Consider the following 72,089-nt stretch of genomic DNA (forward strand, 5'->3'; position numbering starts at 1 on the left):
CCAATAGCATCAAGTATCTTGGCCTTCTTGTGATGGAATTCAACTCTATATCCTAATTTTTTTAGCTAAGACATACTAAAAAAGTTATATTTAAGTTCTTCTACCCAACAAAAATTATCACACTTGATCTTATTAGTCAATTGCTTTGATAATTTACCTTTCACAAGAGATGGTGTATCATTACCAAATTTAACACAACTATCCTTGTATGGTTCCATGGTTTCAAATTTACCTTCATCACCAATCATGTGATGTGAAAAACCACTATAAATAATCCATGTATCACCTTTAATCACATATGAGATCAATTTAGTATTCTCATCTTCATCAAAATCTTCTTCCATAGCAACATTGAGAACTTCTTCATTATTAATTTCATATTCAATCTTCTTCAGCAATATAACAATATTTATTACCTTTGTCTTTGTAGTCCGTGTTTGTCCTATTGTATTAGTCATCTCTTTTTCATTTGTATTTGTTTTCCCTTCTTTCATCTTTGTCTTCTTTGCCAAGACACCTTGGAGCAATATGACCAACTTTGTTACATTCAAAATAAACTATAGGAACTCTACCTTTGTATTTTCCTCTACCTCTTGCAAGTCTTCTATCCATTAGTGCTTTAAGCTCATAAAGTTCATCTCATCAAAGACATCACTATCACTTTTCACACATTTTTCATTTTCCTTTCTTAGTAATAACTAGTTATGATTTAAAAGAAGATTCAATAGTGGTAGGGGTGAAATTTTTTTTTTTTAAATATCTCAAAAGTAGTGAGCCTACCACACACCTTCTAGAGTTAGGTTATTACTAGGATTACATTTGGATTCTTGTATTGTAGAAACCCTACTAGCATAAATAGGAAGTAGAGTTCTCAATACTTGGCTGATCATAGTCTCATTATCAATCTTTCCATTTGATCCTCTTACGAAATTTACAACTTCTTTGATTCTTCTACAATACTGGAGAATATTCTCACATTCCATCATTCTCATTTCATTCAAATCATCTCTCAAGCTTTCTAATTTTACCCTCCAATCATTTTTCTCTCCTCCATAGATGGTATGCAACATGTCCCAGATTTCCTTTCCATTTGTATATTCTTGTATATGATCAAACTTGACATAGCTTAGGGTTCATTCAATCTCCAACATAACTTGGTTGTGTTCTTTCTTCCCCTTTGATTGTTGAGATATCAGAGGAAGAACTACTATCTATGCATATTTATTATCCATGAAGTGTATTGCACCATCACTAATTTCTACAAAATGCAATCTCATGAAACTCTTCCTTGGAGGGAAGTTCTCTTTGTTTAGCCTTGGCACCTCCTTTTTGTACATATTAATCTTTAGTTGCAAGTACCTTCCAACTTTTATCAACAAGAACCAATATTCTAATAGAAATTGTTAGAATGTTTAGAATAACTAAGAGGGAGTGAATAAATTATCCAAGGTTTAGATGTACCAATTGAACAAATAAACACTTTAACTACTTCAGATCTATGCATCCACTAGTGCAACCTCTTTAAAAAATTATCAATAAAATCAACTAGCAGTCCACTATCCTATTAATTATAGATTTGAAGAATGTAAAACATGAATAGTAAACCATCATAAATAACATCAATAGAAGTTTGACACTAGGATATAACATGGATACCCAATTTGGGAAAAAACATGAGTAATATATAATGAATATTTTCACTCTTCTAAAATGAGCTTTGTTAGGAGCCAACCCTATAATACCCCTAGTTTGGTCTCCAATTCCAATTAGTTCACCATTAGCATCAAATATATTATCCTTCTTATGATGGAATTCAACTTTGTATCCTAATTTTTTCCACTTAGAGTGAGGTTCACACAAACTAAGTTGAAGGTACTTGCTACTTTATAGTGGAAAGAATTGCAAAGAGATAGAGAATAAGAAGGTAAAATAAAGATCATTGGATGGAGATTGATAGTTGGAAAATTGAAGGCTGAGTTCATTCATACTAATTATGAACTTGAATTTTTTAAGAGATTGAAAAATCTTAAACATAAGGATATGACTATGAAGGATTATATTAAGGATTTCTATAAGTTGACTATTTGGTATAGACAAAGAGAGTGGTCTAAAAAAAAGGTGGCTAGATTCTTTTAATGGCTTGAGATTCAATATTTAGGATAAGATTCATATGATGAATTTTATTTAGTTGAAGATGCTTATGAATATTCTCTAAGGGTAGAACAAAAATTGAAGATAAGACATCAAGTTAATTCCAAAGGGAAAGAAAACAAGGAACATTCTATGAAGGAAAAATAGACTGTTGAGGATGAACCAAAACCTATTCAACAAAGGAACCAAATAGATAGAGGTGCATTTAAGGGTACTTTCTACAAATGTGGTGAAGAAGGTCATACATATTTTGAATATTCATAGAATCCTAGCAAAAAAATAACTATAAAGTGAATGAGGCTGACAAATCAATGAATGAACTTGAGCTAGATCAAAGAGTGTTGTTTGGTAGGAAGATGTTGGAGCATTGTTAAAGGAGGAACTTGTTCAAGACTCATTGTAAGTATGGAGGAAAATGTTGGAATGTGATTGTAGATGGTGGAAGTATCAATAACCTAGTTGCTAAGGAGATGGTTTAGAAACTTGGTTTGAAGAGAGTAATAAATCCTTGTCCTTATAGGTTTGGTTGGTTACAAGACAAGCATGCTTCCACAATGAGAGATTTTTTTATTAGAAACGATGAAGATGAAATGAAAGAAAAATACATTAATCTATGAGATTTTTTATATGAAAATAGTTACCATACTTTAGAGAGCATTCCAATATCAACACAATGAGAGGAGAGAAATATTTTGAAAGGGGAAAGCAAAGAAAACCCCTTGTGAATTATATGAATGAGGAAAATGCCTAAATAATGAAGAGGGAGAAGAAGAGAGAAAATGGAGTCATAGGCTTATTACAAGAACTACATAGTGATTGTGTGTTGTGTGTAGAATGAGAGAGAAGTGTCTTTTATGAGAAGAGGAGTTATTTAGTAACTCATATGTGAATGATTGCTACATTCATAAGTGTGTGCATAACAAGTGTCATAATTCTCTTAAGGAGGAATAAACTATTTTCCTTGCTAAGGAATTACAAAAAATGACTTGTCCTCACACATGGACAAGAGAAAGAAATACATAGGGGATACCTTGGTTTATCCCATTTAATAAATATAACCAAGGTGTTGGTCATGTTTTTACTTTGTGTTTCCCTGATTGAGTTTTGCTAAGAATGTTCTTGGCTTTTATGTGCAAATTAGGGTTTTATTTTTCTAAATTAATTAACCCTAAGAAAAACTATAATTAAATAGAATTTGTTCCCTAAGAAATCCCTTTAGGTCTTATGTTTCACCTTTTAAATCAAGTGGGATGAATAATTTTTGAAATAAGTATATTTTTCAGGACTTTTTAAAGAATTTTCATTTTTTCTTCATTATTCTCCAACAGGTTCCTCACTGTCGGATCTTTTTAAGATCTATGGTAGTCATCTTGTCACTATAAAAACTTGCATTCATTTTATATTATGTGACATAGCAACCAAGTATTACAACCAAGACCTAGTCAAATAAGAATGATTTTAATATATATTACCTATGCTATTAGATCTTTCAAGATCAACGGTGGTCACTATGTCACCACCAGGGATTTCAAGATTTTTACTAGTCATAACATGGTGGCCTCCTAAAAAAGAGGAATATGGTGGGGACAAAATTAAATATAGTGTTTTAAATTATGTCTATCATTAATATGCCTTGTAATCATTATGGAACATCAGATATGTCTGGCGTAGTAAAGAGTGAAGCATGAAATGAACATGTGTTACTTTACCATGCCAAATTTATTCAATAAATACGTTGGTTGCTATATGGCCACCATAAATTATAAGTACTTCACCGATTTTGCCATGGTGACCTCCCATGAAAGATTAAAAATGGTGGGACCTATTTTCAAAAAGTAGCACCAAAAGGGTTAACTATTATAAATGACCATGCCAACATGTGAAGTTAGTCTAATGTCACATGCTACTATGATTCACACTCATAAGAGGATTCATGTTGATTGACACTGTTATATCTCTTCTAGATTGACACTGAGTGCCATGTCACTATACGAACTTGCTATACCTTTAGTGCACATGACATGGTGACTAAAGGAAAAATAGGACACACCATAGTTGCAATAAAACACTCATGAAATGTACATCATTAGATCAAAGATGGATCAACGATGGTTGCTATTTCACATGAAGAAGTTGCTCAATTTTTATGCATAGCAACATAGTGAGAGTGTGACATGTGCCCATGAGCACTGGTGGGTCCAGAATAAGTTGCCAATAGTGGAAGGAAAGGCTATATGGAGAAATTTGATTGGGTTGACTTCAAACCTAGTAGATTGAAATTGAGTCAACAAAAATCTTTTCCCTAGATCATCAATTTTTTTAAATCAATAGCTTGTTTCCAAATTTAGAAGGTGATGCCACGTTGTGTTTCTTACAATCCATTTATGAGAATTAAAGCTCCTCGTGCGAAGCAGAACCAGAAATATATTGCAAGATTTTACCATTTTTTCTCTATGCAAACGAATTTTAGAATTTCAGAGTGCTAAGAGCTATAGAAGAATTGTTCCCTGTGTGATTAAAGTGTGACAAAATTTCTAATATCCACATTGTGTTGCAGAATTGTAGTAAAAGAGTAACAAACAACCAAGTAAGTATTTGGATCCGTTGGATGGTAAAGAATTATGGTATTCTGCATTACTAGTAAACATGCCTCCAAAGAAAGTTTTCTTAGGAAGGGTAGATTATGTGAGTAGAAATTTACATGATGACTTTATTGAAATATTGCCCGAGTCTATGAATGAGTCCACCTAGATGAGAAAATTAATTTTTGTGAACCGTAGGCTCAAGATTGCGGATGTCATATCTGATAGAGGGAATTGGATTAGTAATGCTACTACTACTAAAATAGGGCTCCATCCCTTTAAGAAGTGGTTTTTAGAAAGAAAATTGTTTGCTCCCCATGGAAACATTTGGAATTTTGATTTTGGAAAATCAATGATCCCTGGTGTTTTTATGGATTCTGACCAACTCATGGCTATTGCCCAAAATTATGACCCAATAGCCAAGATAGTGAGAAGAATAGATGGGGAATGCTAAGAATAATTGTTGAAGAAATTCAAGAAGTTTTTGGTTTAGAACCATTTTTAGATTATCATGTAACCATTGATAAGCCAGGATTGGATAAATAATAATTGTCTAAGAGGGATAAAATCAAGTAGGGTGCACTAAGGAAACATTTGGGTTCAATTGGAAATTTGTCATTGGTCAAAACATCTACTAAAAAACCCTTTAAAGAGTAATTTTTCACTTCTAGGGCTATAGAAATATATATGACTTTGTGTAGGGTTTTTGGTGAGGATGAGAAAAATTTTGTGCTAATAAAATTTATGTATATGTTGACTCAGATCTCTTCTTTTGGTGTCAATATTATTTTTGATTTTACATCTTATATAGAAGAAGATATCCACATAGGATTAGTTGTAATTGCATAGAGCAAGGTGGAAAATACTTTTGGCTATTATTCACTATTAATGCACATGTTCCTTTTTAAAGGGGTTACATATTTTGAAAAGGAAATGGTCTTGAACTGAAAATATGAAGAAGAGGCTCTTTCAGTCTAGTTGTGGAGTGAAAACATGATTTACGATGTAGAGGAGGCTAGTTTTGTTAGGTTTGATAGGTATTTTGCCTGTAGATTGAGAAGCCTCTTGTTAAGGGACAATCCCAGAGTCCCAAAGGCATTAATGGATTTTATCATACCTATGGATAATCCTTCTAATTTGAAAGTGTCCCACAATTGGGAAGATATAATACCATACCCTATTTTAGTAGATTTTAGGGTTTATGGTTTCCAAAGGACTCCCCATGTACTACCCTACCAGTGTCTTTGAAGGTAGGGATAGCTAAGATGTTGTGGCAGATAGGGGGATTACAGGATGCACAATTGGCTAGAAGAAACAAAGGCTCAATTTTCCCCTCTTGTACTATACCCCACCATTTCATAATCACAAAGGATGATTGGTTATTCTTTTATAAATTCTTGAACCGATACAAGATGGCTTTGTCTCATCCCCATTTTTTTGACACTAAGGGATTTTTTGATGTGTTCAAACAAAGGGTTAAAGTTGGTTCAAAAATTCATGAACCCTACTTTTGTGAAGATATAAGAAGAAATGAGTTCTCTTTGCAAGAGCAAGAGATTAAGAAAGAAAAATGGAGAGTTTATTCTAGAGTATCAGAATTCATTCATTGCTTTGATAATAATTATAAGCCTCTAGAAAATGACAAAAAAAAGGCAAATAGGTTAAATAAACTAATGACCACTTTTCTTGAAATTATGGAGGTCATGAATGAAAAGAAACTATTCTTTATCAATTCTTTTCCAAAAAAAGCCAAAGAGGTCATGAGGAGATTATCTTTTACTCCTATAGTAGGATCGGGGTAGTTGATTGATCAAAAGAGACCTAGCTATAGTGTGATCCTAAATAAAAGGGTCATGGTAGATAAAGGAAAATAGATAATGGGATCAACTAGTGTTGTTCTTGAGGAAAGACTTGATGAACCCTCACTAAAGAGGTAGAAAATAGCAAAGGAACAAACACCTAAAATTGAGCAATATTCACCCACTCAGTCCTCATTACAAATAGAAAATGAACAACTCAATAGAGAGAAGGTGGAGCAGTTGGGATCCCAAGGGGGAGTGTTCATTACTCAAGTAGAATTAGAAGGGGGAAATCCTCAGGAACGTCTAGTTTCAAGCCTTGAGTTAACTATGGTAGATTAAAGAGGAAGGGAGTTGGACCCTATGATAGAACATGATTTCCATGAATTCATCTCTAATGATTATTTTATCAAATCTAGATCCTTTTACCAATTTTCTTGGAGAAAAAACATTGGAATGTTTGAGGAAAGATGCAACAAATTGAAAACATAACATCTAGAGATGGAAGAGGCAGATTTGCAAAACCAAGTTAAAGAAGAGATGATGTAGGAATTCAAGAGCTTGACTCTTGAAGAAGGAAGATAAATAATAAAGGCATCCAGGGTATTATTGCTACCCAATTGGGATATTGCAAATGCTATGGTTTTTAATTATGTTACAGATAAAATGAGTGTAGAGGATAAGAGGAAGAATGAAATGAAAGGTGCTAAATTTAGTGAGGACCATGCTGCATTGGTCATTTGGTCAATGAGAAAAGGATCCAAGACTAGCTCTTTCCAGCCTAACGATACTTGCTTGATAGGTAGCCTAATTGTGAAAATAGTTGAAGAAACTAGTAGTGTAGAAACTGCACATCTAGATGTTGGATCAGCTAGCTTTACCTTAGCCAAAACTTAGAGAGATGAAAGGGAAAGGTTGGAATTACAAGAAAAATATGAAAAATTTGTAGCTACATACAATAAAGAAGTTCAAAATAGGATTGAACTAGAGAATAAATTGATGGGACGATCCACCAGCCCAAGAATTACTATCCTTGCCCACCAGTGGAGCCTTTTAAATCCACTCCTCTCATTGAGATTCTAGATACACCACAAAGACCATAGTATTATACTATAGAAGATTTTGAAGAAGAAAAGAATAAACTATGAGCATTGCATGTGGAACTGGATGTACAATATGAAGATAAGCTTAGGAAAGCTCTCATGTATTTAGTTAATAAAATTGATTGGCCCTCATTTTATGAGCAACTAATAAAGACATTAAATATATGAGATAAGATAAAGGAAAATGATGAAGCCTTGAAGCCAGTTGTCAACAAGTGGATTAAAAGGAGTAAAGAGATTACTCTTTTATTGTTTTATGTCAATAGTTTATCATATGAACATATCAAAAAGACTTACAATATTGCCAATGATCTCTTAGCATTTGATAATAAAAAAGTTGAGCTAAAAAGGAGAACTTTTAGTTATCTGGAAAAAGATAATAGTGTTAAATTTGAATTGTTCCCACATGCTTTAGATAAAAACAATAAATTGAAAAATAACTGAGAATGGAAATGCATGGTTTTCTATTATAATTGAATAAATTGTAAAAGTTCAATAATTCTTTGATTCTTTAAGACAAGATTTTGTCAAAATTGACAAAGTTACAAAATATGTTATGAAGTAGTAGGACATTCTACAATTTAATTGACTAGAAGAAACACTTTTTGACAAGTGGATGGTAGAATTCATTAATGCAAAATAGTTACAACATGCTGAAACTAATGATGAAGATATGGAACAAGATGAACTTAAATTGTTGACACATCAGTAAGAGAAGAAGAGGAAAAAGGTGAGCAAAAAACTATAGTTGTAAGCACAAAAACATAGACTGGTGAATTGGTAGAAGAGAAATTAGATAGAACTATTGTCTTATCAGTTCATGATGATACACATGGAGAGCTAGAGTGGAAGTAAGCTTGCAACAAGAAAAGCTAGATAGCTCACAATCAATCCCATTGGCTACATCCTCTAAGGAGTCACAACAGTAATAAAGCCAATCATCAAATTCTTCAGCAACAAAGAAATGCAACAAAAGGTGTAATAGAAAGTGATCCCACAAAAGAATGTTATGATGTAAAGTTTTTCTTGTTGAACGAAATTTTGTCTTTTATGACAGTAACACTGTAGATGTTTTTTGTCTTAGGGACAGTGTTAGTTTCTCTATGCCTAAAGCTTTTTGCATCCCATACTATACAAGTGACATCCCAAGGCTAGAGAAAAGGATCTAAGTCATTATATAATTTTAGCTTTTACTAAGTGTTGTTCGGTCTAGCCTTGATGTAAAATTTGTGATTTATTTTCTCTACAAGTATCTGAGAATACATTAATGTTGTAGGATCATGATATATTATCTTGAGTCATTTTGAGTTATATTATAGTTGTTATACAATTTTCAAAGGAAATTAATTTAAAGATGAGTTATCCCCATATCTTTCTTCCTGAATCTTGTCTTCAATTTTATTACCTGGTTATCTTGAAATTGCATTAGCAAAGCTTGTTCAATTGAATGTAGTTATGTTAAGTTGTATATATCATTTTTAGTATATCTTTTAATTCAATGAATTAGATAAATGCTTCAATGAGTATGATAGGGTTTCCATGGTAGCAGTGAGGATATGTGTAAGAATGAATTTCAATGAGAATTTATGATAATATTGATTGTAATGCAGTCAATTAGGTCCATAAATTGAATAGACTCTGAATCCCAATGGATGAGGCATTGATCAATTGGTTCAGTCTGCATATGAAGAAACCATGAATAAGCATCAAGCTTAAATTAAAAATTGATTTTACTTTAATGTTTTAAGAATATCAAAGCTAGTCATCACTTGTTTACATTTAATTTTTGAGTTTTAGTTGGTTGCGATTCCCTAGAGTTACCTATAAATATAAGAAATTTTTTGAACAATCTACTATAAGGGATGTGTACTAATATAGAATGTCATGAAATGAGTGAAATATTTATGTAGTATCATATTGTAGATCTTTCATCCCTCGGGTGCACCAACCTTGCTTTTTCAGAGCCTAAAGAGTAAAAAATCTTTCTAATTTTGTTGAAGTTGTGTCCAGATTTGAAACACACATAACTATTTATAGGAATTAGCTAATCCTTAGGTTCTTTTGATATTTTATTCTTTCTATTAAGTATTTTTCTGCTTAATAGTGTAAAAACACCAACATAAGGAAATATTAATAATTCTAGCACCCTGCTTTAATTTGTACTTGAGGAAGTTACAACAATAGGAATGAAACCCAATCAACAATAATACAACTTGATCTTTGAAATGTCTTCCATTATTCAAGAGGTCTCTTCTAAACATGTATACATATTTGTAGATATAAGAGAAGTGAATAGGTCATTTTAATGTGTGACATTTTCAAGTAGATTTGTGGTGCATAGGATTTGTACACCAAATAATGATGTTTTGTATGTGCCTTGATATATTACCTAAAAAAATAGAAAAAAAACAATAAGAAAATTATCCAAAAGGAGAATTTGATCTTATATTCAAGTTAGAAATCCCTTGGAAATTTTATAAGGAGAAGAAAACATTCATAGAGAAAAAATTGGTATAGAGAGATAAATAAAAATGTGACCTATCACCGTAAAGAAATAGAGTTAACCTGATATCAAGATAAATCATATACTCAAAAAACAAGTTAGATGTGAAAAGTATCTATCAAAGATCTAATGAAAGGAATATACTAAGGAAAAAATGACTACATACAGGGAAAACTAATGAAACCCACATCAACAATGCATTAATTATGTGGGTATTAACAGTCCACTAATGAGTTATCTCACTACAAGTTTATAGGTAGCTTATCCATAACCTACATGATTCATGCTCTAAGAAATTAAGTATGCAAAACATTAGCATATTTATTAGAATTTTCCAACATGTTATACACAAGGTACCAAAGGGGAGGATTATGAGTATTAACAACATATTTCCCTCAAATAAGAGATATAGTTCCTTCAAGATGGGTCAAATCAACTGAAAATGGAGCAAAACTCCATATAAACAACATCCTATCAAAGTAGAACAAATAGAACAAAATGAAGGGAAATTCCAAATAATTATAATCATTTCAAAGAAGAACAGATAAATTAAAATGGAGGTAAACTACATATGCATATCATCTTTTAAAGTGGAACAAATAGATCAAAATGGTGGGAAACTCCATACATGTATCATCTTTCAAAGTGGAACGAATATAACCAAATGAAAGGAAAATCTATATAAAGTAAGTCCATACCATTATAGGATGGAGGGATACTCCATGGGCTGGATAAGGAAACTATGTATATCTTATATTGAGGGGACCTTTATGATATGAGTTAGATATAACTAAGGGGACTTCCATAGTTAGCACTCAATTTTTTCTTTTTCCCTATGAACCATACACAATATACAATAAATTCATATAAATAATTGGTATGAACCATAAAGTGCCAAAATGGGCATAAAAAGATGCTATAAAAGCATGAAACTACAAATATGTGCAAATTAATAGATCATAGTAAAATTGAAGGTAATTGTACATCATAACTCATAATCCCAAATAATTTGAGAAATATGAAGAGATAAATGGGAAGATAAATTAAAAAAAAAAGTATGAATATCAGGTGAAAATTTATTGAGGGTGAACAAGGGTAATTAAGTGATTTTATGCATTGATGACTTGAACACATGTATTTTACAAGAATATACTCAAAGACTTTACAAGAAAACACAATCACAATAACTTGTATATTATTGACTTATAGATGGTGTAGGAGAACACTTAGGAAACCTCCATTGTTTGGCTTGTACTTGACTCTATCCAATTCAAGAGCTTAGGTTAGGTTTTTCTTAAACCTTATAAGGTCCCTTGGAATGTTGGCTAGGTGAGTTAGTGATTAGGACTAAGGTCACACTAATAGCCTTTGTTAGTTGTTTTTACATTTCATAATGTTAGGAGTTAAGGAGATTGAATCTTTAATATGTCTTAGATATTAGAGTGGTTAATGGTTGTGGATATGTTGTTATGGCCTTAAAAGGCTTTGGATCCTTAAGACATGGAGGTTATAAGTTATAGAGACAAGGGTAGAGGCATAACTGCAAAGATGCCAAATGTTGCTAAAAATTTGTCATGACAACATGGAAACTTTGGATTCCCCAAATTATGGGAAGTTATACTCTAACTAGAAATCCATAGAATGGTGTATATAGCACATATGTGAGCCAAGAATTGAATCTAAGGAGAGAGATTGGAAATATTATAATTTTGGTGTGTGGAATAAAAGACTAGACTAAGCTACAACAACTTTTCAAGTTTTTTGTGAACAATACTACCTTAAGCTATTGGAAGTAGAGATATAGTGGTTGGATTGTGTTCTATAGTGTATTAGAAGATTTTTTCATTTTATGTGTTAAGGGTCTAGAGTAGATTTTGTGTGCTTAATAAATTGGTTTAGTTTAGGACAATCTACTATTCTCAGATAGGAAAATTTAGAGAAAATGGCTCCCACATGAGCTTCAACCATGGGAACTCAAAATAAGTGGTTGAATCTTCAAGTGGGGCCTCTTTACATGTTGTATATAAAGCTAGGAGTCCAAAGGAGTTTTCTTTCTATTTTAAGCTTCAAGCCCTAAGCAAGCTAGGAAAGTCTAGTTAAAGCTTTAATAATGCTAAAACAATGATATCATGGAGGGGATCGAAGTTTTCTACAGAAAAAGTATAGTTCTAGAAAGGGAGTAGTGGTACCTTGACATATCCAAGAGATTGAGGCCTTACCAATCCATCTAATTAAGTTTTTAAGAAAGTTTGTGGTCTAGTCTTAGGAAATAGGTCTTTTAGTCCTATTTGCCCTACATAATAGGAAGCACCTGTTTGGACAACTTAGGATTTTGAGACCTAAAAAATATTTTAGAGAATCAAAAAGGGCTTTTGAATCTAAATTTTATTTACTAGGGTGTTTGGAGAGTTTTAGCAAGAAGGCTGAATTAGTGGATTTCAAGGGCTAATTGAATTAGGCCTAAATAGGCTTCTTTGAGGCAAAAACATGAAGTCAATAAGGAAGTGGTCTGAAGATCTTTCCAAATGGAAGAAAATGGATTAATCTTAGGTTAATGAATGGCCCTACATTGAAGGATGAAGTTAGTGAAAAAGTTGTACTTAGATCACTCTAGGTTAGGTGTGGAAAAGAGTACTAAAATAGAGTGTTAGTATTTTGAGGGTAAGATAAAGGGATCAAACACTTGGAGAGGAGTTTTAATTGGTGTTAGTCAATCATCAAAACCAATCAAGGACCTAGGTGAATAGGTACCTCGAAGAGACAAGCTAGGTCTCTTAAGGAGCAGTAAGAAAGCCTTGGAATGCTCACACCATATTGGTATTAAAGACTAAGTTAGATTAGGCTTGTGGTTCATGTTTCAACCTATAGAATTAGTGGGAGATTATACACCAAGTGGAACTATAGAAGAAACAGCCATGGTGACTAACATTGATTTGGCCAAGAAGGTTGGAGAAGAAGAAGAAGAAAATAAGTCACTAAGGGAGAGAACAACTCAAATGGAGAAACTCTTAGGTGAAATCTAGGAAAAAGTTGATAGGGTTAAAGAGAAAATTGACCTAAATGAAGAAAGATAAGCAAGGGAGGAGGAACTTGAGTTGGAAGAAGAAGTGCCAACCCCTGACTGTGGTCTTCCTAAAGAGCCATCCTTAGATTCATTAAAAGCATTGAGTGGAAAATCTCTAGAATGAGTACCACTATCTAGTGGACAAATGGATCTAGACTTAGTTGTGGATTGGATTGACAATATTGAGAACCATTTTGAATGCGATGGTATCTCTGAGGCACAAAAATTTGTCATGGCCAAGTCTAGATTAAGAGGTTCAACTCTTACTTCAACTCTTACTTCATTAAAGTTTGCTAAAATAGAAAAAGAGAAGGATGGGAAAGGTCCTATTGTTACATGGAAGGGTATGGTAAACAAAGTGAAGTAGATCTATCTTCTTGATGACTATGAAGTTTAACTTCATAGGAGAAGACAAAATCTTAAACAAAAAGATTTGGATGTCCAAGCATACACTAAGGACTTTCAAAAGTTATGTTTGAGATTTAAGGTGGTTGAAGAGGAAAGTATTAAGCTTGCAAGGTACTTGAATGGACTTAAGTGGTCTATTTAAGAAGAGATGAGTCTAGTGAATTTCAAAACCATTATGAAATGTTATCAAATGTCCTTGAAGATAGAATAGAAAACAAAAGAGGAAGAAAGAACTTCTAAAGGTAAAGCTACGAGCAAGTATGCATTGGTCCAAGCACTAAGAAAGTGGAGGCATTATTTACTTCACAAGGAGTTTGTTGTGCATTCAGACAACCAAGCACTTAGTTTCGTGAATTCACAAGAGAAGTTAAGTCACAAGCACATAAAGTAGGTTGAATACCTACAAGCATATATCTTCAATATCAAGAACAAGATGGGTGTTCTAAACAAGGTGGAAAATGCATTGTCTAGAAGGTAACTCACACTCCAAGAGATACAGTTGAAGAGCATGGGAATCGATCATTTCAAGGATCTATATGTAGATGATGAGGAATTTTCTAAAATTTATAAGGTATGTGTTAAATATAAGAATCATTTTCATAGTAGTTATGTTGAGTATACTTTCCAAAGTGACCTTTGTTCAAGGGGAATCAATTGTGTGTTCCTAGAGGCTCCATTAGAGAGAATTTGACACAAGAAAAGCATAATGGAGCTTTGAGTGGTCATTTTGGAATCACTAAGACCCAAGATATTGTTTCAAGGTTTTACCATTGTCCTAGAATGAATCTTGATGTTAGGAGGTATGTGGAAAGTTGTGTCATATGCCAAAAAGCTAAGGGCATGGTGCAGGAGCACCTAGGTAGGCTAGTTTGTACCTAGTGCTTCTTTCTTGTCATTTTGGCTTGTAGTGATGCTAGCCACATAAAAAGTGGTTTAATAAGACCTAATAGGTCCTTAGGTAATGTTTCATTAGTTGCTAAATGGGTTTTTGCTCCTAAGTTACTGTTATGCCAAAAAGTTGCTCAACAGGGGTTAGGTTGACCAAAGTGGTAGGAAAGTTGACCAAGGAAAGTCAACCTAACCCCTGTTGAGCAACTTTTTGGCATAACAACAACTTAGGAGAAAAAACCCACTTAGAAACTAATAAAACCTTACCTAAGGACCTATTAGGTCTTATTAAACCACTAGTGATGTGGCTAGCATCACTACAAGCCAAAATGACAAGAAAGAAGCACTAGGTACAAACTAGCCTACCTAGGTGCTCCTGCACCATAAGTGGTATCAGAGAAAGTTAAAGATTTGGGAAAAGGTAGTGGATGTCTAAAGCTACATAATCAATAGGTGAATCCATGATGGTGACTAATGTTCAATTACCCAAAGAGGTTAATGAAAAAAAGTAAAGAAATCAGCTTCTTGAAGAAGCAATGTAAGAGGTGAAGCAAAAACTGGATGCAGTTGTAGAGGAAGCCAAGAAAAGAGATGAAGAAGAACATGGTAAGGGTAAAAAGGTAGCAGAGGAAGAAATTGTACCTAAAATTGATCCTATCTTGCAAGAAGAGCCATTTTTAAAAGCCACCAAAGCACTAGGTGGCAAAGCTTTGGAAGGAATACCTCTGTTTACAGGAAAGATGGACTTAGATGTTGTCTTAGATTGGATTGAAGGAATGGAGAACCATTTTGAGTGTGAAGGGGTAACCGAGGCTCAAAAGGTGAAGGTGGCAACCTCTAGACTTAGAGGATCAGCACTCACTTGGTGGAAATATTTCCAAGGTGAGAGAGTTATGCAGGATAAAGCACCCATAGCCAACTGGAAAGCTATGGTAATGAAGATTCAAGAAAACTTTCAGGCTACTATGGTATTAACAGAGCAGGAGGAGGAAGGAAATGTTAATGGCCCAAAGAGCTGGATAAATAACATGAAGAGATTGTTATCAAAGTATGGATACCCTCAGGGATTGGATAGAGCTAAAAGAAGACAATATAGACTGCAGTCCATTCCTTATGTTGTAATTGATGGTATCCTATTCAGGAGGGATTTTAATGGGACCCTGTTGAGATGCATTGAAGAGGATCAGGCTGAAAGGATGATTAAAGAACTTCATGATGGCCCTGATGGCGGCCATTTCTCTACAAGAACAACTGCCATGAAGATCATGAGGTCTGGTTATTATTGGCCATCTCTGTTCCATGATTGTTATGGATATGTAAGAAAATGTGAGAAATGTGCTTTCTTTTTAGGAAAACAAAGGCTTGTAGCTCTCCCCCTTCATCCTATTCAGGCGGATCAGCCCTTTACCTAGTGGGGGTTGGACTTTATAGGCCCCATTAATCCTCCATCTAGTGCAAGTCATAAATGGATTTTGGCTGCTACTGATTATTTCACAAGGTGGATAGAGGCCGTTGCCTTGAAGGATGCCACAGAACCATCAATTGTTGAATTCCTTGATGGGATTGTATCTAGGTTTGGTGCTCCTTCTACTATCATCTCAGACAATGCCAAGTCTTTTTTTGGAACCCAAATTTGTGCATGGGCAATGAATCACAATGTCTACCTGAGCACATCATCAAATTATTATCCCCAGGTAAATGGTTTGGTTGAGTCTTCCAACAAGAATCTGATCAGAGTCATGAAGAGGACAATAGAAGACAATTAGAGGGTCTGGCATAAGAAATTAAGAACTGCTCTGTGGGTTGATAGGATAACACCCAAGAGATCTATTGGGAATTCACCTTTTGTGCTAGTATATGGTAGGGAGGCCAGACTCCCAATTTCATTGGAATTCCCTTCCTTGGAGTTGGCTCATCAGCTAGAATTGATTGAAGATAATGCCATGTCAGTAAGAATGGCAAAGCTGATTGAACTGGAAGAAAAGAGAAACAAGGCCATGCAAGCCCTGGAGATGCAACAACAGCAGATGAAAAGGAGTTTTGATAAGAATGCAAGGGCCAGAACCTTCAGAGAAGGAGATTTAGTCCTCAAGTGGGACTCAGACAGAGCAAAACCAGGAAGACATTCTAAGTTTGACCCACTATGGAGTGGCCCCTATCTAATTGCCAATTGCAAACAGGCTAATGCATTCCAACTGAGCAGACCCAATGGTGAAGTTCTGCGCATCCCAGTCAATGGGTTTTATCTTAAAGCTTTCTACTGATGAAGATTATGAATCCATGTACATAGTTAGTCTAGTCTCTTCTCTTTTATTTACTACTTTTCAAGAAGTGCGCATGCACAGGGTTCTCTTTTTGAGTTGCCAGCTTTCGAAGTTTTGACAGTCTTAGGTTGCAGAGGAGGTTTTGTTTTTATTTCCAGTTGCAGTTACAGAGCAAAGGTTTTCAATCTCTCACAGAATGGGTTAGGGTTTTGTAGTTCTCAGATTCACACTTTTTGACCCTGTAGCCCAATGGAGTTTTTGCAGGCACTAGTCTTATGCATCGAGCAGGCTCATTCTCCCTGCGAGTCACTAGAAATGTTACCGCATTTTGTTCACCCCACCAAGTTTCAAAATTCAAATGTTACTTTTCCAACAGCTAGTCCTAGAAGTAATATTATTTTAATGTCTAAGAGACATAAAAAATTCTAAATGATCAAACCTTATAAAAGTTTCCATGGGCCACAAGTTTTCTAGCTGTCAGATCTAAGGAAGATCTAAGGAGGGTGCCATCTCGCTATGGCGAAGTTGTGCGAGAGTTACGTTAATGACATCGCGCCCAGTTGACATGTTTCTGGTGGGTCTAGCGGTACACAATCAGTTCATAGGTTGGGCACCAGGTTTTGTAGTGTGCCAGAAAAAGGTGTTCGATGGGTGGTCAATTGTTGGGAAAGTTCATGACGGGCGGTCAATTTTGCGGACCAAAAAATCCAAAAGGTGACATGGCACCATGTCGCCATTAGGAAACTCATGATTTTTTCGATAGCGAAATAGCACTCGGCCAACCAGAAGATGCTTTATAGTGAGTCTCCGTATTGGCAGCATCGTTCATGACAACGAAAAATATCAGTGGCAGGAACTTGAGGCAAGCGATTGGGTCCCATTTGTACTTCACCTACATAGTCAGAAAGCCTGATGCCATGGTGGTGAATCAGAGGGAGCCACATGCAGATAAAAGACATGTCATCAGTTGGGCACTATGGCGCTATGGGAATTTGACCTTGATTTTCTCATAGCGACATGGTGCCTAGTCGACACGTGGCCACTCCGTGGGGTCAGGTCTTGTAATCTGCCAGGTTAGTGCTTCAAATGGCCAATAATAAATTGCCACATATACCAAGTCAGAACACAGTCAGTACATGGGACCAGATTGTCAGCATTGTTAGTGCTATCAGAGGTTAAGATCTGCACCGTTAGATCAGCTCAGATCATCGGTAGACGCCATTGTGCTATACAAGAGTTGCACGAGAATTATGATGGTGACATAGCACTTGGAGGAGACTTTTCCTCATGGGTCCAAGGATGTCAATGAGGACCCGTCAGACCATTGGTACGTGGCCAGTTCTTATTCATTGATGCGCTAAGGAGAATGATCTACATTGCTCACTGTCAGATCAATTTGGATCAACGCATGGCGCCATCTTGCTATGATGAAGATGTGCAAATTTTACCATGGCAAAATAATGCCCATCTACCACGTGCATCAGTAGGGCCAGGTCTCACCAGATATCACCAGGCGTTGTTTGGCATGGCGCAGTCGCTGAGGTGGCGCAAGATAGGATGGGCCCAAGGTAAGGACATCACAGAGTACGATGAGTCTTCATGATCGTCAGATCGAGATAGATCGACGGCAGGTGCCATCGTGCTATGGAGAAGTTGCATGATGTATATGTTGGTGACATAGTGATTTTTTGAAATGTGGCTCACTGACAGACCAGGGTTGGTTGATGGTTGATAGTTAGCGATTGGCGGGTACGGTGAATAATAACAGTCTAAAAGGTGGCGCAGTTAGTCCAATAAAGGTGGTTAATTGTGGAAGGACTCCCCAGGTGGCAGAATAAAGAGAGATGATTGGCCCAGCTAGTTTATATAGCCTAGTTGAATTTTTGACTTCGATAGATTCAGGAACTAGGAAGAAAAGATTATCGATGTTATATTGCGATCTGATCTTCGCGATCAATTCTGACCTACCAGAAATGAATGCGACGCAAAAGAGAAAACTCCATCATCTTAGTTGATCCATCTACTATGTTAGGATCATTCATTGGCACCACTTCTGTCTACTCGAGGTGTTCCTTCAGTCAAATATCTGATTTTGTACTTCAAAACCATGCTCGAGTGTGATCTTTGATCGGATATTTTTGGGGTTTGATGGCATTAGTTGAGCAGTTAATGCAGAGCCAGTTTCCTCAGTTATGCCTGAACTATAAAGGCAATTTTGTGATCTTTTCTTGAGGGTCGACTCTTTTATGATTTTTCTGATATTGCTCTACAACTCTTAGTGTAAAATTCCCTATGTCTCTGAACTGTATAACATTCTATATCATCTTCTTCAACCATCGATGTGCATGTGTGTTCATCTTGCCTCTCATTGGTGTACTGTTGAGATCTGTGACTGGCATATTGTATCTATTCTTGGCCTACTAGATAATGTATAAATGAAACCCTTTTCCTTGTGTTATTTAGCTGGTTCTCTGATCTATATGCGGTTACTGATTGACATAAGTCTGAGTGTGTATGTCTTTGAATGTTATATTGGTTTTGTAGTGCATATATGGGTAGAAATGGGTCTAAACACTCTATTTTGGTGCATCACCTCCTTAGAATAGACTAGGTAGATTTGCTTTCGTGCTGCTTTTTCTCCCTTTTCCTCTCCAAGAGTAGATAGGTGCACCCTGATAGTAAGAGGAAGTTGGCCTTCTCCAGAGACTCAACCTCATAGTTCAAGTCCCACAGCTTGGAGGTTGTTTCCATGTTTCACTAGGTTGTCCTCGAGCATAGACCTTGGACAAGGGTGCAAACCTAAGTGACAACAGTTTTTGGCATGCCCAGTGAGACCACAACAACAAGATCAAGAAAAGATTTAAAGTCTACTGGTGTCAAAGAGGAAAGAGTTTCAAGATTAATACTGAAGAGGTAGTGTTGGCTTCAGTATTCAAGCCTTCAAGAGGTTGATTCTTCAAAGTGCTTGGTGACTCTGAACATCAACAAATCTAGTTCCAGGCAAAAGTTGCAAAAATTCATGCCCAAAGCTGAAACAAAGGCGTCTTCTAGAGGTAAATTTCAATATCAGGAGCTTTCTCTTTCAAATCCTAGAAGAAGGAGGACTAGAACTTCATTATCACTAGTTAGGGGTTTAATAACAGTTAATATACCTGTAAGGTCTGTCTCTACTCCCCCTACTATTCAAACTCAGCCTAGATTGCCATCAACACTCATCAATAGAACACTTGTTTACATGGCACAACCAAGAGTTCATGCTTTTGCCACCTTTAATGGTGGAAGTCCTCTATTGTTAGCCCAAAGGCATGATATACCAGTATCTGCACTAAAAAGTATACCTGATTTTACTGGTGAAACTTCCATCTCCCCTTTAGAGCATATCCAAGAAGTAGCAAATGTTTATAATATTCATGGTATTACGGAGGATGATGTTGCTGTCAGACTTCTAGCCTCATCTTTAAAAGGAAAAGAATTATAGTGGTATAGAGGCTTAGCTCATGGTTCTATAACTAATTGGGATGAACTAGGAGCAGGATTATGCATACACTTTGAGGATAGAAGTGACCATCTGTCACTATTAGAGCAGTTGACTACAATTAAAAAAGCCCCCCATGAGTGTATGACTGATTTTAATTATAGATTCCAAAAGACATGGGATAGAATACCTACTACAGTGAAACCTACCCCTGGTAATGCCTTCTTGCATTACCTTAGAGCTTTTAATAGTGATATTGCCACTACAATCCAAACTATGGGAGGTGATACCTTGCCTAATGCCTATGAGATAGCCATAAAAGTTGAGAACATCCTAATACAAGGAGTGAAGTTGGCTCCAAGGCCCCCTATGCCTTTCTTTCCTGATGTTCCCAACCACCAACCAGCAATAGCCCCTCTTCCTATAACTTCTACATCACAATCCCTCACTCCAGTCCCTCGAGCTTCTACATCCTCAAATGGGATAGATGAACTCAAAGAAATGCTCCAAGGTCTAGTGCTGAATACAGATAAAAGAGAGAAGACCTTGGATAAAAAATTGCAAGAGCAGGGGAGGGAGTTGAAGGACCAGGGGAAGAGATTAGAGGATAGTCTCTCTATGATACAAAAAATGAGTAACAAGGTGGTGGCCTTAGAAAGGTAGCAAGCTCAAAGTGGAAAGCCTGCCCAACTGCAATATCAAGCTCCAAGTGGTAGTAGGCTTCCTAATCAGTGGAATAGCTCCTTTGATTAGGGTAGGAAAAATAGTCATGCTTCTACTTCAAGCTCAAATCAGAACAGAGCTATAGTCCCTCAAAATAACTTGGCCCAAGATCAAGATTTCTGTCCTTCTTGCAACTATTCTTATACCTATTGCTTGTGCCAGAAGGAAGAATCTTATATGGTCCTAACTTTCCAAGAACCTGCAGCAAAACAATCATATAAGGAGGATCATCCCAAGGAGGTCTCATATATTCAAGGACGTGATGATTGCTCTTTCATGAATCATCAGGTTGGGGAGCATTGTAATGTAAACCAGGATTTCGTTGCTCATAACACAAGAAGTAGGAAGGGAGCTATGGAACATGCTACCCCTACTTCTCCTAAGCAGGAATCAACTTCAAGTGCTACACCTCATATACAAGCAACAAATGAACAAACAAGTACTTCACAACAACAAAAGCAAGATTCTAGAAAGAAAGATGCAGGTGATCCTTATGTTGCCCCATCTCAACCTCTTATAAGTGCAGCTCCCAAAGTTTCTACCAAAGTTCCTAATGCACCTTTCAGTGTGGTAGAGAAAATGAAGAAGACCAATGTGAATATCTCCATGTGGGATTTTGTTGCTACCATACCAATGCAGAAGAGGATGCTGCAGCAAGAATTAGAGAAGATTGAACTCAAGGATCAGCCATCTATCATGGAGAATGCCACAAGTCTAGTACAACCAGCAGGGGGTGTGGAGACAAATAAAAAGGTTAGACCTCCTCCATTCTATGTTTCTCTGATTATAGGAGGCAAGTTAGTCCACAATTGCATGATAGATTGAGGGGCTAGTAGCTCAGTAATGCCCAGGTGTGTTTCTGATGCTTGAGGAATGAAATATGAGCCCATTGTTAGGGATGTGTTATAATTAGATGGTAGTACTATCAAAACTGTAGGTATCCTTAGGAATGTGGAGATGGGCCTACATGCATGCCCTAGTTGCACTGTGATTCAAGATATATCTATTGCTGAAGTCAAGCCCTATTTTGCCATATGTCTTTCAAGAGACTTCACTGCTCAGATTGGTGGATTCATATCTGCTGATTGGTCATATATGTCATTTAAGACCAGATATGGAGCCAATGCCTCAATTAGAGTAGAACCTCAAGCCCTTCATCACACAGAATCTTACACCCCCAATTCCAGCAACATGAATTGCCCTATTCTAGAGATGGATGAAAATGACATAGTAAATGAGTCTATCACTTCCATAGCAGAGATTCCTGATTTATTCTTGGATGAGTGGGAAAATGCATATCAGTTTGAGCCTATGTCAGAGACTCTTGAGATAGGCCTTAGTACATATTACATAATAGAGAAAGATGCCCAAGTTCCTAATCTTGTTGGGACTAATGATGATATAAATGGAATATGGAGTATGTATTTTGATGGCTCAAGGAATAGAAATGGATCAGGGGCTGGTGTTATGTTGGTCTCTCTTGCACAAATAAGATACTACTTCTCCTTTAGACTCCAATTCAATTGTACCAATAATGTAGCCGAGTATGAATCCTTGATTCAAGGTCTCCTACTTACCCAAAAGAGAGGAATTCAAGCCTTGAAAGTATATGGAGATAGTGATTTGGTAGTCAATCAAGTGAGGAATCAAAATATCACCCAAAATTTCCTGCTCAAGTCTTACAAACACAGAGTTTGGGATTTTCTTGAGGGTTTCAATGCATTCAATATTCAAAGCATTCCTAGGAAAGAAAATAAACATGCTGATAGACTTGCAGTAGTGGGTGCAGCTTATGATGTACCAGGGAATCTTGAGGAGGAGAAGAAGCAACAAATTAGGGTGGTAGTGAGGCCTGCCATCCCTAACAAAAACATTCATTGGCAAGTGTTTGACTTTGATGAACAAATTGTGAGTTTCTTGCAGAATGAGGCAGAATTCTTAGACAAAAATCAGTTAAGGCTGCAAGATCAATATGGTGATCAAATCATTCATCTCAGTTCTAACAAGTTTCCCAAGGGTCTCATTGCTTTGGAGAGTGTTTTTAATCCTGATGATCAAACAAGAGGCAAAGGGATGAATCTAGCTGCAAAGAAAGATGATTATGTCCTAGTTACAATTGCTAATGGAAAATCTCTGAATATGGGGAAGGTATGTTATGAAGCTGAGCAAGAAAACGTCATTCATTTATGTCAAGAATTTAATGATGTATTTGCTTGGACATATGATGACTTAAAAGGGTTTGACCCTAGTTTGTTTCAGCATACCATAGATTTAATTGATAAGGCCAAACTAGTAAGGCAAAAATAGAGACCAATGAATCCTAAGATTGTGCCCCTAATGAGAAAAGAATTATCCAAGTTGATAGAGGCCAATATAATATTTCCTATCAAACACTCATCATAGGTAGCTAACCTTGTCCCTGTAAGGAAGAAGAATGGAGAAATCAGATTGTGTGTGGACTTTAGGGATCTTAATCAGGCTTCTCTTAAAGATCATCATCCTCTCCCTTCCATGGAGCAAATTCTATCCAAGGTTAGTGGGTCAAGGAGATTCTCTTTTCTTGATGGATTCTTTGGTTACAACCAAGTGCTGGTTAAAGAATCTGATAGACATAAAACAACATTTACTACTAAATGGGGCACCTATGCTTATTGCAAGATGCCATTTGGACTAACAAATGCAAGTGCCAAATTTCAGAAGGCAATGGAGATGACCTTCAAAAAATTAATTGATAAGTTTGTCTTAGTATACCTTGATGATATAACTATATACTCAAAAAATGTAGAAGATCATTTTGATCACTTAAGGTAGGTATTTCTAAGATGTAGAGAGTTTGGGGTTTCCCTCAACCCAGCCAAGTGTGTCTTTGCTACAAGCCAAGGAAAGTTATTAGGACACATTGTCTCTGAGGATGGGTTGACCATTGATCCAGAAAGAACAAAGGCAATACTCACCCTTCCTCTTCCTAAACACAAGAAGGGGCTACAAGGTTTCCTTGGTAGAAAAAATTTTGTAAGGAGGTTTATTCCTAATCTTTCTACCATGGTGAAACCTTTTACAACCATGCTTAAGAAAGACACGGTCTTCTCATGGACCAAGGAGGGGAAGGAGAGTTTTGAAGAGATCAAGGCAGCCATAGCCTCAACCCCTACTCTCATGAACCCAAATTTTGAGAAAGATTTCATCCTCTACGCTTTAGGTGGTGAGTCAAGTATCTCTGTTGTCTTGACTCAAACAAATGGCAAGGATTAGGAGCAGCCCATAGCCTTCTTTAGTGAAGGGCTCAAGGAATATGAAGATAAGTATAGCTTTGTTGAGAAGCAAGCCCTTGTAGTCATCAGTGCCTTGAAGAAATTCAAACACCTCTTATCCCACAATAGGATCCATTTATTGGTGTGTAAAAGATTTCCTGTTAAGCAAAGATATCAGTGAAAAGAGAGCTGGATGGATCACTAGGGTAATGGAATATGATGTTGATATTCAGATTACCAAGCTAGTAAGAGGGAGAGGATTGTGCAAAGAAATGTTATCAGGTCAGGATTCTGATGAAGAGGGTGCTATGGTATTAATAGAGCAAGAGGAGGAAAGAAATGTTAATGGCCCAAAGAGCTGGATAAATAATATGAAGAGCTTCTTATTAGGGGATGGATACCCTCAGGGATTGGATAGAGCTAAAAGAAGATAATATAGACTGCAGTCCATTCCCTATGTTGTAATTGATGGTATCCTATTCAGGAGGGATTTTAATGGGACCTTGTTGAGATGCATTGAAGAGGATCAGGCTGAAAGGATGATTAAAGAACTTCATGATGGCCTTGATGGCAGCCATTTCTCTGCAAGAACAACTCCCATGAAGATCATGAGGGCTGGTTATTATTGGCCATCTCTGTTCCATGATTGTTATGGGTCTGTAAAAAAATGTGAGAAATGTGCTTTCTTTTCAGGCAAACAAATGCTTGCAGCTCTCCCCCTTCATCCTATTTAGGTGGATCAGCCCTTTACCCATTGGGGGTTGGATTTTATAGACCCCATTAATCCTCCATCTAGTGCAAGTCATAAATGGATTTTGGCTGCTACTGATTATTTCACTAGGTGGACAGAGGCAGTTGCCTTTAAGGATGCCACAGAACCATCAGTTGTTGAATTCCTTGATGGGATTGTATCTAGGTTTGGTGCTCCTTCTACTATCATCTCAAACAATGCCAAGTCTTTTGTTGGAACCCAGATTTGTGCATGAGCAATGAATCACAATGTCTACCTAAGCACATCATCAAATTATTATCCCCAGGGAAACGATTTGGCTGAGTCTTCCAACAAGAATCTGATCAGAATCATGAAGAGGACAATAGAAGACAATCAGAGGGTCTGGCATAAGAAATTAAGAACTGCTTCTTGGGCTGATAGGATAACACCCAAGAGATCAATTGGGAATTCACCTTTTGTGCTGGTATATGGTAGGGAGGCCAGACTCCCAATTTTATTGGAATTCCCTTCCTTTGAGTTGGCTCATCAGCTGGAATTGATTGAAGATAATGCCATGTCAGTAAGAATGGCAGAGCTTATAGAACTAGAAGAAAAGAGAAACAAGGCCATGCAAGCCCTGGAGATGCAACAGCAGAAGATGAAAAGGAGTTTTGATAAGAAGGCAAGGACCAGAACCTTCAGAGAAGGAGATTTAGTCCTCAAGTGGGACTCAGACAGAGCAAAACTAGGAAGACATTCTAAGTTTGACCCACTATGGAGTGGCCCTTATCTGATTGCCAGGTTCAAACAGGCTAATGCATTCCAACTGAGCAGACCCAATGATGAAGTTTTTCCCATCCCAGTCAATGGGATTTATCTTAAAGCTTGCTTATGATGAAGATTGTGAATCTATGTACATAGTTAGTCTAGTCTCTTCTCTTTTATTTCCTGCTTTTTAAGAAGTGCGCATGCATAGGGTTCTCTTTTTGAGTTGCCAGCTTCCAAAGTTTTGACAGTCTCAGGTTGCAGAGGAAGTTCTTTTTTTGTTTCCAGTTGCAGTTGTAGTTGCAAAGCTAGGGTATTCAATCTCTCACAGGATGGGTTAGGGTTTTGCAGTTCTCAGATTCACACTTTTTGACCCTGTAGCCCAATGGAGTTTTTGCAGGCACTGGTCTTATGCATCGAGCAGGCTCATGCCCCCTGTGAGTCGCTAGAAATGTTACCACATTTTGTTCGCCCCGCCAAGTTTCAAAATTCAAATGTTACTCGTCCAATGGCTAGTCCCAGAAGTAATATTATTTTAATGCCTAAGAGACATAAAAAATTCTAAACAATCAAACCTTATAAAAGTTTCCACGGCCTGCAAGTTTTCTAGCTGTCAGATCTAAGGAAGATCTATGGAGGGCACCATCTTGCTATGGCAAAGTTGTGAGAGAGTTACATTAATGACATTGCGCCCAGTTGACACGTGTCCGGTGGGTCCAGTGGCAGGCAATCAGTTCAGAGGCCGGGCACCAGGTTTCGTAGTGTGCTGGAAAAAGGTGTTCGGCAGGCAGTCAGTTGCAAGGAAAGTTCATGACACGTGGTCAATTTTGTGGACCAAAAAATCCAAAAGGTGACATGGTACCATGTCGCCATAGGAAAATTCATGAGTTTTTTGATAACGACATAGCACCCGGTTGGCCAGAAGATGTTTTACGGTGAGTCTCTATATCAGCAGCAAGGTTTAGCGCGATGAAAAATATCAATGGCAGGAACTTCAGGCAAGCGGTTGGGTCCCATTTGTACTTCACCTGTACAGTCAGAAATCTCGGTGCCATGGTGGCGAATTAGAGAATGCTACGTGTAGATAAAAGACATGTCATCAGTTGGGTGCTATGGCGCTATGGGAATTTGACCTCAATTTTCTCATAGCGACATGGCACCTAGTCGACACGTGGCCACTCCGTGGGGTCAGGTCTTGTAATCTACCAGGTCGGCATTTAAAATGGCCAATAAGAAACTACCACATATACCAAGTCAAAACATAGTCAGTGTATGGGACCAGATCGTTAGCATTGTCAGTGCCGTCAGAGGTTAAGATCTCCACCGTCAGATCAGCTCAGATCAACAGCAGGCGCCATCGCGCTATAGAAGAGTTGCATGAGAATTATGATGGAGACATAGCACCTAGAGGACACGTGTCCTCGTGGGTCCAAGGATGTCAACAAGGACCTGTCAAACCATTGGTACGTGGATAGTTCTTATTCATTGATGTACTAAGGAGAATGATCTACTTTGCTCACTGTCAGATCAATTCAAATCAATGGATGGCACCATGTCGCTATGGTGAAGATGTGTGAATTTTACCATGGCGACATAACACCCATCTGCCATGTGGATTAGTAGGGCTAGGTCTCACCAGATATCACCAGGTGTTGTTTGGGGTGGCGCAGTCCCTGAGGTGGCACCAGATAGGATGGGCCCGGGGTAAGGACAGAACAGAGTACGATGAGTCTTCATGATTGTCAAATTGAGATAGATTGACGGCAGGCACCATCATGATATGGAGAAGCTGCGTGATGTATATGTTGCTGACATAGTGATTTGTTGACACGTGGCTCATTGGCAGACCAGGGTTGGCTGTTAACGGTTGACAGTTAGCGGCTGGCGGTTATGGTGAATAATATTAGTCTAAACAGTGGCGTGGTTAGTCCGATAAAGGTGGTCAACTGCAAAAGGACTCCCTAGGTGGCAGAATGAAGAGAGATGATTGGCCCAACTGGTTTATATAGCCTGTTGACTTTTTGACTTTGATAGATTCAGGAACCAGGAAGCAAAGATGATCGATGTTATCTTGCGATCTAATCTTCGCGATCAATTTTGACCTACCAAAAATGAATGCGGGGCAAAAGAGAATGCTCCACTATCTCAGTCGATCCATCTACTGTGTCAGGATCATTCATTGGCACTGCTTCTCTCTACTCGAGGCGTTCCTTCAGTCAAATATCTAATTTTGTACTTTAGAACCATGCTCGAGTGTGATCTTTGATCGGATATTTTTTGGGTTCGATGGAAGTAGTTGAGCAGTTAATGCAGAGCCAGTTTCCTTAGTTATGCCTAAACTATAAAGGCAATTTTGTGATCTTTTCTTGAGGGTCAACTCTTTTAGGATTTCTCTAATATTGCTCTTCAACTCTCAGTGTAAAATTCCTTGTGTCTCTGAACTGTATAACATTCTGTATCATCTCCTTCAGCCATCGATGTGCATGTGTGTTCATCTTGCCTCTCATTGATGTACTATTGAGATCTGTGACTGGCATATTGTATCTATTCTTGGCCTACTAGATAATGTATAAGTGAAACCCTTTTCCTTGTGTTATTCAGCTGGTTCTCTGATCTGTATGTGGTTACTGATTGACATAAGTCTGAGTGTGTATGTCTTTGAATGTTATCTTGGTTTTGTAGTGCATATATGGGCAGAAATGGGTCTAAACACTCTATTTTGGTGCATCACCTCCTTAGAATAGACTAGGTAGATTTGCTTTTGTTCTCCTTTTTCTCCCTTTTCCTCTCCAAGATTAGATAGGTGTGCCCTAATAGTAAGAGGAAGTTGGCCTTCTTTGGAGACTCAACCTCATAGTTCAAGTCCCACAGCTTGGAGGTTGTTTCCATGTTTCACTAGGTTTTCCTCGCGCATAGGCCTTGGACAAGGGTGCAAACCTAAGTGAAAACACTTTCTTCTGGAGGATTTTGAAATCCAACTTCATCAAAGAGGGCAAGGACTGAAACAAAAAGATATGGATGTGGCTTCCTACACAAAAGAATTCCAAAGATTGTGTTTGAGATCCAAGAAGCAAGAGGAGGAGCCTATCAAAGTTGCAAGGTACCTAAGTGGCCTAAAATAGAGTATATAAGAAGAGCTTAGTTTGTGGACACCTACAACAGTCCAAAGATGCCATCAAATTTCTATAAAGGTGGAGGAGAAGCACAAAAACAAAGGTGATTCAAGTTTTAGAGGAAAAGGAAGGAACCAAAGAGGGCAAAGAGAAGGCTACCATGGTAGAGGTGGTGAACCAAAAGGTAAAGCTGAAAGTAAGACCAATGAGCAGCCAAATGGAACCTCACAAAGAGGAGGTCATAATAGAGGAAGAGGCAATCATAGTAGCTCTCAAAGAGGAAGAGGAGCAGGTAGATCAAGTTCTTATTTTGCAAGCACGAAATGCTACAATTGTGACCAGCTTGGACACCTTGCTTATAGGTGTCCTAAGAAGCCTTCTTCTTCGAATCCAAGTAAGAGAGTGGCATTTGTACAAGAGGATTGTGCAAACAGTAAGGATGCTGATGTAGATCATCTTGACTCTGAAAAAGGAGAGAGTTTGATGTATAGGAGGGTACTAATCAAACAACCTGCCCCTAATGAACCCAAACAAAGAAGGGCATTGTTTAGAATCAAGTGGAAGAAGTATGCAAGGTGGTAGTGGACTCAGGATCCAATGATAATGTCATCTCTGAAGAGGCTATTACTAAACTGAAATTGACAAGGACACCTCATGAGAATCCCTACAAGGTCAGTTGGTTAAATAAGGGGCAAAGTATCTTGGTTAATGAGCAAGCTTGGGTGGAATTCTCCATAGCTAGCTACAAGGACAAGTTGTTGTGTGATATATTGCCCATGGATGCATGTCATCTTTTGCTTGGCAGACCATGGCAATTTGATAGAGACATGAAGTATGATGGTAGAGGAAACTCCATTTCATTCAAGAAAGGAGGTAAGAATTTCAAAATTCAGTCATTACTAGAAGAAGAGGGAACACAAGAAAAGGTTCCTAAAGTGTTGTTGTGTGGTGAGAAGGAGTTCTTAAGGGAACTTAAACAAGTGGAAAATCAGGGTTTTTCTGTCATACTAAAGTCTGAAAATGAAGAAAAATCAGTCAAAGAACCTTTGCCTTTTGCAGTTCAAACTTTTCTTGATAAGTACAAGGAAATTGTGAGTGATGGTAAACCATCTACTTTGCCTCCAAGGAGAGTCATTAGCCATCAAATTGACTTTTTTCCTAGTGCCTCTCTACCTAATAAAGCAGCGTACAAACTCACCCCGGATCAGAATTTGGAAGTTGCAAGACAAGTTCAAGAGTTGTTGGATCAAGGCCTAATTCAAAAGACATAAGCCCATGTGCGGTTCCTATAGTTTTGGCAGCCAAGAAGGGAGGAAAATGGAGGCTTTGTACTGATTCAAGAGCAATAAACTAGATCACAATCAGGTATAGGTTTCCCATACCCTGGATTGAAGACCTAATGGAATGTCTAGGTGGTGCTAGGTACTTCACAAGATTGGACTTGAAAAGTGGGTATCGCCAAATTAGGATAAAGGAGGGAGATGAATGGAAAACAACATTTAATACAAATGATGGTCTTTATGAGTGGCTTGTAATGCCATTTGGTCTTTCCAATGCTCCTAGCACATTCATGAGACTCATGAATGAAGTGCTCAAAGATTTCATGGGTAGATTCGTGGTGGTGTACTTAGATGATATTCGCATCTATAGTAAGACAAAGGAGGACCATTTCAAGCATGTGGAGGCAGTTCTAAAGAGGCTTCATGAAGAGAAGTTGGCTATTAATCTTGAGAAATGTGAATTTTTCAAACAAGAGCTAGTGTATTTGGGTTTTGTTGTATCCAAAGGTTCTTTGAAGATGGATAAAGAAAAAGTTGCTACTATCTTGAGTTGGCCAACACCTACTACAGCCACCGAGGTAAGAATTTTTCATGGTTTGTCACAATTCTATAGGAAGTTCATTAGGAACTTTAGTGGGATTTGTGTACCTTTGTTGGATACTATCAAAGGAGGGGTCAAAAAAAAAATTAAGTGGACCCTAGAGGCTGAAAAATCCTTTGAGTTGTTGAAGAAACATGTAGCTACCTAGCCTATATTGCAATTACCTAGCTTTGAGAAGTTGTTCACCTTAGAATGTGATGCAAGTGGTTTAGCCATAGGTGGTGTTTTGAGTCAAGAGGGCAGGCCCATAGCTTTTTATAGTGAAAAACTTAATGAAGCCAAAAAGAGGTATTCATCTTATGACTTGGAGTTGTATGCCTTAGTGCAATGTCTTAGGAAGTGGAGGCATTACTTGTTACCTAAGGAGTTTGTAGTGTTTACTGACAACCAAGCCCTTAGTTACATCAATACCCAAGAGAAATTAAGCAATAGGCACTTGAGATGGATGGAATACTTGCAGGCTTTCACTTTCACCATTAAGCACAAGAAAGGGCAGCTTAACAAAGTAGCAGATGCACTTAGTAGAAGGATCATGACAATCCAAGAAGTACAGCTCCATAGCATGGGCATAGAGGCATTCAAACACCTATACAAAGATAATGAAGATTTTGGTGAAGCATACAAGGTATGTGCAGATTTTGAGAACCATTTTCATAGCAAGTTTTCAGAATATACTTTGCAAAATAAGTTACTCTTCAAGGGTAATTAGTTGTTTGTTCCCAAGGTATAAGGGAGAATCTCATTCAAGAGAAACACAATGGCAGCTTAAGTGGCCATTTTGGCATGAGCAAGACTTTGGAACTAGTACAAAGATTCTACTTTTGGCCTAAACTTGTCAAAGATGTTACTAGGTATGTGGAGCAATGCATCATATGCATGAAAGCAAAATGAGGTATGAGTAATGCAGGTCTTTACTAGCCTTTACCAATTCCTAACCATCCATGGGATTGTGTAAGTATGGATTTCATTGTTGGTTTACCCAAAACCAAGCAAGGATTTGATAGTATTTTTGTTGTAGTGGATAGGTTCAGAAAAATGGCACATTTCATTCCTTGTAGGACTACTAATGATGCTAGTCATATTGCTCATTTGTTCTTTAAGGAGGTGGTTAGGATTCATGGACTCCCTATGAGTATTGTTCCCAATAGAGATGTGAAATTTATGAGTCATTTTTGGAAAACTCTATGGAAGAGGCTTGGTACTAACATGTCTTTTGATTCAGCTTACCATCCTCAAACTGATGGTCAAATTGAAGTGGTTAACCAGATCTTAGGCAACCTCTTAAGGTTCCTTACAAAGGAGTATGGTCAGTCATGGGATATGGTGATTTCACAAGTTGAATATGCATACAATGATAGCGAAAATAGAACAACCGGCAAAAGCCCTTTTGAAGTGGTTTATGGCATGCATCCTAGAGGTGTGTGTGAGTTGAGGAATCTTGGAGACTTGGATAAGAGGAGTGGACAAGCTGAAGACTTTGTTCAAACTATGAAGGAAATTCAAGATGAAGTTAGGCAAACTATCCAAGAGAACACTCTAAAACTCAAGGCTAAATTAGATGAAAAGAGGAAAGATATACAATTTGTTGTTGGTGATTATGTCATGGTACTATTGTCACTTAGGTCTGCACCCTTGTCCAAGGCCTAGGCGCGAGAACGACCTAGTGAAACATGGAAACAACCTCCAAGCTGTGGGACTTGAACTGTGAGGTTAAGTCTCCGGAGAAGGCCGGCTTCCTCTTACTGTCAGGGCACACCTATCAATTCTCAGAAGGGAAAGGGAGAAAGAGAGCATTAAAGCAAATCTACCTAGTCTAATCTAAGGCGGTGATGCACCAAAACAGAGTGTTTAGACTCATTTCTGTCCATATATGCACTACGGAACTAGGGTAACATTCAAGGTCATACATTCATTCAGACTTATATCGGCCAACAGCCACATACAGATCAGGAGACCAATTAAATAACACCTAAAATAGAAGATTTCACTTGTATATTATTCAATAGGCCAAAGATAGATATAGCATGCAGACCACTGATCTTAACAATACATCAATGAGAGGAAAAATGCTACACACACACATTGATGGCTGAAAGAGATGATACAAGATGTTTTATCTAGCTCAGAGACAAAGGGATTTTACACTGCAAGTCTGCGAACAGTAGCCGAGAAAATCAGGAAGAGTCGACCTTTACAAAATGTACAAAATATGCCTTTATAGTTCAGGCGTAACTGAGATCTTTTACTGCTGAAATGACCCTGCAACTACCTGCCATTGAGTCCCGTGGAAGACAATCATGGAAAAAATCTCAGAAAATTTGATCTCTTTCGCCAATAATGTCCTGAGAAGACTGAAAATGGTGCCATAACTGCACTCCGACCTGATAGATGGATCAATGGATGGATGGAGTGTCATTCTGTGTTTTACATTTACTCTAGTAGGTCAAGATTGATCATGGAGATCAGATCACACGACAAAATTGATTATCTTCGCTTCTTGGTTCATGAATCCGTCGAAGTCAAAAGGACAACTGGGCTCCTTATGCGTCAACTAGGTCACGCGGGCCAATTGCATTTCTTTATTTTGCCACCTAGAGGTCCTCCCATGGTTAACCACCCTTCATTGGACTAATTGCGCCACCTTGAATACTATCATGACTGTGACGGTTACACTAACCGCCAACCGCCATCCTAGATTGCGTCGACAGGACACGTGTCGATAAGGTGCTGTGTCGCCAATATAACCCTCGCACATCTCTGCCATAGCGTGATGGCACCTACCGTCGATCGGCCTCGATCCAACAATTATGGAGACTCATCATTCTGCAACCTCTTTCCCTTGTAAATCATTGGGCCCGCGGCACATGTGGCACTTCCCTATTGGTTTGACGATCACTTAATCCTTACTGCACCAGCTGCACGAAATATGGTTCCATCAAGACATGTGGCGCATGGGCGCTATGTCACCGACGTTAACTCTCGGGTAAGTCTCGATAGCGAGACAGCACCAGTCGTAGATCCTTGCGGATCCGACGATCGTGAAGACTCGCCATTCATGTTGAGACTACTGGGCCCACTGTATGCCGTGCGCTGACTCATACATATGGCACCTCCTTATTTGGTTCGATGAAATACTAGCTGGCAACCCAAGACTTGATCCACAAAGCGACCACGTGTCAACTAGGTGCCATGTTGCTATGCGGAAATCGAGGTCAAATTCCCATAGCGCCCACTGACAACGTGCTCTGAGATTTACATGTGTCCCCATCCGATTTGCCACACCGACTGCGCTTGCATAGTACCCGTTGGGACCCATCCGTCTAATAATTCCTTGCCATGGTGAACTTTTTGTTTGGGCGCTATGTTGCCATCGAAAAATGCATGGGTTTTTCATTGGCGCCATGGCGCCTCGCCGTATTTTTGAAACCTCCGGGCCGTGAAACTTGTTTGCCCACCGCCATGAAACCTCTGACCTGCCGTACTCTACGATCTGCGATCGGACCTATCCCACTCGGCGCCATATCTGTAATTGCACCACACTCTGGATGACATCTGGCGATCCCTGGTGAGGCCTGGTCCTGTTGATCCGTTGATGCGACCCAATCCGACGATCATGGGGACTCGTCGTTCTTCGTGTTTTTGCCCTCCATGTCGATACACCTGGCATCACCTTGAGACACGGCCCCACCTGACACGTGTCACCAGGGCGCATTGTCGCTATCATAACCCTCGCGCAACTCCTCCATAGCGTGATGGCGCCTACCGTTGATCTGAGCTGATCCGACGGTGGTGAACGTAAGCCTCGACTGTGTTAGCCGTGCCGATAGGAACTCTAACCTGGCACACGTGGTTCCTCCTGATTCATCACCGCAACACCTGATCACGTCAGACCCACCCCTACAACGTGTCGCCAGGGCATCATCGCACAATAATAAATATCGCGCATTTCCCTTATAGCGCGATGGCGCCAACCGTTGGTAGCGCTTATATCTGACGGCCAGAAACCTGCAGGTTACAACATTTAAAATACTTATTTGAGACTAACCGTTGCACGCACCACACTTTCAAAATTTAGATTCTTGGTGGTAAAACCAGAGGTAATAGGTACATTTTAACAAAGCAAGACTCCAAAAAGGTGTTCCCACCAAGTTGCAAATGAAGAGAATAGGATCGTGCAAAGTTTTGGCTAAGTATGGTGAAAATGCTTACAAGGTAGAACTTCCTTCTGATTTGGGCATCTCTCCAATTTTTAATGTTCAAGATTTGATAGCTTTTAAGGGTGATATATCTCAAACTCCTATAGATGTTCATGGAGATGTGGAAGTTGCTGCTACACCATAGGTCACAAAGTTGGAAGCGAAAAAGGTTTTAGAAACAAGACCCAAAAAGGCTACTAGGCACAAGGTGTATTTTGAACACCTCATCAAGTGGAAGGGTAAACCCGACTCAGAGGCTACTTGGGTGGCTGAAGCTGACTTCAACAAGCTGATCATTCCATTCGACCTTCTTCAAACTGAAAATGCTTGACTTTCCCCGGGGGGGGGAGTATGGTGAAGGAGCACCTAGGTAGGCTAGTTTGTACCTAGTGCTTCTTTCTTGTCATTTTGTCTTGTAGTGATGCTAGCCACATCACTAGTGGTTTAATAAGACCTAATAGGTCTTTAGGTAAGGTTTCATTAGTTGCTAAGTGGGTTTTTGCTCCTAAGTTGCTGTTATGCCAAAAAGTTGCTCAATAGGGGTTAGGTTGACCAAAGTGGTAGGAAAGTTGACCAAGGGTCAAAAACCATATTGGAATGTCTAAATCAACCTAATATGAACCCTTACCAAGTTTGGTGAACTCATTTGTTAAGAATTTTAAGTTATGGCAAAAATTGCTCAAAATTGCAAAATAAGTGCAAAGAGTTAGTTAGGGATTTGAGCATGACCAAAATAGGTTGGAAACACCTATATAAGTCCATTCTTGTTCAATTTTAGGGGTTAGCAAGTTTAGTGGCCATACATGTACGGATTTTGTGCGCATTTTTTGATGGCAGCCACTTGGTATATGAGCATTTTGGTGTTGAATATGGTTGGAAGTCTGGTTTTTCTTGTTTGGAACAGTTATATGCATTAGTTTTAATCTTTTCCACATGCTCAAGTTGATATTACAAGCTTTTTTAATACTGTACATAATTTTTTTTGAAGTTTTTGCCAGTTTTCTAGTTTATAGCAGCAGTTTGAATTAAATGGACTCTTTCTCCATTTTCCACCATTGAAACCTCATGATGTTTTGGGATTTGGAGGAAGATACAATGTACATTATGTTACAAAAAGAAGGGCTCTTAAATATGAAGGAAAACAATTGTTTGTTGATGCCCTAGGCAAGAAAAGTGTCTTGGCTAGTGGAAATATCGCTGTAACCAGCAACATATCACATGTTGGGTGATTGAAAATGTGAAACCAAGTATGGAAAGTGGTAGGGAATGTTCCTAAAGTACTCTTGGTGCAATTGGAGGTGATGGTGTGCTCTAGAAAGAAAGTTATGAAAGATTTTGCAAAACCGTGTTCAAAAACTACTTCTAGCTTTAGTTTTTAGCATTTTTGTGTTTTGGGTGTTTGGCATATGGTGGAGGCCTAAACATGGTGGAATAATCTCTTTTTTTGAAAAGGGTATTCATATCCCTAATTTTTTTTAGGATTCTTATGTAGGTTTTGTGAGCAACACACAATTTTAAGTGTTGAAACCATCTTTTCTTGGTTGTATGACAACAGCATTTGTAAAGGTCTTTGTGTGAACTTGTAAGATCTTCTATTGAAAGTTGTTTCTTGGCTTGATAATGTCAATATTAACATGTTAAGGCAGTACAAAGGTCTTCAAGGATGAAGGAAGTTGGAAAAACACAAGGTCTATGTTCTAGCCTTGTTTTGGCAACATTATAGCAGCACTTTGCCAAGTTGTTTGTAAAGTTGGAAAATCTTTCTAAAGTGTTTTATTTTAGTTTGAACATGATTAAAAAAAGCTTGATGAATCATGGGAAGACCACCAAGAACCTCAAGAAAGGCTGGAGAGCATATTGTGGCCAGTTACCTAGGAAGCACCTGGCAAGCCATGTGGTGAATGAAAATTTCAATCACCTATGAAGTTGTACTTTGTTTCAATTGGTGTCACAAGGTGAATGGAGTGGATCTTGGATTGATCTAAGGTTGGTGAGTGGGTAATCACCATCAAGTTCAAAGGAATGACCTATAAGCCCTAGGAAAGGACTAGGTACCAAGAGCAAACCTTGTGGTTACATTAGGACACTTCTACAAATGTTTGTCTTTACCAACCACCACCAATTCCTACTAGGCCATGGGAATGTCTAAGCATGGAATTTGTAGTTGAGTTACCCAAGACAAGAGGAGGAATGGATAGTGTGTATGTGGTTGTAGATAGGTTTAGAAAAATGGCTCATCTTGTGCCATGCAAGACTAGTAGTGATGTCACTCACATAGCTTCCCTATTCTTTAAAGAAATTTTGAGAATCCATGGGTAGCCAACCAACATTGTGTTAGATAGGGGCACTAAGTTTATGAGACAATTTTGGAAGACTCTTTGGCAAAGGTTGGGCACCATTGGATCAGCCTACCATCCCCAAACTAACGGTCAAACTAAGGTTGTAAATTAAGGAGTATAGAAAGCAATGGGATCAATTGATTGGACAAGCCAAACATGCCTACAATGACACCATGAATAGATCCACAGGGAAGATTCCATTTGAGATAGTTTATGGACAACATCCTAGGGGTATCTATGAGTTGAGAGATTTGAAAGATGGAAACAAAGCAAGTGGGTATGCTGATGATTTTAGATATGCATGAAAGAGTTTCATGAGATAGTGAGGAAAACCTTGACAGAGAACATCATGAAGCATAAGGAAGAGGTGGATGAAACTATAAGGGTAGTTGAGTTCAATTTTGGCATTTATTTAGTCATGGTGAATCTTAACAAATCAAGACTGAAGAAAGGAGTCCGTCACAAATTGCAAATGAAGAGGATAGGACCCTATCCTATACAAGCTAAGTATTCTGACAATGCTTTCAAAATTGAACTGCCTCAAGATAGTGTACTATAACCAATATTCAACATTGAAGACCTATTTCATTATAAAGGTCCATAGAAGGATAGTAACCAAACAATATGTGAGGTGGTCAAGGATGCTGGAGACTTTCAACTACCTATTACTGCAGGTACAAGATCGGACAACATCTTGGATATAGGAGTCTACAAGAATAGTAGAACAAAGGAATAAAAGGAGTGCTTGATAAAGAAGCATGGGAAAAGTGATGTTGATGTAATATGGATAAAGGAATCAGATTTCAAGAAGTTGGGGATAGATCCAAATCTCCTCAATTCAAGGGTGGATTGATCTTTTCATTTTGGGGAGGATGGTGCAAGAGCACACCTAGGAAACCTCCATTATTTGACTTTTACTTTACTTTGGCCAAGTCAAGAGCTTAGGTTATGTTTTTTATACATCTTAGAGAGTCCCTTGCAATTTTTTCTAGGTGAGTTAGTCATCAGGACTAAGGTCACACTAATAGCCTTTGTTAGTTGGTTTTACACTTCATAATGTTAGGAGTTAAGGAGTTTGAGTCTTTAAGGTGTCTTATAGGTTAGAGTGGTTAATGGTTGTGGAAATGCTATTATGGCCTTAAAAGGTTTTTTATCCTTAGGGCATGGATGTTAGAGGTCCTAGAACCAAGGGTAGACGCATAAGTGCAAAGATGCTATATATTGTTGAAAAGCTGTCATAACAACATTTGCAATTATTGCAAATGGTGCATGCAACATGGAAACTTTGGATTCCCTACATTATTTTTCAACTAAAAAGCCCTATAATGGTGGATATGGCATATATGTGATCCTATACTTGAATCTAATGAGAGAGATTGTAAGTATTGTAATTTTGGTGTGTGGAATAGAAGAGTGGACTGTGTTACAACAACTTTTTGAGTATTATGTGAGTAGTACTACCTTAAGCTATTGGGAGTATAGATATAGTGGTTTTATTGTCTTCTATAGTGCATTAGAAGACTTTTTCATTTTATGTGATAAGGGTCTAGAGTAGATTTGATGTGTTTAATAAATTGGTTTAGTTTAGGACAATCTGTTGGTCTCAGTCAAATAGATTTAGGGAAAATGGCTTCCACATGAGATTCAACCATGGGAACTCAAAATAAGTGGTTGAATATTCAATTGGGGCCTCTCTATATATTGTATATAAAGTTAGTATTCCAGTGGAGTTGTCTTACTATTTTAAGTGTCAAGCCCTAGGTGAGCTAGGAAGGCCTGGGTAAGGGTTTGATAGTGCTAAAACAATGATATCATGCAAGGGAAAGAAGTGTTGTACAGAACAAGTACATTTATAGAAAGGGGATAGTCATACCTTGACATATCTTGGAGATTGAGGCCTTACCAATCTATTTATGTTTTTAAGCAAGTTTGTTGTCTAGTCCTAAGAAATAGGTCATTTAGTCCTATTTGCCCTATATAATAGGAAGGACCTATATAGACAACTTCAGGTTTTGAGACCTACAAAATATTTTAGAGAATCCAAAAGGCTATTAAAATTTGTAGTTTATTGACAAGGGTGTTTAGAGAGCTTTAGTAGGAAGGTGGAATTAGTGGATTTCAAGGGCTAATTGAATTAGGCCTAAATAGGCTTCTTTGAGGCAAAACCTTGAAATCGGTAAGGAAGAGGTTTGAAGATCTTTCCAAATGGCCACAAATAGGAGAAAATGGATTAACCTAAGGTTGATGGATGTCCCTAAATTAAGTTAGTGAACAAGTTGCATTTAAATCACTCTAGGTGAGGTGTGGAAAAGAGTACTAAAACATAGTGCTAGTCTTATGAGGGTAAGCACATGGGATCAAACTCTTGGAGAGGAGTTTGGATTGGTGTTAATTAATCATCTAAATCAATCAAGGACCTAGGTGAATAGGTACCTACAAGAGACAAGCTAGGTCTCTTAAGGAGTAGTGCAAGCAACCCTTGGAACACTCACAACATATGTGTGCACCCATATATACTCGAATAAATATACATAAAATATCATGGTATTGTAGGAATTTATCTATATAAAAAGGAGATTCAACTTTCCTTTATAAAACTTGTGTAACAAATAATTATAAATTGCAATAATCAAGACACATGAATTTTTTCGTATAGGGTATAGTAATAATATCCAATGAAAAATAGAATATTTCACCCTTACAAAATGCACAAATTGGCATAATAAACTCCAAGAGTCTAAAAATCATAAGCTTAATCCAAACATTGAATCTAAGCATAAAAATTTGAATTAACTAACCATCTAATAACGTAAATGAATATTGTGTATGAGGACAACTGTGGCTAAAATTTTGGCAACGACATACATACAATATTAGATAATTATTTGAAAAACCAAAATTAATTTTAAATTAATTCTAAAGATTGAAACAACATATGTCTAGAAAAATATTACAGTGACCAAGCCTTAAGGTGCCTAATTGAAATATCAAGAAAATGTTTCAAATCAAAACTTGGGAAATAGATTCTTAATTTGCAATTAGAAAATTAAATAAAATAAATAAATAATGTGCAAATATTTCGACCAATGTGAGTATAAGTAAGAAAAGGATTTAGATTTTTTGATGAAAAATAGACTAAAATAATTGCTTTTAAAATCATGATATTGATTTTTTTAAAGAAAACTTCAATAAAAAAATTATTCGTGTGTGTGTGTGTGTGTGTGTGTGTGTGTGTGTGTGTGTGTGTGTGTGTTCATCAAAACAAACTAACACTTCTTGAAATCAATGATAAAAATAAACTAATAATAAAATATTTATATTAAAAAACAAATTTTGTTAAAATTTAAAGAAATAAAAACTTAATAAAAATTTAAAATGAATTGTTAAATAGTCTATCAATTTATTTTTTTTAATGTTAAAAATAGATATTCTAGCAACTTTTTTGGAAAAAAAACTTGACTAAACACTAGTTTAAATTAAATAGCATAAACAAAATTTAAATTTTAAGTTTGAAAACATAGACTTGATCTTTGGTTTTTTATTAATACTCTCTTTCTAAGAAGGACACAACTTTTTATAGGAAAATTTCATTTTTTAGGTAAATAGAATGGAACAAAAGGATATTAGAACAAACTTATTGCAAAGTCCATGAAATGTATAAAACAACATAGATTTATTTTCAGAGTATGTCAAGTAAATATTTTATATATTACAATTGAATAATAGAAAACTATTATTTATTAAAATCAATGAAACTTAATGTTTTCCTTAAAATATATATAAAGGCTTTGTTGAAAGGAAGAAAAAAAACCTTAAACACTTATTTGTGTCTTGTGCAAAACAGAAGAAATAAACTATTTTGAATTTTTTTTTAAAATATAACTGAAGAATAAAAGTGTTATTAAAAACTATGGAGCCAAAAAGTAATCAATGCCCCTGAAAAAGGAATCTAGGCCCCAAAAGCTGGATGAGCTAGCAGATTTGGGATGATGAAAAGGTGTTCTTGGCAAAGGCATTTAAGATGATGATGATAATAATAATATTTTTAACAAAAATAGATATACGTCACAATGGAAGAATGAGTAAAATTAATTGAGGTTACATTACATTAAAACACAGAGGTGTATCTTGATGGTTGGCATTACATTAAAACAAATTGACGGGGTTGAGCTAATAAATTGGGATGAAGAGTTAAAAAATTTGAAAGCTAAATTGGGACCCAAGATAAAAGTGGACATTTTAAAGCGTTTTCAAAGAAGCGAAGGTGAAATAAAATGAAGTGGACCAACATTTTGGAAGGGAGGGCCCGACAAAGCTTGCTGGGAAAAAACAACAGAGGATTGCATATGGTCTAAAGGAAGGACTTATACAGAGAAACAAGGCAAATGAAATATTCAAAAAGTCTATTTAGCTTGTAATATAAATTGAAAAAAAGGGTGCTCAACTTTTTTTGTTGATTTATAATAAAAAAGAAAGGATCTATAGTATTATATGATTATATATTGATGATTGAATGAAATGGAAAGCAAAATTTATGTTGGAATATTAATTGCAGTTGGTCGTTTCTCCCTGGAGCCAAACACCCGCCTACCACCCCTGACGGATTGCAGAACAATCATAAAAATGAATGCGGTAGGTGAAATTTTGAAATCTAAAAGGAGGGGGAAAAATAAGACAAAAGGAATGTTCTATTCCATTCGACCAGTAGATAGAGAGACATCAGAGTGAAGGTGAAGAAGAGAAAATTAGAGAGTTGTAGAGAGAAGAGAAGTGATCAGCAGATCCAGTCATCAGAGTGCAGAGAAAAGGAAGTTCATTTCGTGCCTACAGTTGCACGTGTTTCTTCTCTAGTCATTATGTAAGTTTATTATTTTTTTAATTCGACCTATTGAAGCAGTGATTGTTGTAGGCATTGTAGTATGCAGCCATTAGTGCTGTAACTTTGAAGTTTAAAGTTTGAAGTTTTTTTAGTTTGAAGTTTAGGGTTATTTTAGGGTTTTTTGGTTGAAGTCGAATGATCCTAGATTTTGTAATGGTTTAATCAAGTTGAATAGTAAAGAAAACATGCATACTTGAATCCATTACTCTTCCCTTTGTTTATTGCATTTGATAAGTTTATCATTGAGTATTTCAAGCTTTTGGTCTCTTGTTTTAATGGTGAAAATATTCATGTCATAAGTCTGCACTCGGTATTGTCTTTGGAAGAAGTCATTTGCAGTGGCTACCGAGTTCACTCGATAATTGCATTGCTTACCAAGTTCACTCGGTAATCACACCCTACAGTGTCTACTGAGTTCTTCATTTATTGAGTTGATTCTTCATCTACTGAGTTGTTTTCTCTTCATTTACCGAGCTCACTCGGTAACCTCTCCTACCACTTGGTTTCTTAAGTGCCGAGAAATTTCTTAGCACTCGGTAATAGTTTGTGCCGTGCAAATGTTTAGGGTTGTGAGTTTTAAATTTTATTTTATATTTCTCACATGGTATCAAAGCTTTGAGGCCCCACATCCAAAGTGAGTTAGGGCATTTGTTTTCTTGGGATATTTATCATGGCAGGAGATGCAGGAAAGATATGGTAGCAACCACCACCATTCAATGGACAAAATTATGATACATGGTCAAAGAAAATGAAGACCATAATGGTTGCAAATGATTTGTGGGAGTTTGTTGTTAATGGATTCAATGATGTGACAGACCTAGCTTAGTATGTTGCACTCACAAATGCACAAACAACTCATTTGAAAGAGTCAAGGAGGAAAGATGCAAAGGCATTAAGTCTTATTGAAGCAGCAATGACAGAGATTGTTTTTCCAAAAGTTGCAGCAGTAAATTATGCAAAGGAAGCTTGGGATATCCTTGAGACGAACTTTCAAGGGGACTGATAAAGTTCATATAGTAAAGCTGCAGAATATAAGGAGGGAGTTTGAGAACCTTCAAATGAAGGAAAATGAATAAGTTGCAGACTTTAGTTCAAGGACCTCCAATGTGATTAACCAACTAAAGTCAAATGGATAAGACTATCAAGAGTAGAGGATAGTGGAAAAGATATTGAGGAGTTTACCTCATAAATATGACAATTTGGTCATGACCATAAAAAAGGCAAAAGATCTCACTGTTTTGACAATGGATGAGTTGATGGGTACACTTCAAACCCATGAGCATAGGATCAATAGATCCACATCTTCTTCTTCCCAAGAGCAAGCATTCAAGGCTCAGTCAAATCCAAGAGGAAGGGGGAGAGGAAGAAATGGCTCAGGCAGAAACTCCAGAGGCAGAGGCCGAGGTAATGGAGGACAAAGAAATGTTGTAGCAGAAAGCTCAGGAAGAGAAGATGGAGCAAGTAGCTCACAAAATACTTCAAGACGAGGTAAGAAAAACTAAAACTCAAATAGGAGTAATATAGAATGCTACTACTATCATAAATATAGGCATTATGCAAGTGAATGCTGGAAGAAGCAAAATGATCAGTCAGGACAAGAAAATGTGGTTGACGTGAACATGGGAAGTAGAAACAATGTTGTTGCCTTCATCATGTGTAATATTGGTGAAGATGGAAGCCTTGAGGTTTGGTACCTCGACAGTGGATGTAGCAACCACATGAGTGGTAATGAAACCCTATTTTCATTCATTGACAAGAGTTTCAAATCAGAAATTAAGATGGGTAACAATAGAACCCTACCAGTTGTGGGCAAAGGATCTATTATGGTCCACACCAAGAAAGGTGAGAAGAAGGAAATACAAAATATATATTTTTCCCCTGGTATGAAGCACAATTTGATGAGCATTGGTCAGCTCATTCAAAATGGATACAAAGTGCTGATGGAGAATGACATGTGTGCCGTTCAAAAAAAGGATGGGAGCAAGAACTTACTTGCAGCAGTTCAAATGACAAAGAATAGAATGTTTCCCTTGAAGATAGAGACATGTTTCGCATCTCAAGTTGGTGCTACACCTCCCACACAATCAGCTCTAAGGAGTGTGATTGAAGACCCATCACAGCTATGGCACCTTAGGTATGGTCATCTTTGCTATGCTGGTTTAAATTTGTTATCAAATAAAAGAATGGTAGAATTTTTGCCACGAATAGGAAATTCATGTGATAAGTGTGAGGCTTGTATTTTGGGTAAGCAACATAGGCTTCCCTTTAATTCTAAAAGTTCTAGGAGAGTTAGATATCCATTAGAGTTAGTGCATACTAACTTAGTTGGTCCTATGCAAGTTACTTCCATTAGGGGGAGTACTTATTTTATGACATTCATAGATAATTTTAGTCATAGGACATGAGTGTATTTCTTAAAGAATAAATCTGAAGCATTTGAAAATTTTGTAGAATTTAAAGCCCAGGCTGAAAGAGAATGTGGACACTATATCAAGGTCCTAAGATGATATAGAGGAGGGGATTATACCTCCAATTCTTTTGTAAATTTTTGTAGAAAATATGCCATAAAGAAAGAGCTTACAGCCAGCTATACACCACAACAGAATGGAGTGGTTGAAAGAAAGAACAGGACCATTGTTGAAATGGCAAGGAGCATGATGAAGGAGAAAGGTCTCCCCACTGAATTTTGGAGAGAGACTGTGGCAACAACAATTTACCTAATTAATAGGTGTCCTACAAAGGCAATCCATGATAAGATTCCAATGAAAGCATGGTCATGAGGTAGATGGATAGTTGAACACCTAAGGGTGTTTGGATGTGTTGCATATGGACATGTGGCTAAAGAGAAAAGGAAAAAATTAGATGAAAAAGGTGTGAAGTGCATCTTCATAGGGTACAACTCAAAATCAAAGGCTTACAGATTGTATGACCTATTGAACAACAAGATGATTCTTTTAAGAGATGTAAAATTTTTTGAAAATCAATCTTGGTATGGTTCAATTGATGAGTCACCTAGCACATCAAGTAAAGTGTCAATTATGAGTGAAGAGGAAGTTGATGAACAACAAAAAGAAGGAGCAGATAGAAGAAAAGAAAAGCAGCCTCAGTCATTACCGAGCTCTTCTAGGCATGACCAAGTGTCAAGGCCAAGCAATAGTAGCAAAGATTCTGATCCCACACTCTCCTCCTTGTTACCAAGAAAGACCAAGAGTCTTAGGGATATGCCAAGATTAAAGGTATGAAGATTATGATGAGAGTGTTAATTTTGCATTATTTTCTCATAGTGATCCAATATATTTTGAAGAAACTATTAAGGAGAAGAAATGGTGTAAGGCCATGGATGAGGAAATACATGCTATAGAAGGAAATGAGACATGGGTGCTAACTGATTTGCCTCCCAAGAAGCAAGTGATTAGAGTGAAATGGGTCTATAAGACCAAATGCAATGCTGAAGGCAAGATTGACAGGCATAAGGAAACGCTGGTAGTCAAGGGCTACAAACAACAGTATGAAAGAGATTATGATAAGACCTATGCCCCATTTGCAAGATGGAAACCATGCGTGCTATCATAGAAATTGCAGCTCAACACAAGTGGAAGGTATTTCAAATAGATGTGAAGTCCGCCTTCCTAAATGGTGTATTGAAAGAAAAAGTATATGTGGAGCAGCCACCTGATTATGAAGTAGCTGGTGAAGAGAATAAAGTATATAGGTTGAAGAGAGCTCTTTATGGGCTCAAGCAAGCTCCACGGGCATGGTACAATAGGATTGACTCATATTTGATGAGAAATGGTTTTAGCAAAAGCAATGGTGAGGCTACTCTCTACATCAAGGCAACAAATGAAAATATTTTGATTGTTGTCCTGTATGTAGATGATTTGATTTTTACTGGTAATGACAATGATCTAATTGGTGAGTTCAAAGAGACCATGAAAAATGAGTTTGAAATGATAGACCTAGGTCTCTTGAAGTACTTTCTAGGCATAGAAGTAAAACAAATGCATGATGGCATCTTCATCTTTCAAGAAAAATATGCAAGGAAGATCTTGGAGAGATTAAAAATGTAGAATAGTAAGGCAGTCCCCACACCAACAGCAGTAGGTCTGAAATTGAGCAAGGAAGACTCTAGCAAGAGAGTGGATCCAACACTATACAAGAGTATGGTTGGAAGTTTAATGTATTTGACTGCAACTCGGCCAGACCTAATGCATGCAGTAAGTCTGATTTCTAGATTTATGGAAACACCAAAGGATTCCCATTGGCAAGCAAGAAAGAGGATCCTAAGGTATGTGAAAGGTACCAAGGGATTTGAAATTTTGTATACTGCAAATAATGAATTCAAGTTGGTGGGTTATACTGATAGTGATTGGGCTGGAAGTATAGATGATAGGAAGACCACTTCTGAATATTTCTTTCATATGGGATCGGGTGCAATTTCATGGGTATCTAAGAAGCAACCTATTGTTTCTCAATCTACAACAGAGGCCGAATACATAGCAACAAATACAGCAGCATGTCAAGCAATTTGGCTAAGGAGGATCTTGACATATTTAAATGAAATTCAAGAGGATGGAACCACAATTTATTGTGACAACATCTCATCTATTGCATTGTCAAAGAATCCAGTCTTCCATGGGAGAAGTAAATATATTGAGATCAGATATTACTTCATCAGAGAGTTGGTGGAGAATGGGGATATCAAAATGAAATTTTGTAAGTCTGAGCAGTAGTTAGCAGACATTTTTACCAAGCCATTAGGCATTGGACCTTTTGTACACCTAAGAGAGTGTCTTGGTGTAGTTGATCTAGATCAGCAGTGATCCTTGTCTGTTTGGCTAGGGATAAAGGGGGAGTGTTGGAATATTAATTGCAGTTGGTCATTTCTCTCTTAAGCCAAACGCCCACCTACCACCCCTGACAAATTGCAGAATAGTCATAAACATGAATGCGGTAGGTGAAATTTTGAAATCTAAAAATAGGGAGAAAAATAAGACAAAAAGAATGTTCTATTCCATTCGACCAGTAGACAGAGAGACATTAGAGTGAAGGTGAAGAAGAGAAGATCAGAGAGTTGTAGAGAGAAGAGAAGCGATCAGCAGATCCAGTCGTCAGAGTGCAGAGAAAAAGAATTTCATTTTGTGCCTGCAATTGCATGTGTTTCTTCTTTGGTCATTTTGTAAGTTTATTATTTGTTTGATTCGACCTATTGAAGCAGTGATTGCTCTAGGCATTGTAGTATGTAGCCATTAGAGTTGTAAGTTTGAAGTTTTTTCAGTTTGAAGTTTAGGGTTATTTTAGAGTTTTTTCGTTGAAGCCGAATCCTCCCAGATTTTGTAATGGTTTAATCAAGTTGAATAGTAAAGAAAATAGGCATACTTGAATCCATTACTCTTCCCTTTTTTTTATTACATTTGATAAGTTTATTGTTGAGTATTTCAAGCTTTGGGTCTCTAATTTTAATGGTGAAAATATTCACGTCATAAGTCTGCACTAGGTATTGTCTTTCGTAGAAGTCATCTATAGTGGCTACCAAGTTCACTCGATGCCTTCTTCTACCGAGCTCCACTCTCCAGTGGCTACCGAGTTCACTCGGTAATCACATTAATTACCAAGTTCACTCGGTAATCACACCCAGCAGTGTCTACCAAGTTCTTCATTTACCGACTTGACTCTTCATCTACCAAGTTGTTTTCTCTTCATTTACCGAGCTCACTTGGTAACCTCTCCTTCCACTCCGTTTCTTAAGTGCCGGGCAATTTTTTGGCACTCGGTAATAGTTTGTTCCATGCAAATTTTTAGAGTTGTGAGTTTTAAATTTTAATTTATATTTCTCACAATTTAAGAATAGAAAAATAAATTTATTTTCAGGCAAACTCTGCGTGTTACTCTCATCGGCATGATGAAAGTAGGATAATGAGTGAGCAAGCTAAATGTCAGAAAGGATTACAGGAATAGCTATAATTAACTTAGACCGCTATAGTCCCCTGAAATGCAGACATGAGTGTAAAAAGGTTGTCTTGATGACCGAAATAGGAAGCAGATGCAGAGAATATAAAATGAAAATTAGAATGATAAAAAACAACAAAAACTGTTTAAGAGTTGGAATGTTAAAAATAATTAATGTAGCCTGCTGATTAAAAAATGCTTGTTAATAACAGAGTATGACAAAATAGCTGTCAAAGTTGACATAATAGGAGGAGGCAAAGATGCTTAATTTAAAGTGCTAAGATATTTTTAAAACTATGATGATAGAGATATCGCAGGAATAAGGGTAATTACAAACAGTAGGAAAATACCTACATTTAAATTAGATTCAATTAGATTATACAGAGCAGAATGGGATTATATGGGGTCTGTGACTTTATCTTGAAGCTGGACGAGTGAACGAGTTCCCTAGAGATCGGGAAGAATGAATGAAGGGGCCACAAAGAATTCTTGAACAAAATGGGGTCTTCAACACAATAGGCATCAGAAACTCATAATAACAAATGACAGGGAAAATATATATATATATAACATAACTTGTTTTCAATCTCCCAGAGAGCGATGAATGTTGAATGTGCCATAAATATAAATGCGTAGATGATGGACGCAAATTATTGATAGAATGCCCCTTCTGTGAAGTCATTCTCTTTTGAAGAACCGAAAATAGAGAGGATATGTCATTTTGAATAAGAGGTGATGAGTTCATAAAGTAGTAGCTTGGTGAAAAATTTAGTATTAAGAGCGGAGGCTCTTAAAATCAGTGTTCGGATTCAAAGGGTTGGAGAATGAAGCTCCAAACAAAATATGGTTGATCCAAACTGAGCACAGATGGAGAGAGTGCGAGGTTGGACTAAATGATAGCCAAAAGAAAAGTCAAGAAAATTAAAAACTAAAAAGCGCTGGAATGAGATTAAAACAAAGAGCGACTCAAAATAACAAACTGAGAGAACTAGATTTAACAAATGTTGGGATACATTGTCCAAACCATTAACTTTCATAACTTTTAATGATATGAGATTTATTTCAATACAATAGAAAAGAGAGTGCAACAAATTTTAGAAATAAAATTTGAATAATTTTATTTTAATTTAATGAAATAATAATCATACAAGAACAAGGTTAAGAGAATATCATTATTTTGATAAGAGTAAAATAATATTATTTGCAAATTAAAAATAATGAGAAATTTGCGAGACCAAAGTTAGTTCAAAAAATCTACAATATTTGGAGGAGATTAGTTTACTAAAACTTGTAACAAATAGTGTTAAGATTTTCTTATTGACAGCAAGCCCTCCAAAAACAAGAGGCAAAAAAAGGATTTTTGGAGGAAAATAACCCTGTGGTGGAAAGCCTTCCAAAGGGAGTTAAAACAAAAAATTCTTATAGATTAATAAAAATGTGCAACACAAATAAAGTTAGAAATGAAGGTTTTCTTTTCTTCACCTCCCAAACAAAGTTTTCAATGTGGTAACCTTTACAAAAACTCAAAACAAGGATTAGGCTGCTTTGATACCATATTAGAAATAATGAAGATGAAATGAAAAAAAATACATTAATCCAAGAGAGTTTTTATATGAAAATAGTTACCATATTTTAGAAGAGAATTCCAAGATCACCACAATGAGAAGAAACAAAGATTTTGGAAGGGGAAAGCAAAGAAACCCCTTGAGAATTATATGAATGAGGAAAATGACTAAAGAATGAAAAGAGAGAAAGAGAGAAAATAGAGTTATAGGCTTATTACAAAAACTACATAGTGATTGTGTGTTGTGTGTAGAATGAGAGAGAGGCATCTCATACTTAAAGATGCAAAGAGGGAATGTTTAGTAAACCATATGTGAATGATTTACCACATTTATAAGTGTGTACATAACAAGTGTCATAATCCTCTTAAGGAGGAATCAAATATTTTCCTTAATAAAAGAATTTTTTAAAAATAACTTTTCCTTACACATGGACAAGAGGACAAAATACATTAGGGATACCTTGGTTTATCCCATTTAATAGATAGAACCAAGGAAAGATTAATAAATATAACAAATTTCTTGTTAATTTTAAATTGGACAGTATGCTTCAGTCATGTGTTATGTGATATTGTGGACCTGAGTAGTTGTCACATATTACTTAATAAGCCCTAGTAGTATGATTGCAAGGTTTTGCATGATTGTGTCAAGAATCTATTTACTTTTGAGAAAGGTGGGAGGAAGCATTCCTTGATTCTTTTGTAGAATGCAAACATTGGTAGGAGAAACCTAAGTTTTGGTGATCAAGTCGAGTTGAGGGATTACGAAAGGGTTGGAGATCAACATAGAAAGAAAAAAGATTGCACACTGAAGATAATTGTAAAAATGAAGTTATAGAAGTGGAACAAATGTAATAGTATAAATGTTGGTGTGGTTGAGGACATGTATGTGATGAATTAGTTTGACGTTTATATACTAAACCCTAAAATATGGTCTTGTACCTATTAAGAACACATTTATTTTCACCTGGGGTGTCTAATATAGTAGGAACCTAGGGAAGTCAATAATCTTTTTTGTAGGGGATTTGAGCTTAGATTTTTGGAGTTATGGTGGTTCATGCAGTTGGGGTTGTGTTAAAAGGATATTAGGAAACCTTGTCATAAGTGTGCATGATGATTAGAGTAAGCATCTCGGAGTTAGAGCCATTTTGGCACCTATTGGTCATGGGTTCCTAATTTATTGGGAGACTTTGGAGATTGTATTCGAGAGCTTTGATATGAGGGAATTGGCATCTGCGCTCTTGGATTTGGATAGTTGGTTGGCATGTGTACCTATGCCTAAGGGTGCGTATTCTTAAATGTGGTCTCTTGAGTTAGTTATGCTTTGTAAAAATGGGAGCTATCCTATGTATTTAATTATTTCATGTATGTAATGCTTTTACTCAAGCCAACTTGTAGGTTAAGGGTGTGTTTAATGAGAGAATTTATTTAATGCCTATTATGATAGGACAACTTTTGGTTTGGTTTAGTATAAGCAGAGGGTCTTGTGGAACCTAGAATCATCATTATTCAAAATGAAGGAGTAGCTTATTGTAGAGAAGTTGAATAGAGCTAGTAGCTATAGCTTGGGAACAAGACGGTTGCTTGGTGGCTTGCAAGCATGAGTTTAAACTCTTCTTGAAGTTTCTATGAGATTTTAGGTATGGACAAGCTAGTGGTCAAATCTTGTGAGGTTCTACATAATTACTATTATAATTACTTATGTATTTGATTGTAACCTAGAATGTCTTACAACTAGACATGTTGAATGAAAACATTATCGATCTATTCTAAAATTGGTAATATTTTGGATTTAAATCTCCATGTTATTGCTTATATTCCACTGTGTGGTTAAGTACTAAGGATTAGGACATCTCCTTTGGGGATTCTCCTACCTTGCACCATGTCAAAGTGGAAGGTACAGTTTTCCAACCTAAGAGAATACAATGATACAACTTTTACAATTTCTAACACTCACTAAGGAGGATCTATATATAGGCCTCTGATGTCATCTTCGATTAGTTTTACATTTAGCTCATCCTCATTCACAATTTAGGACATAGAGATTCTCTCATTCCACATTTCATTATTTTCCTATTTTTTTAAATCCCTTTTCTCATATTGACATTGAATACCCTTTCTTTCAACATTAGTAAGATAAATGTAGAAATCATGGTTAGTGGATTCATCTTAATCGACCAACTTGATGGCTTCTCTTGGTTCTTTCAAATTCTCATTGATCTTATGAGAATCTTTATCATTTTCCTTGTTAATTGAGGGTAGCTAGGGTACTACTCTCTTCTTGGTTAGTTTGGGTTTCCTTTCCTTTGTGTACCAAGGAGATAATTTCATTACACATTGAAACTGGAAAAGTCAGAGACTCCATGACTTTTAATATTTTAATATTACAAATGCAAAGTAATGGTATAAACACAATATTTTATATGAGATTTTATCTCTGTTTCAAAATTTTGGAGGGATTTTTTCATAGTATCATCTCTAATGCTTTTGATGTGGGTTTGTTGCATAAACCACTATATAAAAGACTAAGTAAAGTGGTAGATAGATCATTAAGAGAGAGTGTGACTATTGAAGGTCAACTTTAAAGATGGCTACCAAGTGGTTATCCAAAATTACAATTGTAAATAATTGTTCAAGAACAAGGATGAGCAGCCCCAAGCAAGGAAGTAACTTGGGTCTCATATATTGATATCAAAAATTTATTCAATTTTGATGGATATAAATCTTCCTAATGCGACATGTGTGGAAATGGAGTAGATAAATTTGGTGAGATTTATTTTTAAGTTTCATAGGAATCTCAAACTGTACAAAATTATGTTTGAGATTCAAGAAAAAGGGTGTCTTGCAAGAGATATACAAATTATGGGTGATTTTTTAAGATACCCACTTTATCTACTAATTCCATGATAATTATCATGATACATTGTATTTATATGAAAAATATGAAGATACTCATATTAAGATGGATTTCTATCACATTTTCTACTTTGGACCAACCTGATTTATTTTCTAAAGAAGTAAAATGACTAATTAATTTTATTTAATTATATGATGATTGACTTTGAAACATCAATTTTGTTCCCTTATTATTTTGAATGAAATGATTGAATACTTTTTCTTCTAAACATAAGTAACATATGGTTCTATATGGAAGTGGTTACCTTGCAATATGCTAAGTTGATTTGAAATTAAAGCTTGCAAGTTAGGATAATATGGATCAAATTAATAATATTTAATGGACATTGAATAATTCATAATTTAAGGAATGAATAACAACTGTAATATTTTATAAAATGTTGATATTTAAAATTGACATTCTATATTTTTAAAATTTTATATTATGACAATGGACTATTTAGTTTGATTTGAAATGTTAAGGGAAAATAGAAACAAAATCAAAATGTAGGAATGATACTATAGTGTGATCTCATCTTGATGAAAAATAAAAATACAATCAAATTCTATGAGCAATATAAAAGGATTAAACTAGAGATTGTAAAAATATCTTATCATTGACATCAAGCCAACTCACCTTTATTGTAATTATATATATATTTTAAAAATTGTAACTTCATTAAATCACATTTTCAGAACACCCAAGTTAAGTTATTTTAAAGAAAAAGTACCAAACCACCAATTTCACATATAATTCTAAACTTCAAAATTGAAAGAAATCACTTTTAACTTTAGAAAAAGAAAGTTCACTTTTAACTTCTTAAAAATTATATCATATAATATTTCAACTCAATTTTTGAAATATCATTTATTTATATATTGTTCCTTACTTTGTTAAAGTGTATGCACCTTGTTACTTATTGTTAAACAACTTTATTTGTATAGAACAATTAATCATAATATAATGAACTATTATGAATTAAAATCTATTATGAATTAAGATTTTAACTGAGATGCACATAGTAATAATAACTAGGTATTTGAACAATTTAATCAACCATTTAGCCTATAATTATTCTTACAAAAAATGTGTATCTTTGCATGGAAAATCTTTGAGGGTTCGAGATGCATTTTGATATACCACTAGAGGAAAATTCATTGCAGACAACTTGATCGCAAATTGACTCATAATAATATATTCTAAATGGTACAAACTATGCTCTGCCATTCATGCAATGGAATAATTCTCCACGAATACATGTTCTTCAATCATTTCCTTGCAAAACAAAGCAATCCTGTACTCCTTCGCAGTTGACACACACATTGGATACAAAAGCTGGTATTCCAAGTGATGGTGCTTTCTCTCCCTCCATGGAATTCCATGACTTCCCACCACCAATGAGTGCCAAGATTCAACTCTACCCTTTCTTGACATATGTCATCAATATTCCACTAAATGATTCGCATAGACAAAAAGCAAAAAACTTGAGCATACCGCTTAAATTAATGAACCTAGGCCCTGTTCGGTTACAGGAAGAACGGGCATGGAATAGGGTTTTTAGAGCCAAAACTAGGTTATGGAGGAAAAGAGGGGCATTTGGTTCAGCAAACACAAAACCCAATTTCGATTTTCGTCTTCCAATTTTGCCCAAAAACTAGAAGAAACATCTTCCAGGAAATAGGTAGAAGTTGAAATCAAAACCTGAAGTTGGGTTTTTATGAATGCGTTTGAATAAATTGTCGGGTTTGCAGAATCTGCCTTATTTTTTTGGAAGAACAAATTGGGTTTTCTGGAAGATGATGGATTGTGCTATTTTCGTGCTCTGTTGTGCAAAGGTGAGGGTTTCTAGTTTGTTGGGTTTCTTGGGCTATGGCCGTGGCATTTATTGGGCTGTGGCCATGGTGTTTATTGGGTTTGTTGTGTTTCTTATGGCCATGGAATTTGCTAGGTTATAGCCGTGGCTTTTTTTGTAATTTCTCTATGGCCATGGCTAGGGTTTCTCCACTTTAAACAGCAACGGGAGCTTTGAACAGTTCTCTTCTCCCACCCACCTTTGCATACTAGATTTTTTTTGGGTTTTTTTTGTTCATTCAAATAGGTTTTCTTAGAAAAATAGTTAAAATATATGCTCAAGAATGAGTTCCAGTATGTGCTCACACCATTTAGCTCTGATTAATTGTATATATCATAGTTAAATTTTTAAGTTTTTGTACTCATAGTAATGAAATTTACAAGTATATCAATAGCTTTTATCTATACATAGCTGACCTATACATAGTTTATCATGGTTTTATTTCTATCTGCTATCTGCTTAGCAATTTAGTCAATATATGTGGTAACTGTTTGTTTCAAATCTATTTTTAAAATAGTCAATATGTGCTCACTAATAAATTCGAGTATAGTGCTATGAGAGATAAATTTTGGTGAAATAAACAATTAAACTTAGTAACAATTTCTAACTGTTTGTTTCAAATCTATTTAGCAAAATAGTCAATATGTGGTCAGTAATAAATTCCAGTATAGTGTTGTGAGAGATCAATACTAGTGAAATGAACAACTAAACTTTGTAATAATTTCTTGCCACTATTGAGTTCTAGTATACTGCTGTGAGAGATGAATGCAATATCATTAAATAGAGCCAAGGCATAAACTTGTGCTCACTAATAAATTCCAGTATAGTGCTGTGAGAGATCAATACCAGTGAAAAGAACAACTAAACTTTCTAATCATTTCTTGCCAATAATGAGTTCTAGTATACTACTGTGAGAGATGAATGCAATACCATTAAATAGAGCCAAGTCATAAACTATGTATGGATCAACTATGTATAGATCAATGGAAATCGTGGCTTTTATCTATACTTAATCAATATGTGCTCAATATGTGCTTAATAATGAATTCTAGTATGTGCTCAAGTGATTACCTATATATATCATAGTGCCAATCAAGAAAAACATGTCAATCATGGCTTTTATCTATACATATTTTATCATGGTTCAAATCTATTTAGCAAAATAGTCCAATATATGCTGTAACAGTTTGTTTAGAATCTATTTAACAAAATAGTCAATATATGTTCACTAATGAGTTCCAGTATAGTGTTGTGAGAGATCAATACCAGTGAAATGAATAACTAAACTTTGTAATAATTTCTTGCCAGTAATGAGTTCTAGTATACTGCTATGAGAGATGAATGCAATACCATTAAATAGAGCCAAGTCATAAACTATGTATGGATCAACTATGTATAAATCAATGGAAATCATGGCTTTTATCTATACATAATCAATATGTGCTAAATATGTGCTCAATAATGAATTCTAGTATGTGATCATGTGATGACCTGTGTATATTATAGTGCCAATCATAATAGCAAAACATGGCAATCATGCTTTTATCTATACATAGTTGACCTATACATAGTTTATCATGGTTCAAATTTGTTTAGCAAAATAGTCCAATGAGTTCCAGTATAGTGCTGTGAGAGATCAATGCAATACCATTAATCAAAGTGAACCATGCTAATGAAATGAACAACTAAACTATGGATATATAAAGTATGTATTGATCCATGTAAAATCATTCAACATACTTATGAGGTCATAAAATATGTATAGATAAAAGCCATGATTTCAAACTATGTATAGATTAATGCAGAAAGAAACTCTATTCCCACTACCAACATTGCTACTTTTCATCTTCTAAAAGATGAGCCTCAGTTTCAGAGGACCTGATGGTTTATTAAAACACATTCATAAAAACCCAAATTTAGGTTATAGTTTGTACATATGTATGTGTACATACATACATGTTTTTGTACATTTATACATGTGTGTACATGCATACACACACACATACATACATGTGTGTGTGTGTGTACATACACACAAACATACATGTGTGTGTACATACATACATGCATACATACATGTGTGTGTGTACGTACATACATGCATACATGTGTGTGTGTACATACATGCATACATACATGTGTATGCACATAGATATACACATACATGTGTGTATACATATAGACAAATAGAATCAGTATTATGGTTTCATTGGTATAGATAGATTACATGGAGTAGAATCACACATTATTGTAATTTGTTCATTATGGGATTATGATCCTCAGTAGTTGGTACTCCTTGCTATATTTGAATAAATAATTGACTTCTTAATGCAATGAGGCTAGCAAATAATCATGTTGTATCTTGATAGGTGATAGTTGATATCTCATAACTGATAGTGTTTAAATTGTCCACATTTCAAGTCACTGATGGATCCTATGGAGAGTATAGAGGTCCAAGGAAGCATAGTTAGGAAGATGACATACACTTGCATTCTCACAATTCTTTTTTCTTTTGTTGGCATAGCTAAAGTACTGGTAGCCCAAGAAGGTAGTCAAATGGGTAAACGAATAAGAAAAGAAAATTCCTTTTGTGGAGAGATTATTCATTCGAATGAGGTGGATTGTCATGATCAGATTCAGATGAGTAGGGCACCCTTCTTTCTATGGCTCATATTCTGAGGCTAAAAGAAAGCTTGAGAGATACGATCCACTTGAAGTTAGAGGAACAACTAGTGATGTTCCTCCACACCCTTGGGCACAATCTAAGGAACCGCAAGATTTCCCATAACTTTGGGCACTCAGGACAGATAGTCAGTGGGTACTTCCACAAGGTTTTGATGGCTATCTTAGCCCTTCATAGAGATTACTTCATACCACCTGGTCCAGGCACTCCTCTTGAAATTAGTGGGAAGGATCATTTTGAACCATTCTTCAAGGTAAATCACACATTGTTACAAGTTTATTGTCTAGAATGATGTCCTTATCTTATTTTTACTTAAGCATACATTTGATTAGTGTATCATATCCAACAGGATTGCATTGGAGCCATCGACAGAACCCATATTCTAGTGCAAGTCGATGTCGACATACAAGGTAAATATCATGATAGAAAAGGGAACCTATCACAAAATGTTATGGGTGTCTACTCCTTTCAGTGTAAGTTTCAATACTACCTTGCTGGTTGGGAAGGATCTGCTATAGATAGCCATGTTATAGCCTCATCTCTATCCAAATCAAATCCAGTTGGAGTTCCTCTTGGTAAGAGAAATCAAATTTTAATATACTCAAGGTTATGCTAAATGGTTCAAGTATTGACAATATACTTTCTTTATGTAGGAAAATATTATCTTGTGGATGCTGGATATCCAAATGCACCTAGATTTCTCGCTCCTTATTGGTGTACATGCTACCACTTGAAAGAGTGGTCAAGAAAGGACCCAATAAAATTTGCACATGAGTTGTTCAACCATTGACACTCCTCTCTTAGAAATGCAATAGAATGTACATTTGATATTCTGAAGCAACATTTTCCAATCTTAAGACATGCAACATCTTATGATATCATGACACAATCCTATATTGTTTTAACATGTTGCATACTTCACAATTTCATTATGATAGAGGATGGCCTTCCATTGGAAGAAGCTATTGAAGAGGAAGATGATCGTGATGGGATAGAGGTACCACTACTTGAGACATATGGGTTGTCTCAGGAGGATAGAAATGAGTGGGCCCAATTTCGAGAAGATATAGCAAGTAGGATGTGGGAAGTTATAGATCCCGAGAATAAATGATTTATTACAAGGAAATGTGCTTTATATTATTAAATTGATGTATGCATATACAACGATGGTGTGTGATTTTGTTATTCTAATATCAATCGTTGCTACATTCTAATTAAATAAAAAGAACATTAACTTTCAACTCCACACCTACAAAAAATTGTTGATCATATCTGCAATACACAATCCAACTTGAAATATAGATTACATTGCTTTAAATTCAAGAAAGCACAATTATTATACATATTTGCATTTAGAAAGTACAATAACATGCTTCATAATGGGGCTCATGACTATTTAATTGCCATTGATATCACCATTTTGTCTTGCTAGTAGTTTTTTTGATGCTGATGTGTTATCATCAATTATTGCTTAAAATGTGTATCATCTAATAGTCCACTAGCTCAAATGTCTCCCAATTGTTCCTCCTATCTGCTGACTCAAACCCACTCAAATTGCCACATGCTATAGTTGAATAATGATTATCATCTTTAGTTAAATGCTTTCAAGTTTATTAAATGTTAGCCTCACTGCATTAGGATGTATTAAAAAATGATATTTAAAGTTTATCATCTTCAATTTTAAATGAAATATAGCACGGAGTACCAAATGATGAAGATCATAAGCCCACTAGTAAGAAGAGAACAACGAATTCACTGAAAATCCTATTTTTCTAATGTTACTACTTGTTGCATTCCATTTAAATTTAAAGAAGAATAACTTTCAATTTTAGTCATATGATTACTTTAAATAATAATATGTTTACCTAATCAATATGTTAGCCTCGTTCCATTATGATGTATTACAAATTGATAGTTAATGTTTTTCACCTTCAAATTTAAATGAAATACCAGAAGGAGTACACAGTGGCATATACCGAGCTCATGTTGAGCATGGATAGATCTGATCATGTGAACTAGATGTGTTCTTCCATTAATTTGAGTGATATAGATGGATCCCTCACTGTGAGCAACAAATCTTCTTCTTCAAAGAAGAAAATGTGGACAAAACTGATGGAGCACAAGTTTCTAGACTTGCTCCTCGAACAAGTTCATCTCAGATAGAAAGGTGAAGGTGGATTTAAAAAAGAGGCATGGACTATGATAGAGAGGACATTCAATGCAATGATGAAATTGAATCTATACGAGATCATTTTGAGAATAAGCTGAAAACATGGAAAGAAGGATACAAAGTAATGAAGGACTTGAGAAAAACTAGTGGGTTAGCTTGGAATGAAGAAACTCAAACTGTGGATGCTGAGAATCTAGTGTGGGATGACCTTTTGAAGGTAGGATGATCTTTGTACTCTTTTCATTGAAGAAATTTTCCCTTCTTATTTTAATAATGAAAAACTTACAACCTAATCCATCTATTAATGCTTACATGTAGAGGAGAGAATTCAAAAATGAAAAAATGTATAAGAGGTCACCTTTCCAATATTTCAATGAGTTGGCTATAATTGTCGACAATGACATTGCTGAAGGGTTCACATCTACAATGCCCCTTGATGTTGAAGAAGGACACCCTATGAACAATGCATTTAACATGCTTGATGAGGATGATACCATTTGTGGTACACCTCTTGACAGCCAACTAGATATTGATGAAGAGTTATATCATTCCAATCAGTTGAGTGCAAGTGCTAGAGGGACTCCTCCACCATCATCATCGAGGAGGGGAAAGAGGAAGAAGACATCTTTGGCTACATCATTGGATGTGATATGCAAAACTATGAAGGAATTGAAAGATGGCCTCGGTAAGCCTCAGATTGTAAAAGTGGATAAATCTGAAGATGATAATACATTGAGTGCTGCATATACTACTCTCAAAGTTGTCCCTGAACTGAGTCGAGCAATTTTTGTGAAAGCACATGATACCTTCGTGCTTCAATGTGAAAGAGCCAAAGGGTTCTTGATGATGGATGAGGCGGAGAGAGTGGAGTGGATTGTAATGACATCTGGTACGATTTAGCTATTTTAGCTACTGACTAGATTGCAATGACTTATACTACATGATTACTCTATTCAATGGTTTTGCATTAATCTCGAATAGCACTAAACTGAAACTATATTGATCTCACATCACTATATTGGAGCTCATTATTGAGCACATTTTGACTATTTACTTGATATATCCATAGTTTAGTTGTTCATTTCATTGGCATGATTCACTTTGATTAATGGTATCACACTGATCTTTCACAACACTGTACTAGAACTCATTAGTGAGCATATATTTACTATTTTGTTAAACAAATTCTAAACAAATTGTTACAACATGTATTGGACTATTTTGCTAAATAGATTTGAACCATGATAAACTATGTATAGGTCAACTATGTATAGATAAAAGCCATGATTGTCATTGATCTTCCATGTATCCATACATAGTTTATGAGTTGGATGCATTTAAAGGTATTACATTGATCTATACATAGTTTATGACCTCATAAGTATGTTGAATGATTTTGCATAGATTTATACATACTTGATATATCCATAGTTTAGTTGTTCATTCATTGGTATGATTCACTTTGATTAATGGTATTGCATTGATCTCTAACAACACTATACTGGAACTCATTAGTGAGCATATATTTACTATTTTGTTAAACAGATTCTAAACAAACTGTTACAGCATATATTGGACTATTTTGCTAAATAGATTTGAACCATGATAAACTATGTATAGGTCAACTATGTATAGATTAAAACATGATTTCCATGTTTTGCTATTATGATTGGCACTACGATATATACAAGTAATCACATGAGCACATGCTGGAATTTATTATTGAGCACATATTGACTTTTTTACTAAATAGATTTGAAACAAATAGCTAGAGACTATTACAAAGTTTAGTTGTTCATTTCACTAGTATTGATCTCTCACAGCACTATACTGGAATTTATTAGTGAGCACATATTGACTATTTTGCTAAATAGATTTGAAACAAACAATTACCACATTTATTGACTAAATTGCTAAGCAGATAGCAGATAGAAATAGAACCATGATAAACTATGTGTAGGTTAGCTATGTATAGATAAAAGCTATTGATATACTTGTAAATTTCATTATTGAGCACATATTGAGCACATATTGATTATGTCTAGATAAAAGTCATGATTGCCATTGATCTAGACATAGTTTATGACTTGGCTCTATTTATATGGTATTGCATTCATCTCTCATAGCACTATACTAGAACTCATTACTGGCAAGAAACTGTTACAAAGTTTAGTTGTCCATTTCACTAGTATTGATCTATCACAACACTATACTGGAATTCATTAGTGAGCACATATTGACTATTTTGCTAAATAGATTTGAAACAAATAGTATGTATGTACACACATGTATGTACGTATGTATGTGCGTATGTATGTATGTATGTATGTATACATACTTGATCTATGCATTGCATTGATCTCTCACAACACTATACTGGAACTCATTACTGAGCACATTTTTACTATTTTTCTAAGCATGTATGTATGTATGTGTGTATGTATGTGTGTATGTATGTACACACATCTATTTACGTATGTATACATACTTGATCTATGCATAGTTTAGTCATCCATTTTATTGGCATGATTTGCATTGATGAATATGCAGTTTAGTTGTTCATTTTATTGGCATTCACACGATTGGCATGTGAAGTGATTCAAGATGGTTAGTTGGCTTTGTGTAATGGTATTGCATTGATATCTCAAAACACTATATTGGAAAGCATTACTAAGCACATTTTTACTATTTTGCTAAGCATGTATGTATGTATGTGTGTATGTATGTATGTATGTATGTATGTGCATATGTATGTACACATGTACATGCATAAATATGTATGTGCATATGTATGTACACACATGTATGTACATATGTACTTGATCTATGCATAGTTTAGTCATCCATTTCATTGACATGATTGGCATTGGTCAATATATAGTTTAGTTGTTCATTTCATTGGCATTCACATGATTGGCATGTGAAATAATTCCAAATTGTTAGTTGGCTTTGTTCAATGGTATTGCATTGATCTCTCACAACACATAGTTAATGATCTCATAAATGTTTGGTATAGTTGTTCATTGCATTGTTAATTAGAGTTACATTTGAACCATACATACGTGGAATACACGAGGAGTGGCAAATGATGAATGCTCAATTGTAGAACTTGAAAGCATATAGAAATGTGATTTGCTAGATGATTTTATAGTTCATGATTCTATCCTATGTTATATCTATAGTCCTAATTTTCTTGCATATGTTTTTATTTCTTATCTTTTTGTCCCTATTTGATTTCCTATGTATGTTCTCATTGACAAGATTATCAAAAGTATTGAGGATTTCTGTTAGATGATTGTATAGTCATGATTCTGTCCCATGTTATATGTATAGTCCTAATTTGCTTGGATATTTTTTAAATTTCTTTTTTTTTTTTCCAAAATTTGGTTTCCTATGTACGTGCTTCTTGACAAGATTGTCAATGGTATTGATAAAGTGTCTTTCTTTTATATTTTTTTATTGCTCTTGATTTTCTAATATTGCAAGACCACACATGCTGATAAAAAATGAGCTATCTCATAATTTTTTGTTGTGTTTGTAAATGGTCAATATTTATGATGCCACTCCCTTGTGTATTACATTAAAAAAATAATCAGGTTTTAATTTTTCAAGCACATTTAGTTCATATATGTAGGATTGACCATCTAACAATACATATAGTAAATGGAAGATTGAGCAGCATGAGAGGGTTTATGTCAAATGTGGGGCATAAGGGCATACATCATGAATTTCTCAGTGTTTTTGTATTTAACGGTGTATTTTCACACCACCATTCAGATCATGGACATTGTTCTATCAAGTTAGCAAGTTTTAATATTGTTTATGGATACGTGATCTAGTTAGCAAGTTTTCATATTGTAGTAATTATGTGAAATTCATTATCAAAATTTAATGATGTTAAAATATGATTTATATTATTAATTATTTTCATGATCTTTTTCTTTAAATTGCATGTAAAATATATGTAGCCAAAATTTCACATTTTTTAAGAGGAATTATTGACAAAGCATCATTTTTCTTGTTAAAGTTGTCATCAAATGTTTAATGTATGTGAATTTAAAATGGTATATTTTTTCCTATAGAATATTTCACGTAAAATTTTAGTTGCATATTTTGTTGAATAATTAACTAACTTAATAAATTTATTAAAAGGGAGAGATACACAGAGGGGTAGAGAGTGTGGGATAGGAAGGGGGGAGGGAGGGAGGGGGGGAGAGAGTGAGAGAGAGAGAGGAGCTTGTGTGTTCCTGCATCTATAGAAAGGTGTCTATTGATGTGCGTTTTATGACTCACCAAACAGTAGAACAATATACCGAAATATCTTATCCTCTTTTGAATATATATTTGTCTATGACCTCATCAAGATCTTCAAATGTCTTCTCCCCAATTAAAAGCATTTTCCAAATCGAAGATAGCTAGCAAAATAATTTTGGTCTTTTCCTCCCTCCACAATATCCTTGTGTGCATAAACTCCATTGAATATTTTCAGTGTTAGAATCAAGTGAGTAGGCCCTTTCAAGCTTGGATGGATAATACTCTCCCCTGGCTCTTTATTTGCTAGGAACTTAATGGTTTCATTCTCTTGTTCACTTCGTGAAATGGAATCCTCTTCCACAAAATATGGATCCTTAACCTCCTTATCTTTATCCTATTTACCCTGATATTTATCATTCTTTAGTGAACTCTCTTTGCAAGTAAACTCAACTAGGCACTTCACTTTTGTCATAGTTTTCACCCAATAGGGAAGGATGTTGCCTTCTGCAATTTTTTTCTATAGGATCTATATCTAGATCATCAAAAAGCTCTTCTTTCAATATTATTCTTGTCAAGCCTAATTCCAAATCATAAATTATACGATGATTTTGGACTCTGCGGACTATTGCTTGGACATTTTTTCCCACTGACAGGGTCTCTTCATTTTCTCCAATCAGCAGATAAAATTCCTCATCCTGGAATGGCTCTTTATATGGTGATCTCAAATCCTTAAATCCATGTAAACATTCACTCTTTATGTCAGCAAGGGTTTCTCGCTTTTTATTGGATGTCTGTTGCTCCCGACTTCTAGCATATTCATCAATATCAAGGGCATTTAACAGGTCAAGATATTTTTTGACATGCTCAACAGCCATTTCTTGTGTTTCCTCATCCATATCATTTATATCATGTCTAGCTTCTTCACAATATATGTCCTTAGCCATTTTCTTGGGGTAAAAGCACAAACCTATGTCACCTTTTATAAAGAAATGTGATATTATAATGTGACAGTTCAACATTAATGACAAAAAAAATGGTATTTGTGTTTAAAATATGAAGATGATGTAAACTGATGAAATGTGTAGAATTGTATGAATTTTATGCCTATAATTTTTATAATTTTTTGACTAAGAATTTATTAGTTTTATTTTATTTTTAAGTACCTTTTTAAACAATAAAAAATATAAGATGTAGTTCCTATCAAACAAGTATGTGCAAATCATCTTTTTGTTCTGATTTGAAAATATTTTATAGATGACATGTATAGCTAGTGAAAAAAAAAAAGAAATAATTATTTTTGATGTATATTTTCTTTGTTATAAGTACTCAAGTTCGACCTTGTCAGAGTCCAACAGTTTTTTCCTCCCATCAAAACTTCCCTATCAAATCTATACCTTCTTGAAAAAAAATTACATATTTGTGAAAAGGATTCCCTCCTCTAGTGATAAATATAATTTTTTTATTTTTTTGATATGATTTACTATTTTTTTTCATTTTTTGAGAGAGCATCTTTTGAAATGTTGAAATATGGACTTATAATATTTTGAGATTATAACATATTATAACTAATCAAAACACTCAAAAATTTATATAATGATGATATTGAATCTGAGATCTATAAAAGGGTATTTTTAGTTTTTGAATAAAATTGAGTTTTGATAGAGAAATGAGATTTGACCAAAATAGGTTTTTGTATCACAAATGATGACACAGATCTGTGTTTTTACCCCTTGGCAAGTTCATATGAATCTGGATGAATTCTAGTATCATCCAATGGATCTATAACATGGTTTCTGAAAGCTGCTTGTCCAGTCTCTCTAACCCTTAAAAAAACCAGTAGCATTTATAAAGACAAGTCACTTCATAGCCTCTACAATTGGTTGCTGTAACCATTACCTACTCAATAGCTTCATATTTTTCATCTGGAGTAAGGAAATGTTCTAGTGAATGAAGCTTCAATGATAATATTTCTTTTCTAGGACTACATAATGTTGCAACCATGGCTAATGGATTCTGAAGATATTGACCAAGAGCCAAAGCACGCCTAACAATCCCTCTCTATGTCGACAACTAGTCTTGAGAGATGCGAGAATTCTCATATAGTGTAGGCAATAATTCATCTGCATAAACAACATTTATTGTGTCCAATCCTTTTACGAAATCACGTGGATGAACACAAACATAGGGAGGGACAAAGGGAGGACACAAACACACACATATTTAGCAGCTAAGTCACAAGGTTCAAGTTTGAGTTCGAGTTTGACAATTATGAAGTTTGGATGAACTTGACAATAAATTCAATTCAACGATAAATTTCTCTTATATAATTTTTCAAAAATATATAATATATATGATCACAATTTCCAACAATGGGACAAAAAATAACTTTGTACAAATGATTGCAAGTATGATTATTTTTTACTTTTCTTTGCTAATAAATAGAATTAAAATAAATAATAATAATCATTTTATTTATTCTTGACTAAAAAAATAAAATTGTGAATATTCAAGAATAAAAATTAATAATAATGTAGTCTAATTATAAATAAATTAAATCATAAATATTAATACTTTACTCATCATGATCATTTTGTTTCACTAATAAAATAAGATTAAATTTTTTTACATCAAATTCCAATTCCAATTCGAAAATGAACAACCAAACGCAAGAAAAAGATATTCCCAATCATATTCCGTTCCAATTCCAATTTCTAAATTGGCAACCAAACATAGAATATGGATTTGTATATTCATCTTCCATGTCAACCAAATGGTCCAACTGTCTTCCTAAAATGCATAACTAGATTTTCAAAAACCTGGTTATGAGATAACTTGGTTATGAGAGAAATTCATCTTCCCCAACCAAATGGAGCCCTAATGTCCTTGAAAGATGTATGGAATAACTAAGAAAGACAAGATTTAAGAGTACTATTTTGTAACTTCCATGAAGCTCTCTAGCTAAAAAATTTCTTTTCTGAATTGGCCGATTTTGCAATTTCATATATTATATTGATTTCCTTTTAAGTGTTTAAACATGACAAAAGCAAGCAACAAAATTGTTTCACACTGTGCAACCCTAGAATTCCATAGACATGAGAATCTTGTATAAAGTTCAACTAATCGCATAGAAACTTATTTCTAGCTAAATGCCATTAATTTCCTTGGAGGATGAAGGGCTGCTCTATAGGAATGACATTATATTCTTTTCCCAACAATTGTTTAATTATAGCTACCTTAAATGACCATTCCTTTCCTATTTTATGTTTTGCTATTAAGGTAAAGTAATTTCCAACTCAAAAGTTTACGAATTCTATAATATTTCGATTGGAAATAGAAGGGAAAGACTGTAAATAACAAGAGCTATGATACAACTTGAGTCCTGCCTAATTAAAAAGAATTAAGATTAAAATAGATGTACAAATTTTATAAATGATAATAATAAATAGTTAATATTCATAATAAACAATATTATATATTAAGACCTCCTATAATATTAATATCTTTCTTTATGATGCAAAGGTGTATTTGGACAATCGTAAATGTGTATATTCTCACTTCACTTTATCTTTATAACACTCACTTTACTTTACTGTAAAGTGTACAAAGCTCATACACATTCTAGTCTATTCTTATAACAGACTTAATTTCATTTTCAGCCTGAAAGACAACCAGAGTCTTTTGATTAATAACATTTTTTCCACCTCTATTGTCTAGATTAGATTTCATCAAGCCCTTATTAAATTTGATATAAATAATAAAATAAAATTTAATAATGTTATTGAGTTTGATATAACAATATAAAATTTATTATTTCATAATGTTATAATTTTAAATATATTATTAATTTAGATGTTTACTATAGAAAGTTCTTTAGTTTTTTTAAATTGGTAGGAGGAAAAATATTTTGATTTTTTTGAAAAGAAAAATAAAAACACCAGCAAAAATATGCTAAGTCAATTAGGGAAAAGAAACAATCTTTTAAAAATTAAAATTAAAAAAATGTACAATTATAATTTAATATTTTAGAATGGAGGCAACACATTTATATCTCATTGGACAAAAATTAACATACATTTCTTTATGACTTTTTAATTTTTTTGATTTGTATGACTTTTAATTTTTAAATTTGGGAGACAATATTTTTTATTTTTTGAAAATAAGAATAATAAAATCACCAACAAAAATATGATAAGCCAATTAGAAAAAAGAAAAAACCTTTTATAAATTAAAATTTAAAAAGAAATTGTGCAAACATTACAATTGTACTTTAATATTTTTGGATTGCACACAAACTAATAGTAGAAAATGAGGTGAAAACATAAGTCTCTAACTATATAGGCGGGACTAAAAATGACAAGCTATATGAAACTTTTTCTATTTTATAGATCACAAGTCTTACTAAAATGTGCATGCGGAAACTTCACCCTCTTTTACCAAGAATATTACTATTGAGTGAGTAAAGTATTATTTAACAATGTTTATGTTCGATTCACATGATATTGATTTTTTAAAAGAAAACTTCATTAAAAAAATTATTCTACTATGTGTGTGTGTATTCATCAAAGCAAACCAATAGTTCGTAAAATCAATGATAAAAATAAACTAATAACAAAATGTTTATATTAAAAAAATTAATTTTGTTAAAATTTAAAGAAATAAAAAAGTACTTAATAAAAATTTAAAATAAATAGTTAAATAATCTATGAATTAAATTTTTTTATTGTTAAAAATAAAGATTTTAGCCACTCTTTTGGAAATGAAACTTGACTAAACACTAGTCTAAATTAAATAGCATAAACAAAATTTAAATTTTAAGTTTGAAAACATAGACTTGACATAACTTTTTATAGAAAACTTCAATTTTTTAGGTAAATAGAATGGAACGAAAGGAGATTAGAACAAACTTATTGCAAAGTCCATGAAATGTATAAAACAACATAGATTTATTTTCGGAGTATGTCGAGGAAATCTTTTATGTATTGCAATCTAATAATAGAAAATTATTATTTATTAAAATCAATGAAACTTAATGTTTTTCTTAAAATATATATAAAGGCTTTGTTGAACGGAAGACAAAAACCTTAAACACTTATCTGTGTCTAGTGCAAAATAGAAGAAATAAACTATTTTGAATTTTTTTTAAAAATATAATTGAAGAATATAAGTGTTACTAAAAACTGTGGAGCCAAAAAATAATCAATGCCCCTGAAAAAGGAATCTGGGCCACAGAAGGTGGATGAGCTAGCAGATTTGAGATAATGAAAAGGTTCCTGGCAAAGGCATTTAAGATGATGATGATAATAATAATAATAATATTTTCAACAAAAATAGATATATATGTTAACAAAAATAGATATATATGTTACAAATAGAAGAATGAATAAAAGTAATAACCAAAAACCCAGAGGTGTATGCTTGATGGTTGACATTACATTAAAACAAATTGACGGGGCTGAGCTAATAAATTGGGACGAAGAGTTAAAAAATTTTAAAGCTAAATTGGGACCCAAGATAAAAGTGGACATTTTAAAGCGTTTTCAAAGAAGCGAAGGTGAAATAAAACGAGGTGGACCAACATTTTGGAAGGGAGGGCCCGACAAAGCCTGCCGAAAAAAAATAACAGAGGATTGCCTGTGGTCTAAAGGAAGGACTTATACAGCGAAACAAGGCAAATGAAATATTCAAAAACTCTATTTAACTTGTAATATAAATTGAAAAAAATGGTGCTCGACTTTTTATTGTTGATTTAGAATTACATAAAAAGCATCTACAGTATTATATGATTATATGTTGATGATTGAATGAAATGGAAAGTTACATTTAAAAGAATAGAAAAATAAATTTATTTTCTGGCAAACTCTGCGTGTTACTCTCATCGGCATAATGAAAATTGGATAATGAGTGAGCAAGCTAAATGTCAGAAAGGATTACAAGAATAGCTATAATTAACTCAGACCGCTATAATCGCCATAAATGCAGACATGAGTGTAAAAAGATTGTCTTGATGCCAGAAATAGGAAGCAGATGCAGAGATTATAAAATGAAAATTAGTATGAAAATTAGTGTTAAGAGTTGGAATGTTAAAAATTATTAATGTAGCCCACTGATTAAAAAATGGTTGCTAATAACAGAGTATGACAAAATAGCTCTTCAAAGTTGACATAATAGAAGGCAAAGTATGCTTAATTTAAAGTGCTAAGATATTTTTAAAGCTCTGATGATAGAGATATCACAGGAATACGGATAATTACAAACAGTAGGAAAAAACCTACATTTAAATTAGATTCAATTAGATTATATAGAGCAGAATGAGATTATATGGGGTCTGTAACTTTATCTTGAAGCTGGACGAGTGAACGAGTTCACTAGAGGTCGGGAAGAGTGAATGAAGGGGGCAGAAAGAATTCTTGAACAAAATGGGGTCTTCAACACAATAGGCATCAGAAACTCATAATGACAAATGACAGGGAAAATATATATATAACATAATTCTTTTTCAAAGATTTGTCATCTCCCAGAGAGCGATGAATGTTGAATGTGCCCTAAATATAAATGCGTAGATGATGCACGCAAATTATTGGTAGAATGTCCCTTCTGTGAAGTCATTCTCTTTTGAAGAACCGAAAATAGAGAGGATGTGTCATTTTGAATAAGAGGTGATGAGTTCATAGAGTAGTAGCTTGGTGAAAAATTTAGTATTAATAGTGGAGGCTCTTAAAATCAGCGTTCGGATTCAAACGGTTGGAGAATGAAGCTCCAAACAAAATATTGTTGATCCAAACTGAGCACAGATGGAGAGAGCGCGAGGTTGGACTAAAAGATAGCCAAAAGAAAAGCCAAGAAAATTAAAAACTAAAAAGCGCTGGAATGAGATTAAAACAAAGAGCGACTCAAAATAACAAACTGGGAGAACTAGATTTAACAAATGTTGGGATACATTGTCCAAACCATTAACTTTCATAACTTTTAATGATATGAGATTTATTTCAATATAATAGAAAAGAGAGTCCAAAAAATTTTAGAAATAAAATTTGAATAATTTTCTTTTAATTTAATGAAATAATAATCTTACAAGAACAAGGTTAAGAGAATATCATTATTTTGATAAGAGTAGAATAATATTATTTGTTAATTAAAAATAATGAGAAATTTGCAACACCAAAGTTAGTTCAAAAAATCTACAATATTTGAAGGAGATTAGTTTACTAAAACTTGTAATAAATAGTGCTAAGATTTTCTTATTGACAACAAGCCCTCCAAAAACAAGAGGCAATAAAAGGATTTTTGGAGAAAAATAACCATTTGGTGGAAAGCCTTCCAAGGAGAGTCAAAATAAAAAATCTTGTAGATTAAAAAAAACTTCCAACATAAATAAAGTTAGAAATGAATTTTTGCTTCTCTTCTCATCTCAAACAAAGTTTTCAACATGATAACCTTTACAAAAACTCAAAACAAGGATTAGGCTGCTCTAATACCATATTAGAAGTAATGAAGATGAAATGAAAAAAAATACATTAATCCAAGAGAGTTTTTATATGAAAATAGATACCATATTTTAGAAGAGAATTCCAAACTCACTACAATGAGAAGAAACAAGGATGTTGGAAGGGGGCTGCAAAGAAACCCCTTGTGAAATATATGAATGAGGAAAATGACTAAATAATGAAGAGAAAGAAAGATAAAAAATAGAGTTATAGGCTTATTACAAAAACTACATAGTGATTGTGTGTTGTCTATAGAATGGGAGAGGGACATCTCATACTTAAAGATGCAAAGAGAGGATATTTAGTAAATCATATGGGAATGATTTGCGACATTTATAAGTGTGTACATAACAAGTGTCATAATCCTCTTAAGGAGGAATAAACTATTTTCCTTAATAAAGGAATTTTTTTAAAAATGACTTTTCCTTACACATGGACAAGAGGACAAAATACATAAGGGATACCTTGGTTTATCTCATTTAATAGATAGAACCAAGGAAAGATTAATAACTGTAACAAATTTCTTGTTAATTTAAATTTGACAGTATGCTTCAATCATGTGTTATGTGATATTGTGGACCTGAGTAGTTGTCACATATTACTTAATAGACCCTGGTAGTATGATTTCAGGGTTCTACATGATTGTGTCAAGAATCTATTTACTTTTCAGAAGGGTGGTAGGAAGTAGTCCTTGATTCCTTTGTAGAATGCAAACATTGGTAGGAGGAACCAATGTTTTGGTGATCAAGTCAAGTTGAGGGATTATGAAAGGGTTTGAGATCAATGTGGAAAGAAAAAATGTTGCACACCAAAGATAATTGTAAAAATGAGGTTATAGAAGTGGAACAAAGGTAATAGGATAAACGTTGGTGTGGTTGAGGACATGTATGCAAAGATTAGTTTGAGGTTTATATACTAAACCCTAAAAGATGGTCTTATGCCTATTAAGAAAACATTTATTTTCACTTGGGGTGTCTGATATAGTAGGATCCTAGGGAAGTCAATAATCTTTTTTGCAAGGGATTTGAGCTTGGATTTTTTGATTTATGGTTCATACAATTGGGGTTGTGTTAAAAGGATATTAGGAAAACTTGTCCTAAGTGTGCATGATGATTAGAGTAGGCATCTTGGAGTTAGAGCCATTTTG

The sequence above is a fragment of the Cupressus sempervirens genome, chromosome 4 (assembly GCF_028749045.1).
Source record: "Cupressus sempervirens isolate cs-2001-9-10 chromosome 4, ASM2874904v1, whole genome shotgun sequence".
NCBI classification, from domain to species: Eukaryota; Viridiplantae; Streptophyta; class Pinopsida; order Cupressales; family Cupressaceae; genus Cupressus; species Cupressus sempervirens.